This window comes from Peromyscus leucopus, chromosome 23 (assembly GCF_004664715.2).
Source record: "Peromyscus leucopus breed LL Stock chromosome 23, UCI_PerLeu_2.1, whole genome shotgun sequence".
In the NCBI taxonomy this organism is placed as follows: domain Eukaryota; kingdom Metazoa; phylum Chordata; class Mammalia; order Rodentia; family Cricetidae; genus Peromyscus; species Peromyscus leucopus.
The window spans coordinates 27,314,732-27,385,670 of record NC_051082.1 but is presented as its reverse complement, the minus strand read 5'-3'; the positions used below and the strand labels follow the sequence as shown (position 1 = coordinate 27,385,670).

The 70,939-nt window shown below is 48.5% G+C and overlaps 1 protein-coding gene across 1 annotated transcript; it reads left to right on the top strand.

The window, feature by feature from the left end:
* The first annotated feature begins 30,659 nt into the window (after positions 1-30,659).
* Ywhag (tyrosine 3-monooxygenase/tryptophan 5-monooxygenase activation protein gamma) lies at positions 30,660-54,764 on the top strand. The gene is made up of 2 exons (XM_028894395.2): positions 30,660-30,981; positions 51,500-54,764. Exons 1-2 carry the CDS (start codon positions 30,895-30,897, stop codon positions 52,154-52,156), a joined length of 744 nt encoding a protein of 247 aa, XP_028750228.1. The 5' UTR covers positions 30,660-30,894; the 3' UTR covers positions 52,157-54,764.
* The last annotated feature ends 16,175 nt before the right edge of the window (positions 54,765-70,939 follow it).

The following is a 70,939-nucleotide window of genomic DNA, read 5'->3' as shown; positions in this document are numbered from 1 at the left end:
AACTCACCTCTTAAGTACTGAGATGAAAAGTGTTTGTCACCATGCCTGGCTAATCCTGACATTTTCAAACCAAGTGTGATTTAGCACATTTCCTTCCTTCGTGTCTCTTCACCCCCCTGCTCCCCATCTCTTAGATCTGCCCAGTCTCTCTTCTTCCCATGTGTCAAGTCATGACACTTATTCTTAGCCCCTCTTGGCCTCCTTTTCTAGAGGGTTTTACCCACAGTTGCATCCTGGAGGAACAGTATGAGCTCTTAACCACTGATCTAAATGGTCTTTTGCTCATTAAAAGAAGAAGAAGAATTTGTTTCTGTGTGTATGGATGCTTTGCCTGCAGGTGTGTCTGTGCACCACCTGCATGCCTGGTGCCCGAGGATGGCAGAAAAGAGCATTAGGTCCCTTAAAGATTAATCGACAGTCATGAGCTTCCATGTGAGTGTTAATGCCTCAAAGTCTCAAACCTGGGTCCTCTGGAAGAGAACCAGTGCCTGTAGCTAGAGTTTTCCTGCCTTGCCCACAGTCAGGACAAATCTCTGTCACCCCCCAGTCCCACAGCCGCTCAGACCCAACCAAGTAAACACAGAGACTTATATTGCTTACAAACTGTATGACTATGGCAGGCTTCTTGCTAACTGTTCTTATATCTTAAATTAACCCATTTCTATAAATCTATATACCTTGCCATGTGGCTCATGGCTTACCGGCATCTTCACATGCTGCTTGTCATGGCGGTGGCTGGCACTGACTCCTTCCGCCTTCCTGTTCTTTCTTTTCTCCTCTCTGTTAGTCCTGCCTATACTTCCTGTCTAGCCACTGGCCAATCAGTGTTTTATTTATTGACCAATCAGAGCAATTTGACATACAGACCATCCCGGAGCAAGTGCCCTTAACTGATGCGACATCTCTCTGACACCCCTTTACCCACCTTGCTAAACAAAAGCTGGGTGTGGTAGCCCATGCCTTTAATCCTAGCATTTGGGAGGTGGAGGCAGAAGCAGGCAGGCCTCTGTGAGCTCAAGGCCAACGTGAACAGGTTGAGTTCAAGGATAGCCAAGGCTACACAGACAAACTCTTAAAAAAAAAAAAAAATGTTGTCCTCTGACTCCTACATGTGGAATGTGGTCCACATTTGTGTTTCTTCACACAAATAAATAATGCAAAAGCAAAAAACACAAAAACCTCCCCCTCCCCCTAATTGCAATTCTAAACCATCTAGAAAACTAAGTCCTTTGGGGTTTTCATTTGCTTGTTTTATTTTGGTGTAGGGGAAGGCACATAACACAGTAGAGAATTTGGAGGTCAGAGAACAACTTTTGGGAAGTCACCATTTGGGTTATGGTGATCTAACTTGGGTCATCCGGCATCATGACAGGTGTGTTTACCTGCTAAGCCAGCTCTCTGATCTATCATCTTATATTATTAGCATGTGTGATGTATGTGTCCCGTGTATTGTATATGTACTTGTGTGTGAGTAAACAGTGGTCACTGTTTGCCCAAGAGGATATTGGATCTCTGAGTTCGAGATCAGCCTGGTCTACAAAGTGAGTTCCAGGACTACACAGAGAAACCCTGTCTCGAAAAACAAATGATATTGAGTGTCGTGTTCTGTCACTCTCTGATTCCCTTAAAACAGGGACTCTCACTGAACCTAGAGCTAGGCTAAAGGTCCCCAAGCCTCAGAAGTCCTGTCTCTGCCCTCTCGTACTAGAGCTACAGCATTCTCGGTCACTCTGGTCTTATATGTGGGCACTGGAATCTGAACTCAGGTCCTCAGGTTTGCACGGCCATCTCCTCAACCTCATATTAGATTTTTAATTTATTTTGTGTGTTTCCATATATGGATTATTTTGCCCACATGTATGCCCTCTGCTTACCAAAGTCAGAAAGCACTGGATCCCCTGGTACTAGAGTTACGATGTGAACCACCCTGTGGGTGTGGGGAACTGAACCCAGGTACTATGCAAGAACAAGCGCTCTTAATGGCTGAGCCATCTCTCCAGTCCCTCTTACTTTAAAAATAAAATTATTACATGCATGTCTATAGTGCAAGTCACAGAAGTTCTCTCCTCCCGCCATGTGGGTCCCAGGGATTCTTATAGAAAGTGCCCTCACTGGCTGAGCCATCACACCAGCACTGGCCCCTATTCATCGCATATTCAAGTCATGATGTCCCTGTCTGTGTGAACCTGCAGCATGCTACCCTATCTATTTGTTGTTACACCTGCCAGGCAACCTGAGCTGGAGCCAAACACTGAGGATTAAGGGGTTAGCAAAAAAATGAGGCAGCTGGGGTTGTCTTCCTGTAAGGTCAAGCTCCAAATTTCCAGGGCTTCCCACTCACGGGCACTGCCCCGGGAAGTGTTGCTATCTACTGTGCAAACGGAGCAAACAAAAGCCCAATCAAGTTCCAGGGTTTTGCTGGGTCACCAAAAACCATCAGGGACCAGGTGTTGGGATTCCCACTCGAGCCCCATAAGCCTCGACGTCCTGGACACGTACAGGATGGGATCAGGATGGAATAGGACATGACGTGGCTGTGCCCTTCCGTCCGACTCAAGCCGCGCCTTCCTGCTGAGTCACCGATGGTAGGCGCTCAAGAAAGGGCCCGCCCTGGGTGGGACCCGAAGCCACGCCTCTACCTCCTTGGAGGGTCCTGATTGGGTGATCCGGGAACCGGTTCAGCCAGTCACAGCGAACTGCAGCCCGCTGGGGGGAGGGGAGGCGGGGCGATGGGACCGCCCTCTTTGGACCCTCCCATCCCTCGGGAAGAGAGTTCTAGGTCTGGTCTGATAATGGGCTCTGGTTCTAGGTGCGGAACATACATACTAGCGAAGGAAGGTCAAGTGTTCCCAAGAGACGAGCTGATGCGACATTTCAGTAAGTTGGTGCTTATCACCAACAACCTCTGGGACACACGGCAGCTTTTCTTTTCTTTTTCTTTCTTTTCTTTTTTTTTTTTTTGTTAATTTATGTTTTATGCTGGGCGGTGGTGGCACATGCCTTTAATCTCAGTATTCAGAAGATAGAAGCAGACGGATCGCTGTCTACAAGGCTAGTTCCAGGACAGCTAAGACTGTTACACAGAGAAATCCTGTCTAGAAAAAAAAAATATTTTAGTCAAGATCTCATGTAGCCCAGGCTAGCTTCCAACTTGCTACATAGCCAAAGATGACCTTGAATTTCTGTTCCTTCTCTGCCCACCTGCCCAGTGCAGGGATTACTGATGTGCACCACCGCTACCCCGCTGGTTTATGCAGTGCCGAGGAACCCTGAGGAACCCAGAACTTCACGTCAGCTAGGCCAGCACTCTCGGGACTGAGCTTATCTTAGCTCTTCTAGCGTTGTTTTCACGGGAGGGCATTTTCCTTTATCTTTTGTGTTTGTTAAGACTGGGTTAAAAAAAAAAAAAAAAAAAAAGACTGGGTTTCTATGTATTGTTGCCCTGGCTATCCTGGACTCACCTCTGCCTTCCAAGTGCTGGGATTAAAGGCATGTGCCACCGCGCCCAGCTGTCTGGAGGACATTTAATCCACAAAGGACTGTTAAAATTGTAAAGAGGGTTCACAATAAAACCAGAGTTGGCACAGGGTGTTGTGGCATATGTATGTAATTCCAAGCCCTTGGGAGGCTGAGGCAGTCAGGGCTAGATTTTGAGGCTAGCCTGCACCACACCACAGGACTTTTTAAAAAACAATGAAAATAAATAAGTGAATAAATAAATAAAACCAAGATTAAGGAGGCTAGGGGTGTAGCTCAGTTGGTAGAGTGCCTGCCAAACAGTCAGGAAGCCCTGGATTCAGTCCTCAGCTCCCCATAAAAGTCAGCTTGGGCCTGGAGAAATGGTTCAGCAGGTAAAGGCACTGGGTGCCAAGTTGTGATGACCTCAATTCAACTAACCAGGCTCACATGATTAAAAAAGAAGACTAATTCCCAGACGTTGTCCTCTGACTTCCATACACACTCTTGCACATACATATGAGAGCCAAAGTTACATTAACTACTATGCCTTAGAGATCCATGAAACAAAAATGCCTCTGATCTGTAAGCACCTTGCCAAAGGACAGATAGTTCCTGAAATGCTGGAGGCTATTGTTTATGGGAGGTAACAAGCCATGTGTTTTCACTCATTTTAATAAGTTTGACCTGCTGGGTGGTGGTGGCCCACGCCTTCAATCCCAGCACTCGGGAGGCAGAGGATCTCTGTGAGTTTGAGGCCAGCCTGGGCTACCAAGTGAGTTCCAGGAAAGGCGCAAAGCTACACAGAGAAACCCTGCCTCGAAAGGCTAATAATAATAATAATAATAATAAAAGAAGAAGAAGAAGAAGAATAATAAGAAGAAGTTTGACCCATCTGGATGCTTGATCATGCGTGGGTGGGAGATTTACAGGCAGGAAATACGTCAGGAAGTATGCTTGCCCCTGATTGGACCTGATAGGAAATACTTAGGCTACTGCAAACGGGGACTCTGGACCATCTTCTGGAACCCAGAGATGGACCTGGCCAGAGTCCATTCACCTGGTCAGTATTTAATTAAAGCTTGCTTCAAATTTGGTTTTCAACTGTAGTAGTGGTCTTATTCTTGACCGTGGGATTAATATACACACACTAAATAAAATGTAATAAAAATCTAAAGAACAAAAACAGCACCACAACAAGAAGAAAATAGATTTTAAAAAAGAAAAAGAAAACCTCAGTGTAGTGGCTGTCACGTGCTGAAATCCCAGAACTCTGGAGATGGAGACAGGAGGGCCAGGATTTCAAGATGGGATCACCCTCAACTATATAGTCAGTTCAAGGCTAGCCTGGGCTACATTAAATACTACCTCAAAAACAAGCAAAAGGATTGGAAATGTTACCCACCTCTGGCCAACATGAGCAATAAACTGAGGGGTTTGGTTTGGTTTTGAGACAAGACAGACAATGTAGCCTATGCTGACCTGAAATTTGCCATGTACCAAAAATGAATGTGAACTCCTTCCTGACCTCCCTTCCCCTCCCAGGTGTTACAGCCCTGCGTGACCATACTTGACTTTGATGTCTCTGAGACAGGGTCTACACTGCGGTCCAGGCTGACCTAGAACTCGAGCAGTTTTCCTGCCTCGGCCTCTAGATGGCTGGTCTTACAGGTGTGAGCTATCACATGTGGGTTATATACGTTTAGTTTAAATCCGGGACAGAAGGCTGAGGTACCTACTTAACATATCAAAGTGAACCTGGCCGCCAAGCTCTCCCAGCATCCCTCAGTCCCTACCTGTCACAGGGTATGGCTGGCATACCCTGCCCTCTACCCTGAACTCTCTGCTGCCCTTCTCCCTAAGGCTCTTCCTATATAATCCAGACATTTGGGTTACCTGCCCTTTTGTACCTTTGACGACCGCACCTGGTCATTGTCGACATTGTCGTAGTTTCTCCCCCAACCCCCCCCCCACCCCCACCCCACGGCCCAGCTCAATCTGATCATGTCCACTCTGGACTCTGCCGGATATCCCTGCCTCTCTGACGAGGCTCTCCCACATATTTACAATAAACTTTCTCCTCCACCAGACCTAGGAGCAGTCCTGTCCTGTCCTTTTGTCATTCCGGTTAGACTGAGGGTGTTAACCCAGCCTGGTACACCCCAGCAAATTAGATGTGTAGCGTCACCCCAATGGAGCCTGTGCTGTCTTAAGATTGGCGCTGCCGGCTCAGCGGAAGTCTGTAATAACTCAACCTTGGCAGATGGAGAAAGCAATGCTCAGAGCAAGGCCTGCCCTGCCCAAGGTCACCCACCTGAGCTACAGGCCAACTGGGACCTCCGAGTTTGCGATGTCCTTGGCTTCTATTGCCACCCACCCCGCCTGGCTGCCCCTGGGTGGGAGGCTTCCGGCCTAGAGAGCCCCTCCATCACTTGTCAGCTGAGAAGCCGCAGACAAAGTGGCACCTGCTCTCTGCCACCCTAGTTAATCTCCTGTCTCAAGATTTCTCTGTGCCCAGCTTAGCCGCACTTTCCAGGTGATATCTTGTTCGACCCACCTGGTCACCTTGAAAAGTGAAAGTTGCCGGGCGGTGGAGGCGCATGCCTTTAATCCCAGCACTCGGGAGGCAGAGCCAGGCAGATCTGTGAGTTCAAGGTCAGCCCGATCTACAGAATGAGTTCCAGGACAGGCACCAAAACCTACATGAAGAAACTCTGTCTTGAAAAACCAAAAAGAAAAAGAAAAAAAAAAAAAAAAGAAGAAGAAGAAGAAGAAAAGTGAAAGTTGTCTCTACTTAATAAGTAAGGAAATCGAGCATCAAAGATACAGCTTTGGACCACTGATGAAGCTTGGCGGGTAAACGTGATTGCTGCAAAAGCCTGGCAACTGGATTTCAATTCCCAGAACTACAGAAAAGTAGAAGAGGACCAACTTCCTAGTTATCCTCTATCTCATGCACACACCTGCACTCTCACCACGCACCCACGTAACCCCCTCATTCATGCATGCGTGCACACTCCCACAAGCATGTACAATAAAATAAAACAGGAAATACTAGATCTGGGCATGGTGGCGCACACCTTTAATCCCAGCACTTTGGAGGCAGAAGTAGAGGCAGGTGGATCACTAGGAATTCCAAGCCAGGGCTACATGGTGAGAACCTATTTGGGAAAACAAACTACAAAAACCTGGCCTGGGTTGTAACTCAGTTGGGAGAGTGCTTACCTAGCATGCATGAAGCACTAAGTTTGATCCCCAGCACTGAATAAACTGGGTGTGGTGGCAGACACCTGTAATCAGAGCACTTATAGGTAGAATCAGGAGGATTTTCCTACAGGGCAAGTTCAAGGCCAACCTGAGCTACATGAGACTCTGCCTCAAACAAACTAATAATAAAAATAGTGTTGAGCGGGGTGGGCTGGGGGGGATGAGTGGGAGGGGGGAGAACAAGGGAATCCATGGCTGATATGTAAAATTAAATTAAATTATAAAATAAAATTTTAAAAAAATCAAGAGGAAAAAAAATAATGTTGAAGCCATGTACTTGAATAGATGAAAGATGGGTTCTCTTGTGTGATTTTTTTTTTTTTTTGAGATAGGATTTCTCTGTGTAGCTTTAGATCCTATCCCAGAACTCACTCTGAGACCAGGCTGGCCTCAAACTCACAGAGATCCACCTGTCCCTGCCTCCTCTGCTTCCCTAGTGCTGAGATTAGAGCCACCACCCCAGGGTTTGTTGTATGATATTTTGATTGTGTTCTGACAAATAAAGCTTGCTAGGAGTCAGAGGGCAGAGCTAGCCACTAGCTGACCAAAATTAACCATAGAAGTTTGGAGGATTGTAGACAGAGAGGAGACAGGAAATAGTAAGGCAGGGCAGAGAGAGAATCTTGGCCCTTGTGGATAGAGGAAGGGAAGTGATAGGAAGCAACTGGTAGCTGCTCCTGGTTCTCTGATCTTTCAGGTTCTTACACCAATATTTGACTCCCAATTTTTTATTGATAAAGATTAATTATATTAATGCTTCATCTGGCGCCCAACGTGGGGCTTGTGGCGATGACTGTTGAGAGGCTGCAACAGGAAAATCCCAGACTCACTCAAAGGGCTTGGGGAAGAAAAGGAAAAGCCAGCTGGCAGAGAGATGACCCCAGTGGGTGCAACTCTGGCAGGTGCTGGTGGCTGGAAAGCCACGGGCAAGTGGCTATTTCATGACTTCATCCAAATATCCGTGGCTTTGTCCAAAATTTGGATGCCAGAAAGCTGGACAAATGATACAGCTACCTGTAGGGGTGGCTGTCTGTGCTTCGCCCCTGAAGCACCACCCCTAGTAGGCAGCAGGTAACTGCGAAGTACCTGCCCCCATCTGGTGCATGGCCAAGACAGGTGCCCCTTAAGACCTGAGATGCATACATGCTCGCTCTCTTGGCTACTTCATGATCCTGGATGCTGGTCTGCAGACCAAGTCAGAGTTCTCCAGAGAACTGCATTGGACTGCACCTTACCTCTCTTGGGTCCCGTAACAGACCCCTCTGCTTGCTGTAAGTCTACCCAAAATAAACCTCTTTTGACTATCAGATAAACTACGTGGAATTGCCTCATTAATTTCCACTATAGCTAGCTCTCCCAGGACTTGACAATTATCCCATTTTTTTTCAGGGTCCTCTAAAGATGCCATTGCCCCGAGACAACAGGAAGTAATTTAAGAACACAATGCTAACACATTCCCAAGAGATGGCTAGGTGGTTTTTGTTGTTCCATGGGTTATGGATATTTGTCATCATTTAGGGGGGTTGGTTACAAGTTGTTATTGGTAATGGTCAGGAAAAAAGCTGAACAAAGGAGATTAGATTCAGGGATCTTGTTCTGAAAAGAAAAGGGGGGGCTATAGAAATGATAGGATAAAAAGGTAGATTATTGAATCTACTTTATTTTTTTTTTCCTTTGAGACAGGGTTTCTCTGTGTAGTTTTGGTGCCTTGTCCTGGATCTCACTCTGTAGACCAGGCTGGCCTTGAACTCACAGAGATCTGCCTGGCTCTGCCTCCTGAGTACTGGGATTAAAGACATACACCACCACCACACCGACTTCTTTTTGTTTGTTTGTTTGTTTTCCGAGACAGGGTTTCTCTGTGTAGCTTTGTGCTTTTCTGGAATCTTGGTAGCCCAGGCTGGCCTCGAACTCACAGAGATCCGCCTGGCTCTGCCTCCCGAGTGCTGGGATTAAAGGCGTGCGCCACCACCGCCCGGCCACGGCTTTTTTTTTTTTTTTTTTTTTTTTTAATGACAATAGACATGTCTGCTCCTGGCAGCACCAATCTACTTCAGAGAAGATAATGGGCATCAAAGAAATTCTATATTGAGTTTACTTTCTTTATGGCAAAAGTTAGTCACTGGGCAAGAAAGTACCTTGACTGCTGACAGTATTCTGTCCAAATTGCACAAGCAGGACACAAAAGAAAGGACTTCAAAACTTTGCCAAGACAAGGCAGGACAGTCCTTCAAAAATCCTGCTCTGCAGAAAAGTCAGTCAGATATTCTAGGCCTGAAGGCTAAAGATGGATGTCCCCAACATTACAGAGGAACCTTAGGTGACTGTCCAGGCAGCCAGCTGTTTCTGTCATTTCTTAGTTTTGGAAGTTTGCTCTGCACTTCCTTTTTACTCAGATAATATATATCCTTCTCAGGTCTCTGATGGAGTTGAAGACTAGATAGTTATAGTTTTCCTTGTTACCAAATTCAGAAAAGAAACTCACAAAAGAGGTGTAAAGTGTACAAGGTTGAGAGACATAAAAAGATAGTTTTGGGCCGGACAGTGGTGGCACATGCCTTTAATCCCAGCACTCAGGAGGCAGAGGCAGGAGGATCTCTGTGAGTTGGGGATCAGCCTGGTCTACAAAGCAAGTTCCAGGGCAGGCTCCAAAGCTATACAGAGAAACCCTGTCTCAAAAAAAAAAAAGAAAAAAAGAAAAAAGAAAGAAAGAAAGTGAATTAGTTACAATACTTTGGACACACCAAGATTTGTCAAATGCAATTCACATATAGTTTTACTATGTTGGCTAAAACCTTCACTTTTTATTTAGACAAGGAGGGGGAAATGTGTGATATTTTGATTGTGTTCTGATAAAGCTTGCTTGGAGTCAGAGGGCAGAGCTAGCCACTAGCTGACCTAAATTAACCATAGAGGTTTGGAGGATTGAAGACAGAGAGGAGACAGGATGTAGTTAGGAGGGGCAGAGAGAGGATCTTGGCCCTTTTGGACTGAGGAACTGAAGAGGCAGGAGGCAACTGGCAACTGTTCTCTGTTCTCTGATCTTTCGGGTCTTTACACCAATATTTGACTCCCAATTTTTATTGGTAAATATTAATTAGATTAATGCTTCAGGGTTCCTCTGTGTCTGGAAGGAAGCTTTTTGTCACTATGACAAATATCTGAAGGAAAAAATGCATTATCATTTTCTATTATTATTGTGCCTATGTGTATATAATGTGTGTGTATGAATGCAGTCATGCCTGGGCCACCACACACAAGCCGGGGGTCAGAGGACAACGTGTGGGAGTCAGTTCTCTCCTTCTACCGTGTGAGTTTGGGCTCCAGCTGAGAATATTCAGGCTTGGCATCAGGCACCTTTACCCACTGAACTACCTTGCAAGTCCCAGTTGGTAGGAATTTTAGAAATTAAGCATCCATGGGAGCTGGATTCACAATCAAACTGTTTGGCTGGCTTCCCCCCTTAATTCTGTTCATAAAGCAGGGTCTCCTATGCAGTGCGAGCTGGCCACAGTTTTGTGAGCCTCTTGCGACCACCTCTTGAGGACTGTGTCTACAGGCACTTACCACTACGCCTGCCAAAATCGTAACTATCTTAGCTGAGCATAGTGGTTTGAGCCTTTGATCCTAGCACTTGGGAGGCTGAGACAGGAGGATCTCTATGAGTTCCAGGATAGCCAGAGACACAAAGTGAGATCCTGTCTTGAAATAAACCCCAAAACAAAACCAAAACACTTTGCACTCCTTGTCTTTCTTTTAGCTTTAAAAAAATAAGGTTTATGGGGGCTGGAGAGATGGCTCAGCAATTAAGAGCACTGGCTGCTCTTCTAGAGGACCCGGGTTCAATTTCCCAGCACCCACATGGCATCTTACAACTGTCCGTAACTCCAGCTCCAGTGTATCCAACACCCTCACACAGACAGACATGCAAGCAGAACACCAATGCACATAAAACACTTTTTTAAAATGTTTAATTTGATCTATGTGTGTTTGTGCCTGAGTGTATGTATGTGTACCATGTGTGTACAGGAGCCCTTGGAGGTCTGAAGATGTGGAGTTACAGATGTTTGTGAACTACCATGTGGGTGCTAGGAACCAAAACCAGGTCCTCTGCTCTCTAAGAGCAGTAATCAGTCTTAAAGACTGAGCCATTTCTCCAGACCAACCCCCCACTTTTTTTTTTTCTTTTAGAAGAGTCTCGTGTAGCCCAGATTGTCCTTGGACTTTCTATGTAGCTGAGGATGACCTTGAACTGCTACCCCTCCTGTTTCTACTCCCTAGTGTTTCGATTTCAGGCTCGTACCACCATGCCCTGCTCCAGGCTGGGCTTTTTTTTTTTTTTTTTTTTTTTTTTTGCAGATGATCTGAGAGAAGAGACAGTCCAATTGCCTAGTCTGGTGACTTCTGCCTTCTCAAAGCAGCCATCCATCTTGCCCTGATTGGGTCCAGCCCAGCAGCTTCCAGGATGGCCCTGGCATCTGACCAGCTTGCTCAGCACCTTCTCTCTCTCTCCCTGTCTCTGCCTCCATCAATCTGGCTTCCTGCTTGCTCTTCTGTTAGATCTCTCTCTCTCTCTCTCTCTCTCTCTCTCTCTCTCTCTCTCTCTCTCTCTCTCTCTCTCTCCCCACATCCTTTTCCCCCAACTCCTCTTCCTCCCCCTCCAGAGTCACGCATACCACAGGCTGTTTTCAAACCCATTATATGGCCAAGGTTGACCTTGAACTCTTGATCCTCCTGCCTCCACTTCCTCACTGTAGGAATTATAAGTATAGGACCCTAAGCCTAGGTCAAATAGCTGTTTCTTTATATCTGCTCAGGAAAAAGAAAATCACATAACTCCAGTCAAGATGCAATCTGATCAAGGCCTCTACTGTTTTTTTTTTTTTTTTTTTTTTCTCCTACACAGGGTTCCCCTGTGTAGCTCTGGCTGTTCTGAAACTTGCTCTGTAGACCAGGCTGGCCTCAAGCTCAGAGATCTGCCCACCTCTGCCTTCTAGTGCTGGGTTTAAAGGCATGAGCCGCCATCACCCGGCTCAAGCCCTCTTCTTCTTTACGATGAAGCCCCAAAGGCTTGTTGGACGTGTCCATCAGATACAAGTGGAAGGTGCCGCCCTGAGAACGTGGTTCCCAAACAGAATGGGTGCGTACTGGGGCTCCAGTGGAGCTAGATCTGAAGGAAAGATTGTGCAGGTCTCCAGGCCACCTCACCGCCCTGTGTCTTCTCCCACAGCGGGCAGAGAAAGCCCCTTCCTTGAGGTTCATCGGAGTTCAAGTCTCGCCACTCTTCCGTCCCTTTGCTGAGAACGTTTGATTGTGGATACCATCCCTCTGGGGCCCAAGGTGACTTGTTTCCTTCTGTGTTGGTTTTGCATTGTTGGCCATGGAACCTGGGCCTTGCTGGTGATAGGCTCTACCCCTGAGCCATGCTCCCAGCTCCTCCCCGGTGACTTCTAGGTAGCCACCTTACTGCTGGGCCCTCAGCTCCCCTCACTAAGAGATTCTAGGGAGGTGCTCTTGTTAGGATCCTGCCCTAAACTCCTGCACATGCGCGCAGCTTGGGGCTTGCATCTTAAGTCATCGGGGGCACTGGTGGCTACACAGACCCCTACCCTCGCTCTCTGCTCTTTCTCTCTCTGTTCCTGCTCTGCTCCTGCCATCTTTCCCTCCAGGCCTGGCTCTCCTCCCTCCTATCCTCCCCCTTCCTTCTAATAAAGCTCTCTGTAACTCTGGTAGCTGTGGCCATGGCCCATGACTTTTCTGCCAGTAACCAGCGCCGTTTATCATAACCATCGGCTCTACCACTGAGCCACACACTCCCAACGCCAATCCAGGTCAGCCCCTCTTTCCTGAGCCTTCTCTGGTTGTCTAGGGGCATCTCCTCTTATTCTGTCTTTGCTTTTCAGTGTCCCCAAGGCTTCCAGTCCCCTGATGACTCTTCCCTTCCCTGCCCAGAGACAAGGCCAGTATCTACCCCCACTCCATGCCTGTACACGGCTCCCCTCCCTCATCTCTTGGCCATCGACCCTGTCTACCCTGGGAGTCTGATTTTGACTTTCTCAGCTCCTAGTTGTGAAGGGGCCCCAAAATAGCTTGGCCACACAGCAGTCATGACAGGCTTAGGGGCCTACACACACAGCTTCTGTGGCAGGCAACCCCCAGATCCAGGAAAAGCTTAAGCTGATACCACCCAGGGATCTATGCAGGGGTGAGGAAGTACCTGACACCCCAAACATTCCAACCATTAGATAAGGTGGCCAGGTGTCCTTGAGTCTAGCACACACCTATTTATTGTTTTACAGATACCCCTAGACAATGGTCAGCCAATCAGGGTCCTGGACCCTGGAAATCCCCTCACCCCACCCTCTGCTATGATAAAAACTCTGCCCCACCTGAGCTCAGGGCTCTCTGCTCTCACAGCTGTGTCAGACAGACAGAGGGACCGAGCTCTGGAGTTTGAAATAAAGGCTCTTTGCTTTTACATGCGGGATTCGGTCTCCGTGGTGGTCTTTTGGGGGTCCCCGTGATCTGGGCGGGACACTATTCTACACTGTTTAAGGCTGTTAGAGAAAGCCTCAGGGTAGGACAGATGGCTGAGCCCTTAGTATGTGGCTTCCAGGCCCAGATGGCTTCAGAGTGGCCAGTCTTTCTGGGCGCCCTCACCCCACCCACCCACTTCAGGCGAGCGCGCTCCCGGAAACCAGCAGCCTGTTCTCTTAGCCTCCTCCCTCCTCCTGCCATGACTCAGCAAATGACTTCAGCTTCTACTTTCCAAAGAAGCAGGTTCCCAGGAACCTCCCTGCTGGCCACTCTGAAGTCCATCCCACTCACCTATCATCTCTCAGGATGTTCCTCTAGTGACATCTCTTCTCCTCAGCCACTTCAGATGACCCACCTGTCCCCTCCAATCACCCCAACCCTCCAGCCTGATTATCCTCAGGCTCCTATATTTATTTTTAAATCTCTGTTTGTTTGTTTGTTTGTTTGATTCTCTTTGTTTTGAGACAGGCTCTCACTGTACAGCTCTGGCTGTCCTGGAACTTACTCTGTAGACCAGGCTGGCCTTGAACTCAGATATCCACCTCCCTCTGACTACCAAGTGCTGGGATAAAGGCCTGTGACTTGAAAACTAGGCTGGCCTCAAACTCACAGAGATCCGCCTGCCTCTGCCTCCCAAGTGCTGGGATTAAAGGCGTGTGCCACCACCGCCTGGTCAATTCTTTATTATTATTTTATTTAGGAGAAGGTCTCACTACATAGCCCTGACTGGCCTCGAACTCTTGATCCTCTTGCCTCAGCATCTTGAGTGCTGGGATTACAAGCATAGTCCACACTAGGTTATCTCCAAATCTTTACCTTTGTTTTTTATTTATTGATTGGTTTTTGTTTTGTTTGCGTTTATTTCTTCATTGTGTCTCTATATCTGGCTGTGCTCCTGTTACAGAGCACATGCGGAAGTCAGAGGACATTTGCAGAAGTTGGTTCTTCCTACCACATGGGTCCCAAGGATCAGATTCAGATCATCGGGCCTTGTACCAGCACATTTACCAGCCGAGCACTGTGGAGGCAGAGGCAAGAGCATCACAGGATCAAAGCCAGCCTGAGTGATATGTCAAGTCCAAGATCAAACACAAACAAATAAATGTAAAAAGTGGCTGGTGGTATACACATGTAATCTCAAGACTTGGGAGACTGAGGCAGGAGGATCAGGAGTTCAAGGTTACCCCTGGCTGTAGAGTGAGTTCAAAGATAACCAGGGACACATGAAACCCAGTCTCAGAGAAAGTGCAGTGGGCAAAGCACTTACCATGCAGACCTGATGAGTTCTATTCCAGGAACCCATGGAAAGAGGATTGACTCCATAAACTTGTGCCCATTCCATGGACACACACTACTATAACACACACACACACACACACACACACACACACACACACACACACACAAATAAAGTTTTAGAGCCAGCAACATGGGTGAGTAGGTAAAAAGCTCCTGAACTGAACCCTGATGCTCTGAGTTTGGTTTCAGGGCTTTACATTGTGTAAGAAGAGAAATGACCCCCATAAATCAACCTCTGACTTTCACACATGTGCACACACACAAACCCAAAATAAGGTAAATAGTCTAAATTAAAAAGCAAAACAACAATGGTAATAAACAATAAAATGCAAACCTGACCCCACGTTACCCTTGCTCCAGTTTCTCCCTGAAAGGACCAGCCACTGGCCCGTTGCAGGCTCACATCTCAAAATAATAAAGTTTTAGGGCTGCTGACATGGTTCCGTCAGTCATGGCACCAACCTGCAGGCTGCAACCTTTAATATTCTTCTGGGACCTTTTTATTTAATCCTCTCTTCCTCCACCCCTGGACCCCAGGAAATCTCCCATGAGGCAGTTGAGAGTCAGAAAATCCCTAGGATATCGCTCTGTTCTTCTGATCTGGATGGGACAGCTGGAGTTCAAAGGATCTCAGAAGACGGCAAGAAAACATGGACATTTTTAGTATTACCCTGAATGGTTTGTTCTGAGCCCCTCCATCACTGGTCTGTCATTTTCAAAACGGAGGGGCAAAGATCAGAAACTCAAGCCCATTGGTTGAGGTTAATCAGGCTTTCTGGTTATAATCAATATAGAAACTTAGCCCTCTAATCCATATGTGGATAATGTTTGGTAGTGGGGCCTTTAAGGAGAGAGTTAGGAGTGGGTGATGTTATAATGCTGGTTTTAGTGGTATTAAAGGAGGAGAAGCCACATCTGGAATCCCAGTACTCTGGGGACAGTCAGGACCAGCCTGGGCTATGGAGCCAGACCGTCTCAAAACAGTGCACAATAATAAGGGGGATCAGGAGCCAGAGGAAGAAGAGGAGAAGGAGCCATTCAAGGTGGCATACTCATTTGTCTAAGACATTAAGACTGCATTAAAATGTAGGGGGAGGGCCCTTGACCAGATTCCAAGCCATGCTCCTAGGCTTCCCAGTCTGAATATCATAAGCCGAATAAACTTTGTTTTTTCAGTGCTGAGAACTGAACCCAATGCCTTGCGCATGCTTGGCAAGCACACTACCACTGGGCCACATCCCCAGCTCTTGCCTGTTTTGTTTCTGGTTTTTTGAGGTGGGGATTCTCTGTGTTACTCCAGCTGTTGCTCTGGCGGTCCTCGAACTCACAGAGATCTGCCTGCTTCTGCCTCCTGAGTGCTGGGATTAAAGGCGTGCGCCACCACTGCCCAGCACATCTCCAGCTCTTAGGAAATCTTTAAAAAAAAAAATTTTTAATGATTGATCTTTATTTTTTTATGTGCAGTGGTGTTTTGCTTGCATGTGTGTCTGTGTAAGGCATTGGATCCCCTGGAACCGGAGTTACAAACAGTTGTAAGCTGTCACATGGGAGCTGGGAATTGAACCTGGATTAAAGGAATGCACCACCATACCTGTTTTTTGTTTTTGTTTTGTTTTTCTAAGACAAGATGTTATTATGTATCTTGTAGTCAGAATAGTCTGTCTGCCAGCCAGCTCCCAAATAACCACAGAGACTTATGATTACTCTGCCCTTCTTCATTCCAGAGGGCTCTCTCCCTGTCCAAAAGTCCCGCCTAACCCCTTCCTGTCTAGCTATTGGCCATTTAGCTCTTTATTAAACCAATAAGAGCAACACATCTTCACAGTGTACAAAAAGATTGTTCCACAACAGTATCTCTGGCAGGTCTGGAACTCACAGAAATCTGCCTGCCTCTACTTCCCCAAATGTCGGGGTTAAAGGTTTGTGCAACCATACCTGGCTTTAAACTTTTTTGAAAAAAAATTTTTAATTTTATTATTTCTAATTATGTGTTGTGTGGGTATGTGCATGTGTGTAGGTACCCGTGAAGGCTGGAGGAGTTGGATCTTCTGGAGTTGGAGTTGCAGGTGGTTGTGAGCCACCTAGTGTGGGTGCTGGGAATCGAACTCTGGTCCTCTGGAAGAGCAGTGCATGCTCTTATCCACTGAGCCATTTCTCCAGCCCCAGGAAAATGGTTTTATTACATTTGAAATGTGTGTGTGGTGCGCATGTGCCGTGGGCAGGTGTGGCGGTCAGATGGCAGCCTGTGGAAGCTGGTTATCTGCTGCTGTCCTGTGAGTCCCAGAGAGGGAACTCAGGTCAGCAGGCAAGTGTCTTTGCCTGCTGCAGCTCGTCCTTTTCAACTTTTTTACATTTGTTTTTTGAGACAGCGTTCCCCTCTGTAGCCTAGGCTAGCAATCCTCTTACTTCAGCCTCTTCATTGCTAGAATTACACACACACACACACACACACACACACACACACACACACACACACACATACATGCACACACACACACATACACACACATACACTCACGTACATGCACACACACACATACACGCACACATACATGCACACACACACATACACACACACACACACACACACACACAGTTCTTTAGATAGAGGAGTGTGTGGGGGTCACCAGCTTTAGTTCCCAGGTGCCGGTCATCTTTCTCTGTAACCATCTTTCCCATTCTCATTATGCAGTAGGCGTTGTGGATAGAGAGTGGCACTTGGCCAGGCCAGGTGTGGTGTATACCCTTGGCTGAGGCAAGAGGATCAGGAATTCAAGATCAGCCTCAGCTACATTGTAGGTCTGAGGTTAGCCTGTGCCACATCAGACCTGTTTTAAGGTGAAGAGAGAATGGTTAAGACTTTATGCTTCCCTCTTGGGGATTGTCCAGTTGTCTAGTATGGAGACAAATAGACTTCATATAGGGCCAGGGGCCAGCTCATTAGTAGAGCACCTGCCTAGACTCCCTCAGTGAGGGGCTGGGGTGTGACTCAGTGGTAGAGCACCTGCCTGGAATCCCCAGTGAGGGGCTGGGGTGTGGCTCAGTGGTAGAGCCCCTGCCTAGAATTCCCCAGTGAGGGCCTGGGGTGTGGCTCAGTGGTAGAGCCCCTGCCTAGAATCCCCCAGTGAGGGGCTGGGGTGTGGCCCAGTGGTAGAGCACCTGCCTAGAATCCCCCAGTGAGGGGCTAGGGTATGACTCAGTGGCAGAGCCCCTGCCTAGAATCCCCCAGTGAGGGGCTGGGGTGTGGCTCAGTGGTAGAACCCCTGCCTAGAATCCCCCAGTGAGGGGCTGGGGTGTGACTCAGTGGTAGAGCCCCTGCCTAGAATTCCCCAGTGAGGGGCTGGGGTGTGACTCAGTGGTAGAGCCCCTGCCTAGAATCCCCCAGTGAGGGGCTGGGGTGTGACTCAGTGGTAGAGCACTTTCTTAGCATGATTGAGGCCATGGACTCTATTCACAAACTCCACACACATAAAAAAAAGGGTTTCATGTGGGTGGTAGTGGCACACACCTTTAATCCCAGCACTTGGGAGGTAGAGGCAGATGGATCTCCAAGTCTGAGAGTCAGGCAGGAGAAATCCTGTCTAAGAGAAAAGAGGAAGAAGAGATGGGAGAGGACCGGGTGAGAAGAAGGAAGCCAGGTGGTGGTGGTGATGGTGGAGGCAGCACACACCTTTAATCCCAGTATTCAGGAGGCAGAAGGAGGTGGATGTCTGTGAGTTTGAAGCCAGCCTGGTCCATAGAACTAATTCCAGGACAGCCAGTGCTACACACAGAAACCCTGTCTCCAAAAACAAAACAAAAACAAAAACAAAAACACACACAAAAAGAGAGAGAGAGAGAGAGAGAGAGAGAGAGAGAGAGAGAGAGAGAGAGGAAGAAGGAGGAGGAGGGTTTCACACATTCTGGCCTTGTTGGGAAGAAGGGCTATCCTTTCTCTTTTAACAATGAAGATCTCATTAGACACAAGGGTGTGGTCATTTGCAGGCTGTTTCCACCAAGCAAGAAAGACCCCAACATGGCAAATTGCCTGTGGCTGGAAGTCTGCCAGCAGGGGCAGACAATAAAAGAATGGGCTGCTATCCTGCTTAAGGGATTCTATTCTGGATGAACAAGTCCCTCTTGCTGTCCCATCCAGTCTGCCAACCCCCAGCAGGACAGAAGACACCTGCCTGGCTCAGAAACTTAGCTGCTGAGACAAGCGCCATGCCCCTGACTCATGTTGACTCACAGAAGGCTCAGGCTGGAATGGGTGCCTTTTGTCCTTGACGTCCCCATGTTCAGAGCAAGGAGTTGGTGCTGGGCATCCAGGCCTCCCTCCAGCCTGCGGCACAGCCCAGGCTCACATCTGCATGCTGTGTCAGCGCCAGGGTTCCTATTACATGACCAAGTGGGATTTGTACTCTCCAAGCATTAGCGCTGGGCTGACTCTGCAGAACCAGCCGGTGCCAGCTCTCTTACCCTTTCCAGGAGATTCTGTGACCACTTGGCTTCCTTCTCAGACCACTCAGCCTGGCCTCCTTTCAGGGACACCCACTGCTATGATTTGAATCAGAAACATCCTCCATGGGCTCATGTTTTGAACCCTTGCTTTCCCCTGGTGGCGTTGCTATTTTGTGGGGCTGTGGTACTTTTAGATGGGACCTAGCTGAGGAAGTCAGGTCTTTGTAAGTACAAAGACCTTTGAAAGTTATAGACTGTTCCCTCCCTCCCTCTCTTCCTGCTTCCATTCCTTTCTTTCTTCTTCATCTTTATTGATGTTAAAAAATTGTTTTGCTCATGTAGCCCAGGCTATCCTGTAGTTGTTAGTTTTTTTACCCTTTTGCTCTTTTGGGGGCCTGCCACCCAGCTCCCAAATAAATCACACACAGAGATTTATTCTTAATTATAAATGCCTGCCCTTAGCTTGGCTTGTTTCTAGCCAGCTTTCTTAACTTTAAATTATCCCTGTCTATCTTTTGCCTCTGGGCTTTTCCTGTTCTTTCACTTCTGTAAATCTTACTCTTACTCCATGGCTTGCTGTGTAGCTGGGTGGCTGGCCCCTGGAGTCCTCCTCCTTCTCTGGTTACTCCCTTTTTCCTCCCAGATTTCTCCTTCTATTAATTCTCTCTGCCTGCCAGCCCTGCCTATCCTTTCTCCTGCCTTGCTATTGGCCGTTCAGTTCTTTATTAGACCAGCAGGTGTTTTAGACAGGCACAGTAATACAGCTTCACAGAGTTAAACAAACGCAACATAAACAAAAGTAACACACCTTAAAGTAACATTCTACAACACTATCCTCCAGCTCATAGACCTCCCTCACCCCAGCAAGTAGTGGGATTACAAGTGGGTGTCACCACACCCAGCTCTCCATTGTACTATTTGTTATGTCTCCAGTAGCCCAGGCTGGCCTTGAACTATGCAGTGGAAGATGATGCTGAACTTCCTCTCATCCTTGTTTTTCCATCTCTGTAGTGCTGGGATTGGGGGTGTGCCTTTCCACATCCAGTTTATGTGAACGCTGGGGCTTTTTGCATGATAGGGAAACTCGACCCATGAGCTCTAGCCTGGATGCATGCCATATATACATATGAATGAAGATTGCTTGAATTGGACTGAAACTGGCCAGCCCTCCGCAGTCAGGAGTCCTCTAAACACAAGCACTGGCCTCTCTGCTTGTCATCAAGCTATGCCCTGTTCCCAACACTGCAACCCTCCCGTGAGTCTTTGGCACTCTACAGGAGTTCCAAGTAGGGAACCAAATACTTCAGACTCCAAGTTCCATCCTGCCATTCTAGGGACCGGACTGAGGAGAGGGCGCAGTGGGGAAAGTGTCTGCTGCTGCACAAGCGTGAGGACCTGACTTCAGATCCCCAGAGCCCACAGAACTGTAGCCCCAGCCCTTGGGAAGGTGGGAACAGGAGCACTGAAGTTTGATCGTCAGTCAGACTAGCCAATCAGTGAACTCCAGGTTAGTAAGAGACCCTGCCTCAAAAATACAATGGAGAGTGATAGAGGAAGATACTCAACTTCAAACTCTAGCTCACCTTGAGAGGTAGAGAAAGGGAGATGGGAAGGGGTTTAAGGCCATCCTAGGCTCCTAGGCTACACAGCAATACATTGTCTCAAAATCACAGAGAGAGAGAGAGAGAGAGAGAGAGAGAGAGAAGGAGGGGGAGAGAGGGAGAGGGAGAAGGAGGAGAGAGAGGGAGGAGAGAAACAAGGTTGGCCTCCATTTTATCCACAGTGTAATTCTGAGAGCTAGTTACAAATTTTGGCTTACATGTTGTCAGAAACCAAAGATCCACGTTGGTAAAGCCCTTGGCCCACACTCAAACAGTTCAGGTTGCTAAGAAGTTTCTAGCTCAGGCTACGTTGCTGCTCTGCCTCCTGCAAATAAGTAATTTGTCTCTTTATCTGAGGTAGTGGATCTTTTCCTCCATTTTTATTTTCTTTGTTTCCTACACAGAATCCGAATTTGTAGCCCTAGTTGGCCTGAAATTTGCCAGTTAGATTCTAGACTGGGGGGTGGGGGCTGTGAGATGGCTCAGCAGGTAAAAGAGCTTGCCACCAAGCCTGAGGACCCAAGTTCAATTCTCCAGACCTACTTGGCAGAAGGACAGAACCAGTTCCCACAGGTTCTCCTCTGATCCACACAGAGACACAGACAGACAGACAGACAGACAGACACCCCCCTACACACCACCCACTGTGGCCCATATGTGCTACCCCACCAAATATAATAAAAATAAATGTATGTAATAAAAAGAAATACATACCATACTGCCCTCAAACTAGTTTTCGTCTTGCCTTTTCCTGATTGTTGGGAATACAGGTAGGCTCTTCTATGCCGGTGTGTGTGTGTGTGTGTGTGTGTGTGTGTATGTGTGTGTGTGTGTTGCTATGTAGCCTAGGAATCTAGGGTGGCCTTAAACCCCTTTAAATTTCCCTGTCTCTACCTCTCAGGTGCAGGGACTACAGGCATGAGTCAACACACCTATTTTGTATTTAGTCATTTTTTAAAAAGATTTATGTATTTTATATCTATGAGTACTCTACTTGCATGTATGCCTGCAGGACAGAAGAGGACATCAGACAGATGAGGGCATCAGATCCATTATAGACGGTTGTGAGCCACCATGTGATTGCTGGGAACTGAACTCAGGACCTCTGGAAGAGCAGTCATCTCTCCAGCCCTCCCCCATTAAGGCAATGTCTCATGTAGCTAGGGTTGGTCTCAAGTTCACTGTGTAGCCAAGCATAACTTTGAACTCCCATCCTTCCGCCTCCACCTCCCCAGTGCTGAGATTACAGGTATGTGTCACCAAGACAGGCACCTAATTGTTCCCCTCGATGACAGAGTAGAGTGTTTGGCCCACACACAGTGGGTGTGGCATTCGTGATACAGCCAAAGCAACAGATGGAGAAGCTGTGACGTACGTTTTCAAAGACCTTTCAGATATTCTACTAAGGCAGATGGAAAGACACTGATACAGAGGCCTCAGCTGCAAGCCTTGTTGCTACAAATTGCAAAAACTCTTCTCCTCTCCCCTCCCTTTCCTTCTCCCCTCCCCTTCCTTCTCCCCTCCCCGCCTCTTCTCTTCCAGATGGGCCTTGCTATATCATCAGTTGGTCTGGACCTTGTGGGCTCCAGGGATCCTCCTGCTCAAGCCTCCTTAGCAGCTAAAACTACAGATGTGAACTATAGCTTAGATTGGAAGATTTTGTTATTATTGCTGCTTGAGACAGAGAATCACTCTGTAGCCCAACCTGGCTTTGAACTAACTATGTAGTTAGTTCATAGTCTTGAACTTGGAGCAGTCCACCTGCTTCAGTCTCTGAGTCTAGGGATTACTGTAGTGAGCCTAATACCTAATTTTAGATTGAAAAGATTTTTTTTTTTTTGAGACAGAGTCTCACTATATAGCCCTGACTGACCTAGAATCTGATATGTAGACCAGGCTGGCCTTGTATTTACAGAGATCTGCCTACCTCTGCCTCCTGAGTGCTGAGATTAAAGGTGTGTATACCATGTTCCACCCTCTTTTTAAATTTCAATTGTTTTTATAATTATTCTTGTGTTTGTGCTGTGTGTGTGTGTGTGTGTGTGTGTGTGCGCGCGCGTGCGCGCGCGTATGCATGAGTCACAATGTGTGATACCCACCATGGCTTCTGGGGACCATACTTTGACCCAAGAATTGAATACCTTTTAAATTTTTAGACGGAGTCTCACTATATAGCCTTGGCTAACCAAACCTCATAGGTCTGTCTGCCTCTGCCTTCTCAATGCTGGAATATTAAAGGTGTGCTCCATCACACCTGATTAGAAGGGACTGCCTTTTTATTTTATTTTACTCTTATGTGTATAGGTGTTTTATCTACGTGTGTGTCTGTGCACAAATGTGCACTGCCCTCAGAGGCCAGAAGAGGGCGTCCAGTCTTCTGGAACTGGAGTTACAAACCCTGAGCAGCCACTTGTGAGCTGCCAAGTGGGTGCTGAGAACCTAAGCCAAGCAATCTTAAAGAGCAGCTGGGGTTGGGGACTTAGCTCAGTGGTAGAGTGCTTGCCTAGCAAGCGCAAGGACCTGGGTTCAATCCTCAGCTTCAAAAAAAAAAAAAAGGAAAAAGAGCAGCCAACACTGAATTATCTCTCCAAACCCTAAAATGGATGTTTTTTTGTTTGTTTGTTTTTGTTTGTTTTTGGTTTTGGTTTTGGTTTTTCAAGACAGGGTTTCACTGTCTTGGTAGCCCAGGCTGGCCTCGAACTCACGGAGATCCGCCTGCCTCTGCCTCCCGAGTGCTGGGATTAAAGGCGTGCGCCACCACCGCCCGGCTTTGTTTTGTTTTTTAAGACAAGAGTCTCACTATGTCATCCTGGCTGGCTTGGAACTCACTATGTGAACCAGGCTGGCTTCCTGAGTGCTGGGGTTAAAGGCAAGCATCACCATGCCCCACTCTAATGTAGGGTCGTCAGAAGCACTCACCTGGCTTGGGTAGATGGCTCATTTGGTGAAGAGCTTTCCTCGCAGCATGAGGACGTAAGTTCAATCCCCAGCCCCCGTGTGAAAATGCTGGGTGGGGTGGTGTGTGCTTGCTCTCTCAGCACAGGGGAGGTGGAGATGGGGGTCCCTGGAGCCTGCTGTCCAGCCATCTTAGCCTTACCTGTGGGCTCTAGGCCAAGGCTGCTTTTTTTTTTTTAAAGATTTATTTATTTATTATGTATACAGAGGAGGGTGCCAGATCTCATTACAGATGGTTGTGAGCCACCCATGTGGGTGCTGGGAATTGAACTCAGGACCTCTGGAAGAGCAGTCGGTGCTCTTAACCTCTGAGCCATCTCTCCAGCCCCCAGGCTGCTTTAATGAAGGTGAATGGCATTCTTGAGGATGACACCCAAGGTTGTCCTCTGGCCTATACACACCAACCTGTACACACAAAAACACAGATACCCAGACATGTGCTGGAATAAGAAATAATTATATATCCAATTTCTTTCTTGTATAACTTCACGATCTGAGACCCAGAGAGAGAGAGGTCATCCAGCAAGTTCAATGACAAGTCAAGGTTTTAACATTTGAGTCCTGCCTCTCAGCACAGGCCTTTTCTGCTGGTCAAGGACCTACTGGAGAGGCTTGTAACAGGCTTTTTCTTTTGGGCTACCATCCAGCTCCTAAATCATGACACAGAAACATTATTAATTTTGAATGCTCAGCCTAGCTTAGCCGCAGTTTCTGACTAGCTCTTTTAACCTGTTTCTCTTTAACTATCTTTTGCCTCAGGACTTTTTTTTTTAACCTTTTCTTACTTTCTTGCTGTCTGGCTGGCTGGGACTGCCTGGGTTCTCTCCTCTCTTCTTCTCTTCACCCTTTCCCTGAAGCCTAGAGTTCTCCTATTTATTCTCTCTCCCTGCCAGCCCCACCTGTCCTTTTTCCTGCCTACCTATTGGCCGGTCAGCTCTTTATGAGACCAATCAGGTAGGTGCCTTAGGCAGGCAATGTGAAACAGATGTAACACATCTTTACATCATTAAGCACACATCCTTCCGCTGTTAAATACAGCATAAACAAATGTAACACACCTTTACAAAGTTAAGTAGTATGCCACAGCATAAACAAATGTAACACATTGTTGCCTAGTTAAAAGCAATATTCCACAATAGAGGCTGTCCACTGGGATTCTCCCATCATCCTTTGCATCTGAACCATGGTGTTTTCTGCCCTTACTGCAAACTGTCCATGCTGAGGAAGGGATGGTGAAAGCAGGTCCCAGAGCACAGGACGGACACATTGTTGGTAAGATGTGGCTGCCGCCCTAATGGGGGGAGGTCTCCAGCTTCACAAGGAAGCTAGCAGCCAGGCGACAGAGCCGTAAAGATTTATGACTGCATAGAAACTGAAGGGCACTGATTTCCATGGCAGGCCCACTTGTCTGCCAACTGAGCCGGAGAAGATGCAGTTTGAAGGTCATGTCCTCCAGTGCCGGAGAAGGATGGAGGATGCTCTTGCGTCAGATCGGTCTACACAGCCAAGGCCCCTCCCTCTTTTTCTGAGCCGATGCCAAGATAGATCAGGCCTCCCAGCTGGAGCAGGAGTAGGTGAGGAGCAGGCTGCGGGGAGCACAGAAGGCCTGCCTCGGCTTCCTTTTCTGCTCAGCTGGTCAATGCCTGTGTGAACTGCAGCTTGTCACCTAACTGCCTGAACTACAGGGATAGGGCTGGGGGCATAGCTCAGCGGGATGGAGCTCAGCCGTGGAGTGCTTGCCGAGCATGTATGAGGGAGGCCCTGGGTTTAAGCCCCAGCACTGCATAAACAGATGTGAAGGCTCACATCTGTAATCCTTGAACGTGGGATGTGGAGACAGGAGGAGGTTCTTCTCACCTACATTTTTTGGTTTTGGTTTTGGTTTTCTGGATTTTTTGTTGTTGTTGTTTATTTATTTATTTATTTATTTTTATGCAGGTTCTCATATTGAAGTCTTAGCTGGTCTGGAATTCACTGTGTAGACCAAGCTGGCCTTGAATTCACAGAGATCCACCTCCTGCCATTAAAAACATGTGCTACCACTCACAGCTGTACCTTTTTTGTTTGGTTTTCAAGATAGCGTTTCTCTGTGTAGCCTTGATTCTGCCCTGGAACTCGCTCTGTAGACCAGTTGGCCTCAAACGCAGAGATCCGCCTGCCTCTGCCTTCTGAGTAGGGATTAAAGGCGTGCGCCACCATCACCTGGCCATGTTCTTCTTCTTATTTATATATATATATATATATATATATATATATATTTTATTTTACAATACCATTCAGTTCTACATATCAGCCATGGGTTCCCCTATTCTCCCCCCTCCCACACCCTCTCCTTACCCCCAGCCTACCCCCCATTCCCACCTCCTCCAGGACAGGGCCCCAGCTGGATCAGGCCCTCTGAATAGGTGAGCAGTTGATTGGCTGATCAGTTTGGGAGGCAACTAGGCAGTGGGACCAAGTACTGTGCTCATTGCATGAGTTGGCTGTTTCAAACCTGGAGCTTATGCAGGGACACTTGGCTCAGTCTGGGAGGAAGGGACTGGACCTCCCTGGACTGAGTCTACCAGGTTGATCTTCTTTTTTTTAAAAACTTTTAACTTTTTATTTATTTGATTGTGTGTGTATGACTGTGAATTTTTGTGTTTGTGTGTGTGTGTGTGTGTGTGTGTGTGTGTGTGTGTGTGTGTGTGTGTGTCTGTGGGTCTGTGTGTGGCATGTGGAGATCAGAAGACACTTTCAGAAGACCCTTTTCTGGAGCTGGTTCTCTCCCCGTCTCTAAGTGAGTTCTGGGATGCGCTCACTTTGCCAGGCCTTCTCTGCAAGTGTCCTGACCCACGGGGCTGCCTCACCCACTCTCTACTCTCCCCTCCATCCTGCCCCCCATTTTTTTTCATTGTAGCCTATCTTGGTGGTAAAAGTCTATAACCCAGTGTTTGCGAGGTGGACTGATGAGGAGGATCAGTTCAAGGAGTTGAAGGCTAGCTGGGGGCAACAAAGAGGGTCGAAGGATAGACCATCTCAAAAAAAAATTTAAAAAAATTTTTTTTTACTTTGAGATAAGTTCCAAGTCAGTCTAGATGCCCTTAAACAAACAAACAAACAAACAAATTCTTTCTCGGTCTTTTCGGAGACAAGGTCTGATCGTGTAGCCCATGATAGCCTCAATCTCCGGATCTTCTGTGCTCCACTTGCCAGCCCCTGGATTTCCTTGTGTGCTCTGTAGGCCACACACTGTTTACTGGGGTGTTTAATGACTCTCAGGCAGCACTGGTGACGAACCAGTACAGACCGGATCAGGGTTTCCAGGGAGGAGGACTAACTCTGAGGAGGCTTCTGCTGAGCCAGAAGGAAGTGGGAAGGATTTTTTCTTTTACACTAGGGGTCTGAATATTGCCTGATGTTGTTGTAAAAGAAGAGGCAAGGCCAGATCCTGTGCAGGAGAAGGTGGGGAGCAGAACTAGAATTTCTCTCCACTCCATCCGCCTGGTACACACTTGCTGGAGCCGTCCCCCCAAACTGCATTCATTCACTTACTCATCCCACTCTTGATTGATTTATTTATTGGTGTTTTGCCTGCATGCCTGCCTGTCTGTATGAGGGAGTCAGATCCCTTGGAACTGGAGTTACAGACAGTTGTGTGTTGCCATGGGGGTGCTGGGAATTGAACCCAGGTCCTCTGCAGGAGCAGCCAGTGCTCTTAACTTCTGAACTATCTCTCCAGGCCCTTCCTTTATTGCTTGATGTTATATGTTCTGTATACTTGTTGTAGACCAGGTCCTGTGATGATTTCTGATCCTTCAATAGTGATGATGACAAAATACAGATCTGACCATTTTCTACCAATGTTAATATCTTGTGAAGGGCCCGGGGACTCACACCTGTCAACCCTGTCCTCTGAAGGCTGAGGCACACAGATGGCCAGCAGTTCAAGGCTAGCCTGAGTTACATAGTGAGTTTCAGGCTAGCCTGGCTACAGAGTAAGACTATTTCAAAAGAAAAAAAAAAAAACAAATAAAACCAAAACCAAACACCTTTGGTGCCTGTAATTCTCATACCTGGGAGGTGGAGGCAGGAGGGTTAGGTGGTCAAGGTTCTCCTTGGCCACCCAGGTAGAAGTCTGCCTGAACTATGTGAGGCCAGGTCTCAAAACAGAAAGCAATGGGCATTTTATAAAATAAAAGAGAAAGTTGGAAAGACAAACGAACCACCACCAACTAGACAAAACAAAATTGATCAATAAAATAACAGAGGCTTTGTTTATTTAACAAGGACTTAATTCCTGGGCAGGGGAGGAGCTAGGTGAAAAACTATTCCTAGGCTAGGGAATACAATTCAGATGCTGGAGCATTCATGTAAGTCCCTGGGTTGTAGTCTCAGTACCCTAAAACTAAAAAACAAAAGCAAAAGACCCCAACCCCATCTCCCAACTCTTGAACTAGCCTGTCATTCAGTGTCCCTTAGAAATGAATGACTCTATTAGAATTTCATGAAACACCAGACAGCCATACAGCCTATCAATAAATATGTCCCGTCTAGGAGTGACAGACAGCACACACCTTTGATCCCAGCACTCGGGAGGCAGAGGGAGGATGATCTGTGAGTTTGAGGCCAGCCTGGTCTACAGAGTGAGTTCCAGGACAGCCAGAGCTACACAGAGAAATCCTGTCTTAAAATAAAAGGAAAAAAAGAAGGAAGAGAAAGAAAGTAGAAAGAAAGGAAGGCAGGAAGAAAGAAAGAGAGAGAGAAAGAAAGAAAGGAAGGAAGAGACAGATGGACTAGAGATATAATCCAGGCACAGAGTGATAGTTAACATATTTCGGTCTTAGGTTCAATCCCCAGTCTACAAAACAAAACAAACAAACAAAAAAAACAAAACAAACAAACAAACAAACAACCCCAAAGAATAGCAGCAGCCCCCACATCCCACATGTTCTCAAAGGAACTCTACTTCTAAACCCTTCAATCCCATGTGGGGTGTGTGTGTGTGTGTTTGTGTGTGTGTGTGTGTGTGTGTGTGTGTGTCAGAGAGAGAGAAAGAGAGAGAGAGACTGTACATGTGTGCACACACACACTCACACAAGCCAGACCTCAGGTGTTCACAGGGTCTCTCACTTCGTCTGGAACTTGCTAAGGAAGTTAGTCTTGCTGGCCAGGAAGCCCCATGAGTCTTTTCTCTGCCTTCTCAGTGCTGGGATTACAAACCTGTGGCACCACGCCCAGCTTTTTTATTTTTTTGTAGGTGTTGGTGTTCAAGCTCCAGCCCTAGTGTCTGCAAGGCAAGCACTTTATATATTGTCTCCTCAGCTTCCTTCAGTCCTGGGGGGTTGGGGGAGCTCTGCTGGAAATGTTGCTGACCCCTTATAAAATCTTTTTGTTTTGTTTTTGCAACAGGGTTTCCCTGTGTAGCCCTGGCTATCCTGGAACTCGCCCTGTAGACCAGGCTGGACTCCAAATCAGAGATCCACTGGCCTCTGTCTCCTGAGTGCTGGGATTAAAGGCGGTGGTGGCATGCCTTTGGAACTCACAACAATCTGCCTCTGCCTCTCCAGATGCTGGGATTAAAAACGATTGTCTCCGGTCCTCTTTCTTTTTTCCCTTTTTTGAAACAGGGTTTCTCTGTGTAGCCCTGGCTGTCCTGGAACTCACTCTGTAGACCAGGCTGGTCTCGAACTCAGGTAGCTCTCCCTGCCCCTGCCTCCCCAGTGCTGGGATTAAAGGTGTGTACCACATAGCACACACGCCTGTCTTATTTTTTTGAGCAGAGTGTTTTGTCTGTTTTATTTATTGTTGTGTCCTGTGGTACATAATCACTGGAACACGGTAGGTGCTCAACATGTTGGATAGATGAAGCAAATAAAATATGTAGTCAACGCCAATGTGCTGGTACATGCCTATAATTCCAGGAAATAGTGTGGAGGAAGGAATTCAAGGCCAGCTTTAGTTATATAAGGAGTTCTAGGCCACCTTGAGAGCAATGGGACCCTGTATCAAACAAAATAACCCATAAAACCACAACGAAAATAAAATAGCAGTCAAAACCAAGCGGCGGCGGCGGCAGGCGGGGGGTGGGGTGGGGTGGGGTGAAAGGATGGGGGGTGGGGATGGAGGGGAGGAGAGAGTGAGCTCAGGCAGGTGTTGGTCCAGGGAATTGAATCTTCAGTACTCTTCCCTGGAGAGGAAGAAGGGAGTTCCCCAGGGTCAGCCTGCAGACAACTACATCACTTAGGGAAATTAACAAATGTACAGGGCGGATATGTGTCATCCCATGATTTCACCCAGTGAAGCCCCAAGTCAAAGTGCATCACTGAAAACTGCAACCTTGGCGTGTGTGTGTGTGTGTGTGTGTGTGTGTGAGAAAGAGAGAGAGAAGAGAAAAGAGAAGAGAGAAAAGAGAGAGAGAGAGAGAGAGACGGTCCTCTAAGGGTTGCATCATTTATGCAGCCATCTCTTCCTCGGGCAGGCTCACCCTTTCGATGGTGGTGGTTGGGCAGTTTGGATTTACGGTATCTGCACTTCGCTTGCCTGCTGTGTACCTGTGTTCCTCCCCGATCCTCCGACCATGATCGGAGGATCCTCCGTTTCACAGAGTCCAGAACTGAGGCCCTGGCCTTCTCTTCTCTTAACTGCCCAGAGGCCATGGGGCGGGGCCGTGAATCAGCACTCGTTTGGACTGGCGCAGGCTGCATCCCCGCCAGGGGTCCCCAGCGACTGCGGGCTTAGACCCTACCCCCACCCGGTCCGCCTCTGCCCGAGCTACGCCCGCTGGGAGATGTAGTCTCCACCGCCCCTTTGTCCTTGGTCTCCTCTGCCGGTCAGTTCGCAGTGGATCGAACTACTACTCCCAGGAGCCCGCGCGCCAGTGGCTCGGCAAAGGGTGGGGGCGCTCAGGGGGGCGGGGAGAGGGGGGATTTGAAGAAGCTGAGGCGAAGGATTTGGGGGGTGAGGAAAGGGGGTACATTAGAGAGCAGCGGAGAACTGGGGAGACGCTGAGAAAAAAATCGCGAGGCGCCACAAGGAGGGTTCCAACAGGGGAGAAGCCCAGTAAAGGAAGGCGGGGGGTGGCGCGCGCATGCGCGAGTGGGCGGAACTTTGACGTCACGCGTGTGGGCGGGACCGCAGGGGGTTGTCCGCCCGCGGCACGCAGTGGAGCCGCAGCCTCCTTGCGCCGGGTCCCGCGGTCGCAGCTCGTGCCGCCTTCTGCTCGTCCTCGCCCGAGCAGCCTGCTTCGTGGGTCGGCCCTCCGACACGCGAGCTCCAAGCCACCCCTCTCTCTCCCTAACGCCCTTCAAGGCGCCTTCGGTCTCCTTCTCTCCAGCCGACCCGCTCCAGCCTTGCGAAGATGGTGGACCGCGAGCAACTGGTGCAGAAAGCCCGGCTGGCCGAGCAGGCGGAGCGCTACGACGATATGGCCGCGGCCATGAAGAACGTGAGTGTCTCCTCCCCTCCCCCCTGCCTCGCCCCAGCCGCTCCCGGCACCGCGAGCCTAGGCGTGGAAGGCATGCCCAGGGGCATGTCGCCTTAGCGGGACGGTAGGGTCACCTCTCCATCTCCCTCCTCGGGAGGGATTAGGGACGGGTCCGAACGAGTGTCTCAGGCCCCCGAGTGGTGACGCGGCCTCTCTCCCAGCCTCTCCCAGCTCGAGGCTGGGGCGGGGTCTTGCGTGGCTGGTCTCTGCTGTGGGTGGGTGGGTGGGTGGGGGTCTCTCTGTGACCCTGAATGTCCAGGGATCTGAGTTGGGGGCCGTGCGCATCCTTTGTGCCCCACTTCCCCTCCTCCCAGCTTAGGCGTGGGGGCGGGGGGACCGCATGGATGCGGTTCCTCTTTCTCTCCCTGGTGTCTGGGCGGCGCCTTTCCCATTCACTCAGCAGGTCTCCCAGTTTTCCGCCTCCCCACTCCAATACCCCCCCATCATCTTCTCCACTGATACATCCTTTAAAGAATATTTCGGGAAGAAAAAAAAAATGTAGATCTCCTCCCTTTAAAAAAAAAAAAAAACCGGGCTTAATGGTGTAAAATCGAAACCACCTTGCTCACGTTTTTCTTAACAAAAGGCTTCCCTTTACCCGTTCCCCAAAGCAAGTCCTCTGGCTTTTACGGAGGGAGGGCTAAGTGTGTCGCTGGCATTTCCGTTCATGGCTCTCAATATGCCATCCTCACATTTCATTTTTTTTTTTTCATTGAAAAGGGTTAAATATAATGCCTTTGGATGTTAACTGATTGGTTTAATTTGTGACATAGGCAGCTTCTCTTTTGAATGAAGGCACGAGTCTTCCGAAATTCCTATAAGTGTAAAAAAAAATTCTGTCTGATCTGATATTGCGAACAAAGCGATGGTGGGAGGCAGTATCCAGTCATTCCAGAAGATTCTGCATTTGTCATATTGCAGAGAGCCTAGACTGGGTGGAGGCTGGGAGGAGTTATTTTAAAGGGGAAAAAAATCTTATAATTTTGTTTTTGTTGTTGTTGTTGTTAAATGTATCTGAAGCTTTTTTCCTCTGACCTAATGCATCCTCATACCGACGAGAAGAGAATACTGATCTCAGGTTGTCGCATTTTTTGTCTGAGATGCAAAAAATCCTACCTTTTTGCACCATTTTTTCAGTAACACTCATTTATTAATGAGCTGGGGACCAGTTTGCCAGCAGAGGAGGGGGCAGTACTGAATATTGCAATATTAGGTAGAAAAAAATTAATAATTGGGTTTCCCACTCCCTTAATATTTAACTTCCTACCTTATGTAACAAAGGTTGTTAAATGCATCTCTGGTGTGAAGTGGATGCTGGGGTGTGCCTTGCATGTTAAACCTTTCAAGTAAAAGAACAGAGAGATAACATTAATTTTTAGTTAAATTTTTCCAGGTTTTTCCAAAGGCCGGGTGCTTATCCTTTCCTAATTAAATGAGCTATGCTTTTTTTTTTTTTTCATTTTATGAAAAATAATTGGTTTTAAAATCAGAAATACTGTTGCATTAGTGAGTTGTTCCAGTTGTCTCTTTTATAACAGTTTAACGATTAAAGGATACAAATTGGACTTCAGTAGTCACTCATGTTGGAAATGTCTTCAGTTCGTGATATTTAGACTCTAATTCTCCCCTGTTTCTAGTTCCACAGGAGAGCGAGTGACCTCGCACCTATATCCATAGCAACCCAGTGATGTCACACACAATGACACAGAGGCTGCAATGCACCTGAGGGCTGGTAGGGAGTTTTCAGATGGCATTTGTCCAAGGTAATGCAGAAATGAGCCGATAAGCCAGGTGGCATGGAACACTTCATCTTCTACCGTCGAGGCCTTGCTCCCCAAAATAAAATATTTATTTCCCTTTAGACACACAAGGGCAGTGGCTTCCAGACAAGCCCATTCACCTTAAACGTCCCTCAACGAGACTATAGGATACTTTTCATATTTTTAAGCATCCATCTCACTTACTTTAAAGACCCAGCAATGAGGAAGTGAAAGGATTTCTAAATAAGAATATCTCTGTGGTCATAGTGAATAGGAGGGGTGTGCGTTTAGTGTTAATAAGACAGGTTTTCATAAGAGGTTTTAAAAAGGATGGCTGGCTATCTGCAGGAGCTGTTGGAGCTGAGAACCCAGCACAGTTTCCATCTAAAGGTGGGCAGGTTGTGTCCCACCCCATTTGGCTGTTTCAGCTTCCTGACAAGACTATGGAAGGAAGAACAGTTTGTAAAATAAAAGTTTTTTTTCCAAACCTATTATCAGCCCAGCTCTCACCCTCCGTTTCCCCACACTGCTTATTTGAAACAATGAGGAACATAGTTGGTTCCCTGGTGTGGTAACTCATCCAACTGTGTCTCAGTGTGTGAGTCTCTTAGTTCAGTCTTACCACTCCAGTGGATCTCTCCTGTAAGCTTTAACTTTTGATGATGAAGGACATTAAGGTTTAGTTGCATGTAGGGAAATTATTCTGTATGTAGGTGACTAGGTTAGAAATAGTTATGGAGCAGTATTCTGAATTGGGAGAAGAGAGGTCATTTAAGATAAATGTGTAATCTTGCACTTGAGCAGAATGCCTAGATGGTTCTGACTTGTGAGGTAATATCACAGCTCCCCCTTACCCACATTTTCAGTTCTGACATTTCACTTGCCTGTGGCTAATCACAGTCCAAAATTATTAAAATGTAATAAAGTCTCAATCATTGTTACAGTCTATTGTTATAATTGTTGTTTTATTATCAGTTCTTACTCTCCCACTGTGCCTGATTAAATTTATCACAGGTATGTATGAGAGTTACAGTGTTTGGGATTAGCTGCAATTTCAGGTATCTGCTAGGGATCTTGGAACATCCCTTTGAACGAAGGGGACACCACTGGGCTACCCTGCCTTTGGCTTTCAGTAGTCTCTTGAGAAGTTAATATAAGTAGGCCGCTGGTACATGCCTCCTGGGGGAGAGGAAGTTCTGGACTACTCACTTCCTGGCTGAAGGCTGCCATAGTTACATAAACATCTTCCTGGTGGGATCAATGGGTTTTAAAATCCTTACTCTGCTAGTTCTTCCAGGAGTCAGATCAATAGCTATTATCCCTAATGGAGTAATGACGCCTTTGCAGATTTCTCTGAGGTGGAGCTCTGCCAGCTCTTCTCAGTCACGTGGTTTAGGCTGCTTGCTGTCTTTGGAGTGGAAAGAGCAAATAACTTTGTTTCTCATGTTATCCTTCACAATGCCGAAGTAAAGATTAAATTCTTTTTTCCTTTCTCCAAAAATTAGCCAGAGAGAAAGCTTAGAGGAACCAGTCCTCTTTCTACCATACAGGTCTGGGGGGTTGAACTCAGGTCTTGAGGCTTGGCAGCCAGCGTCCTTACCTGCTGAGCAGTCTGAGCAGCCCCTAAGGACCTTTTTTCTCCCAAATAATTGAAGGAAAAAACAAACAAACAAAACCTTCACGTGCTTCGAGAATTCTCTAAGAGATGTGTTTGAATATCTGTTGTCATTATATTCTTTTCAAAGGTGTACCCCAGCAGCTGGATCCCAAGTCTTAATACTTGAGCTGTCATTTATGAAGACTAATTCTATATTATTGAAGAGAAGGGCTGGGCAGTGGTGGTGCACACCATTAACCCCAGCACTCTGGAGGCAGAGCAGGTGGGTCTCTGAGCTCAAGGCCAGCCTGGTCTGCAGAGCTAGTTCCAGGACAGCCAGGGCTACACAGGAAAAAGGAAGAAAGTGTTGGTTTTTGTGTTTGTTTTTTTTTTGAGTCAGATTCTCACTATGTAAACCAGGCTGACCTTGAACTCAGAGATCTGCTGTTTCAGTCCCTTTGTCTCCCAAGTGCTGGAATTGCTCGCCTGAGACACCACACCTGACTGACATGTATGTGGTTTTGAGGGAGTTTTTTGTTATTTTGTAAAAGTCACACAGCATACTAATCTCAGTCCAATAACAAAATTTAACAGTACAATTTAGTGATATTTAATATCCCCTACATAGTTTAGCAACATATCGCCTTTATTTAGTTGAAAAAATGGAAGCTGGGTATGGCTTGGAAAGTGGAGGCAGGAGAATATAGACCACAGGAAAACCTGCCAAAGAGGAGAAAGCTGAGGCCATCTGTTTAAAAAGAGATACTGGCCTGGACTCCAGCTTGCTGGATTTAAATGATTGCCCACTCTGGAATGTGCACCCGCCACCCCACCATTGGTAATTAATTGGTTGTCCCTTGGTCTTTATTTTCGAATGTCTGACTCTGATAAAGCAGAGGAAGGGACCTAGCTTTTAGCTAGGTTTGTATTTCCATTTAAAGAGTCACAGGACTTAAAAGACCTATGACATTCACCTAAATAAACAAAAGTAATTCATCTGAAATCGGAGCCAACTGTTAAGCCTTGGGAGGTTGTGGAAACATGGCTGGTGTTCTCACAAGCCCAAGGCTGACTGTGTGAATGACTTCCCTGCGGTGTGGTAGTAGAGCCCACACATCACTCCCCAGGCAGTGCCTGAGCCTGGTGAGCTGTTGAAGCCTGCAGGCTACCTTGGGGGATGTTGAATGTTACTAACTGTTCTGTGGCTTGTCAGGCTCAGGGGAGCGCCCTGCCTTCTCACACAGCTACAGTTCCACTGACCATAGCCCTTTATCTGGATGGGCATCCAATTATGCTGTATTTCTGCCAGATTCATGAGAAACATGGAAGAAAAGAAAGCAAAGGATTTATGGCTCTGAGTGCTTTGTCTCCGTGTGAATGCACCAGGTGCGTGCAGTGCCTTCAAAGGTCAGAAGAGGGCGTCAGATCCCCTGGACCTGGAGTTGTATATGGCTGTGAGCTGCCATGTAGGTGCTGAGAACCGACCCAGGTCTTGTTCAAGAGCAGCAATTGCTCTTATCCACCAAGCATCTTTCTGGCCCCTTTAGTTTTTAATTAGTTTGGAGGTAGGGTCTCATGTAGCTTCAAACTCGGCTACAGAGCTCAGGATGAACTTGCATTCCTGATCCCTCTGCCTCCACCTTTCAAGGGCATTGTGCATGCTAGGCAAGCACTCAGCTACATCTCCAACCCTCTGGTTAATAGTCAATGTTGTTAGTTTGAGACAAGGTCTCCCTGTGTAGCCAAGGCTACCCTCAAACTGATGCCTACCTTGTTTATAAACGACTGCTTTAGGTGTTCCTGCTTTATTGAATACTCCATCTCTAAATGGAGGTGGCACCTTTCCCACCATTTTAGGCTATAAAGCTATATACAGCTACCTTATGGCCTCCCCTTTAGGAGTCATTTTTTTGTTCTCAAATTCCATTTTAGGTATCAGTTATCATTTTGATTATGAAACTGTATCATCTGGTTGACTTTTAAAAAGACTTATTTTTATTTTAGTTATTTATATGTATGTGGGTATGTGCATGTAGGTGCCCACAGAGGGCAGAACCATTGTATCCTTCAGAATCTGGAGTTGTAAGCCCAAATATTCTTAACCACTGGGCCATCTCTCCAGCCGTGTGTGTGTGTGTGTGTGTGTGTGTGTGTGTGTGTGTGTGTGTGTGTGTGTGTGTTTGGGAGGTGTTTGTTTTTGAGACAGATCTCCTAATCAGGCAGCTTATACTGATTTAAAACTCATTGTAGTAGAGACTGGCCTTGAATTCAAGATCCTCAGACATCTGGAGTGCTGCCCTGGCTGGCCTGTCTCCTTGCACTCAGTAGGTCCTGTAATTTTCCAAAAGCAACACAGATATGGTCTTTAAACATCATTTGTATGTAGACTAGAGCCATCTTTTTCTTCTTGGGCTGGAGATTGAAGCCAGGTCCTCTGCATGCCAAGCATGTGGTCAATCCTCTTGCTTTTTTTGGTGGTTCTCACTAGGTTGCCAGGCTTGCCCTGAACTCTGTATTATCAGTGGGCCTTGAAATTGTGATTTAACTGGGATTATGACCTGTGCCACCAGCAAACCCCCCCCCCCCATTTTTGAAGCAGCGTCTCTAGTCTTGCCTATCTTGGAGCTCACTTTGTAGACCAGGGTGGCCTTGAACTCCCAGAGATCTTCCTGCCTCTGCCTCCAGAGTGGTGTGCCACTGGTGTGTGTTGCCATGCCTTTTTTTTTTCTTTTCTAATTAGTTTGCAAGGGAGCAATAGACTAGGCAGTAGCTGCTTGACTTGATCAATCAATCAATCGATGATGGATTGAGGCAGGTACTTGCTGAGTAGCACTCGCTGGCCTGATAATCTGTAGCCCAAGCTGGCTGGATGGTGGGATTACAGACAGAAGCCAGCATGTCCAGCTCCCCTTTGTTAAGGGACTGGTGGAGGGTAAGCAAATTGCCACCAGCATTTCACCTGATCCTAATGCCTCTGATGTGCCACGTAGCATTAGCTTTGCGAAATGGCAAAGAGGAAAAAGTGTCATGTCCTTTTTTTCCATTTGTAAACATGGTCTCGAACATGGAAAAAAGCCCAGGCTGGTTTGTACTCATCCTGTAACCTGATATTGAACATCTGATCCTCCTGCTTCCACCTGCCTACTACTGGGTTTACAGGTACCACCAAGACAGGCACAGGATGATTTCAGATAGAGATTTTGGTTGGCTTTTTTTTTTTTTTAGATTTACGTATGTATGTGTGTGCGAGAGCTGGAATGTATGTGAAACACATGCTTGTATGTGCCTTCAGGGACCAGAAGAGGGCGTTAGATACCCTAGAACTGGAGTTCTAAGTGGTTGTGAGCCATCTGACATGAATGCTAGGAACTCAGGCAAGAGCAGCCAGTGCTCTTAAATTGCTGAGCCATCTTTCCAGCTCTGACTGGCATTTTTTGAGATGGTCTCATGAAACATAGGCTGACCTCATACTTGCTGTGTAGCCGAGGGTAATCCTGAATTTAGGATTTCTTCTGCCTCTGCCTCCCAAATTCTGGGATTATGGGAATGTATAACCATGCCTGGTTTTATGCAGTGGTGGGAATGGAGTCAGGACTCCTGCATGCTCAGGGGCCCTTTATGAACTCAGCCACATCCTCGGCCCAGGCTACAGAACATTTCTTTGGAAGGCATTTTGGTATCCTCAGCTTTCTGAAATCTGATGTGATGTGGTACTTGGGCTGCCATATTTATCTAGATGTGCCTGTGGGACTTGTACCTTGAGGGTGTGAAAGCCCAAGCCGAGGTGGTTTTGTTTTGTTTTTTTAGCAGTTGAACTCAGGCGTTTACCTGCTACTCACCTACTCTGCTAATGAGCCCCCCCACCCCCAGACTAGATCCAGTGTTGCTGAGGCTGGCCCCAGCCTTGGAGCATCCTCCCTCCTCCAGAGTACAGAGGCACTCTGATGAACAGAATTTTCTTTTGAATTACATGGACACATGTGTGTCTGTGGACTTGTTCTTGTGAGTGTAGCACCTGCAGAATCGGGAAGAAGATGCCGGGTCCCCTGGAACTAGAGTTACAGGCTGTTGTGAAGCATGTGACATGAACCAAGCTCGGGACCCCCAGAACAGCAGAAGCTGCTCTAATACTGAGCCACCTCTCCACCCCCTAAACCTTTTTTTTTTTTTAAGTTTTGCATTTATTGGGGCAGGAGAGATGGCTCAGCAGTTAAGAGCACTTGTCGATCTTACAGAGGACCTGGGTTTGATTCTCAGCACCCACATGGCTCTCAACCTGTAACTCCAGTTCCTGGAGGTCTGACTGCTGGCATCTGGGTGCGCGCGCGCACGCACGCACACACACACACACACACAGAGTACACAGACATACATGCAGACAATACACACGTACACATAAAGCAAAGGAGGAATTAGTAAGGATGTTACAGAACACTTTGGCTTTTCCCTCTTGTACTAGGGTTTGAGTGTAGGCCGTGCACACGCCGGGCAGGAGCTCTATCCCGACTGCTCCTTCAGTCTTTGCCCCGTTTTCATTTAGACTCTAGGGTACTGCTTTAATTTTTAATTTTATGTATAAAATTACTATGATGACATTTTTAAAAAATAATTTGTGTCACATTGTGACTTAGATTGAGTGAGTGTATGTTTAGGTCTCGGACTGACATGTGGGAGTTGACTGTCTCCTTACATCACAGAGATCTCAGAGGTCAAACTCGGGTTGCCAGACTGGGTGACAGGCACCTCTACCTGATAAACCATCTCCCTGGCCCGGGATACCTTTTTCCCTTACAGACAGGATACTAGTATGCAGCCTCCGATGTCCCCGAACTTGATCTTTCTGCCTCGGCCTTCTGAGCTCGAGGTAATACACTAAGACTGCAAACCTGATCAGTGCTTAGAGTAATGTGTGGATGGAGCGCTTGCCCTCCATCCCACAGCTCATAGTTGGTTGCTTTCTTGGGCTTGGAACAATTACTTTGTTTTCTTTAATGGACACTTTCAAACCAAGTCAGATCTGGTGGTATTATAAACTGAAACTTACACACACAAACACACACACACACACACACACACACACTAGTGCTCCTGGTATAATAAACTGAAACCACTATGTGCTTGCTCGCTCTCTCTCACTCTCTCACTCACTCACTCACATGGTGTTCCACTTTGCAACATATTGGCAATCTGTGTCTAAATACTTTGCTGCTCTCCTGGCCCCTTTGGGATTATTTACCATTTCAGAAGATGGCTTTTTGACTACTTAAAATTACCCCTTATTTGCCACAGATGCTCAAATTACCAGCAGTATCTTTACATTCAAATTTAGCAACCTCAGAGTGTAGTGTTTTTTTCTTAAGGCATTAAATCCAGATGGTAGGCAATTTCCTTTCCCCCTTGGTGTTAAAGAGATGCTTACCCTCAACTCCTGCTCCCATGAGGGATTTGAAATCCTGGGTGGGTTGGGAGTGGGTGGATAGCGTGATTGATATTGAGTGCTGAGCCCGGGAAGGTAAGCTCTCTGCTCTGAATGGGGTGGGCTCCTCTGTTCCCCTGTTCTTGTCTCTTTTTTCTTTTCTGTCTTTTTGAGACAGGGTCTACTATGTAGCTTTGGCTGTCCTGAAACTTACTATGTAGACCAGGCCAGCCTTGAACTCAGAGATCTGCCTGCCTCAGACTCCTGAGAAGTGGGATTAAAAGCATGCACTACCATGCTGTCTTGCTGCTTTTTCTTAAGGGGCGATTCTTTTAACTCCGCTAGAATAGATACCCCTGGCTGATTGCTTGGCAGCTGCGTGTTTGAAGTCCATTTTGCTTTTCTGGGGCACTGCTGCCTGCCTAGCTCGTGTGTGCCCACACCGGTGCCTGTTCGCTTTCCTTTTCCTATGTAGCTTTGGGTGGAACTCCCTAGATAGACCAGGTTGACCTTGAACTTGTATCTGGTCTGCCTCTGCCTCTTGGTGCTGGGATTTCAGGCTTTCAGCACCACACAGGCTTCTTATGTTTTTTTTCCAACAGGGTCTCACTAGGTAGGTAGCCTAGGCTGGCCCTAAGTGTTGGCATTATAGACATCCTCCTCACTTGGCTTAGTTGATGGATGTGTTAGTATGCGTTCCATTGTAGACTCGTGGATTGACTTAGCCCCCTTGAGCTTGTGAGTGCTGTCCAGTTTAGGACTGTTCTGTCGGGGACTTCCAGAATTCTTTTATTAACTGTCATTGACCCAGGACTCAGTGTGCTTTCGTGTCATTTAACCAAGGGGAGCTTGCACTTTTTAGCATGAAGAGGAAAGTGCTGTAGCTTGGCGGTCAGTCCTGGAGGTATTGCCAAGAGGGAAGGGATAGAAGCCTGAATGGAGGTGCCTCACAGGAAAGAAGTGGGTCTGGGAGGAAGGTGGAACCTTTTTGACACCTGAAATGTCTTGATGTTAGCCAGCTGCAGTGGCCCCCACAGTCCAGCTCTTGGGGAGGCCAGTGTAAAAGGATAGTGAGCTCTGGTTAAGGCCAGCCTGGGTAACCTAGTGAGTGAGGCCTGGTCTTTAACAAAACCACAGATAGGCTGGGAAGATGGTCCAGTGCAGAGAGGCTTGAGTTCAGAATTTCTGGACCACCCAAGGCCTGAAGTGGTAGTGCTCATAAATCAAGGTGGATCCCCCAAAATTCGCTGCCTGGTAGATGCTGTGGAGAAAAATGGAAGGACTCCATTTCAAAGTAGGAGAGGAGACCAAAGCCCATTTGGGGAGCTGAGCAGTGGTGGTGCACACCTTTAATCCCAGGGAATTAAAATGGAAGATGAAGGAGACGTCTCTCCCCGCAAACCGCCAGTAGGTATGAACCAAGCAGTTCAGTGACAGTCGAGGGCCGGCAGTGCTGGTAGACAGACGCAGACCCAGGAGGGCAGGGCAGTGGTGGTTCTGTGGACTGGCTTCCAGCGGCTTCCTTTTCTTTAGTCTCAGTTACTTATTATTGGAAATAGGGCGGTACTATGTATCCCTGGCCAGCCGGGAGCTCAGAACCAGTACTGGGTGTGTGCCACTGTACCCAGCTAGGGTTTTTTTGTTTGTTTTGAGATGGTCTTACAGTGTAGCTCTGGCTGGCCCTGCCTCTACCCTGCTCCCTAGTGTTGGGGTTAGAGCATGATAGTACATCAGGGTGCCCGGCCTCCAGCTAAGTATTTAACAATGTAACAACAATTTGGCAACAGTCCTCTAATTGAGAGGCGTGTGGGACTTGGATGCATGCATGTGTGAGCCGTGGAGCTTGCGGAGGTCAGGATAACTTGCAAGAGTAGGCTTTCCCTTTCCACCACCTGAGTCCTGGCTTCGGTCATCAGGTTACCCACCCAGCCATCTCTCTGGCCCCATTTATTTACTTGAAACCTGAATTTGGACTGTTTTAATGGGGGGGGAGGGCAAGAGGGAGGATGTGTGTGGAGGTCAGAGGTCAGTGTTGGGTGTCTTAGTCCTCTGGAGGCTTTGTGTGTGCATGTACTGTGGAGGCCAGAAAGGATCTCTTAGAGGAGGAGAATCTTCCTGGCACAGCGTGTGTGGGGTGCTGACAGGGTGCACTGTCCTAACTGGGGGTCCCATTCCTCAGGAAAGGCAGTGAGGAAGGCCCTCCAGGTAGTCTGCAGTAACCCCAAACCCTAGCTCCATCGATAAAGATGGACTGACGCTGGCTTTGGTGATACCTGCCTGTAACTTCAGCACCGGGGAGCTGGAGGCCGGGTCAGGAGTTCACTGTCGTCCTGGACTATACATGGGAGGGACCCTGTTTTCAACATAGCAACTTCTGAAGAGATGTCTCTGCAGTTAAGAGCATTTCCTGTCTTGTAGAGGACCCAGGTTCAGTTCCCCGCACCCATGTCATCCGGCAGGACGCCCACAACTGCCTGTGACCCCAGCTCCTGGGATAACTACATCTGGCCTCATGCATATCACATACACAGACACATATACAAACACGCACAAATCTTTGTGTGTATATGGGAGATGGTTTCACTATGTAAGAGCCTTGGCCGGCCTGGAACTCACCCCATAACACATAATCCTTTACAAAATTTTTGTTACATTTTTTATTTTACTTTTGTTTGAGGGTGACAAGACAAACTCCCCCAAAGCAAAGTACAAAAGGGCCAGAGAGGGACTGGTAAGACAGCTCAGCATTTAAGAGCGTTGGCTCTTCTTCCAGAGGACCTGGGTTCAATTCCCAGCACCCACATGGCAGCTCACAACTGCCTGTAACTCTACTTCCGGGGGATCCGACACCAACTCACATAAAATAAAAATAAAATCATGAAGAGGGGCGCAAAGATTTAAGGAAAGAGGCTGTTGTCTTTAGGAGACTGAAGGAGCAGAACCAAGGCTGGGAGGGGAGAGGGAGCCTTATTATAATCAGTGCAGCTGTGGTTAAGACATTTTAACCAACTTAGGTTTACCTAGTTTTTGGAAGATTGTTATCTGGACAACCAAGCCAACAGGATTCCTGGACATGCATATCTGGATCTTTCTTTCTCACTGTGAGTGCTCAAGTAGCTGGTTGGGCTGCCGCCGCTGAGGCTGCGGTCTCTTCCTCTCCAGGTTAGCGCAAGCTTCTCCCTGTGGCAGCAGGTAGCTACTTCCTTAGCGGCCTTTTTATTTAAAAAAAGAAAAATGGTTACTTTATCTATGTGGGTGTTTTGCCTTCTTGTATTTGTGGCCCACGTGTGTTGAGTGCCCGTGGAGGCCAGAAGGGGGCGTCAGACGCACCGATGGTTGTCACTGCTGTGTGGGTGCTGGAAATAGGACCTGGGTCCTATGGAAGAGCAGCCTGGTGCTCCTGAGCACTGAGCCTTCTCGAGTCCATGTCTTTAGGGGAAGTACTGCACAGTTCCAAGAAAGGGGGTGAGTTCAGGGCCGTCTCTGGGTTGGTCCTGTGTAGATATCTGTCACTCCACAAACATTGAGAACTGCCTGTTAGGGTATCATCTGTGGTGACTCATGGTGAGTCCCAGGAGCAGGCTCGAGGCGCTAATCTGAAAAATGGGGTCATTCGGAGCCTTCAACTGCAGAGCAGTTGGGGACTGGGATGCTGTGTCTTAGGTGTGGGTGGCCTCACGGAAGCTTTCCTCCTCTACAGCACAGTCGTGTTTGTCCTGTGCTGAGCCCTCTGGAGCCCCTGTGGATGTGCAGTGGCCCTGTGGCCCCCCAGGAGAAGCTGGGGTGGGGCTGGGGAGAGTGTGCCCCAACGTGAGAACCCGAGTTCACAATTCCTAGTGACAGGTGACTCTCTGGAACTTCCTTGCCAGCTAGTTTTGCCCACTCTGTGAGTGAGAGATAATGTCTCAGAAAAAGAAAGGGGATCGTGAAAGACATCCAGAGTTGGTCCCTGGCCTCCATTACACACATGAACCCAAAATGCAGGTGCTTTGGAGGTTTGTTTTTTATTTAATTTTTTGAATTTAAGGTTTATTGTCACTATTTTAAATTATGTTGTCTACATGTAGATACACGCCCTTGGAGGCTGGAGGCATTGAGTCCCCTGCAGCTGGAGTTGGCAGACTGAGCCACCTGACCTGGGTGCGGGAACCCGACGGCCTCTGGGAGAGCAGAAGTGCCTTTCGCCACTGAGCCTTCTCTCCAGTGCTGGGCCCCCGGCCGCTTTTTTTGAGACAGGATTTTTATGTACCCTAGACTGCCCTGAAACTCACTGTGTAGACCAGGCTGGCCTTGAACTCACAGAGATCTGCCTGCCTCTCCCTCCAGAGAGCTGGGACTAAAGGCGTGCGCCACCACACCCAGGTTTAGTTTGTAAAGACAAGTTCTCATATTCCAGGCTGCCCTAGAATTTGTGGCAATCCTCCTGCCTCAGTCTTCCTAGGGCCGAGCTTCCTGACTTGGATCACCACCTGCTTATGAATGGCAGTTCTTTTTTTTTTTCTCTTTTTTTCCTTTGCATTTGGGTTTCTCTGTGTAGCCATGGCTGTCCTGGAACTCTGTGACCCAGGCTGGCCTCCAACTCGGACGTCCTCCTGCCTCAGCTTCCTGAGTTCTGGATTAAAGGCGTGTGTCACCACTGCCTGTTGGAAAGAGCTAGTTGTGTAGTGGAGACCATGGAGGGTTTGGAGCCAATGGATCTGAGGTTTGCGTTTTGGCTCTAAGTCAGACTCTTTCTCTTAATGGAGGCTTTACTTACAGATACATTTTTATGAGACTGGGTTTCACGTAGCCCAGGCTGTCTTCAGATTGACTATGTGGTTCAGGATGACCTTGGATTTCTCATCTGCTTGTCTCTACCAGCATCAGTGCTACCACAGTTTTATTGGGGTTGGGGGAAAACACACAAGGCTTCATACAAGCCAGGGAGGGCAGCCCTCTATCTCTACCAGCTGAACTCTACACCACAGACTTTTTTAAAAAAATTGTGGGTTTTTTTTTTGTTTTTTTGTTTTTTTTTTTAAATGTTATTATTATTATTTGAGACAGGATCTCACTATGTAGCCCTGGCTGCCTACAACTTCTGCACACTGGGCTAGCTTCATACATGAAGGTCTGCCTGCTTTTGCCTCCCGTGTGCTGGGATTAAAGATGTGTGCTAGCTACCATGCCTGGCCCTATTGCTTTGAGACAGGGTCTCATGTAGCCCAGGCTAACCTTGAGTGCCCGCACCTCCTGCTTTCATACTCCTGAATGCTGAGGTCACAAGCCAAGCCTGTGTCAACACATCTTGCTTTGTCTTTGCTCATCTTGAGGAGTATCAACACTTAGCCATCAACAGTTATCTTCGGGTCAGAAGGATTACAGTTGAGTGAGGAACCCATTTCTGATTATAAAGTTGTTATTATATGAGATTATATAAGAATGTTATAATGTGGAACCCAGGCACATGGCCATGATATCTGACAATCTCTGCAAGACCCACAAATGTGGAGAAACTGCAAATTCTTTTGAAAGAGAGTGAGTGTGTGTGTATGTGCACACGCATGTGCACCGTGTATATTCAGGAGCCCTTGGAGGCCAGAAGGGAGTTAGATCCTCTATAGCTGGATTATATAGATGGGTCGGAGCCTTCTGATGTCAGCTGGGAACCAAATTCAGGTCCTCTGCAATAGTGACCTATTTATTTATTTATTTAAAGATTTATTTATCACATATACAGTGTATACATCAAATCTCGTTACAGATGGTTGTGAGCCACCATATGGTTGCTGGGAATTAAATTCAGGACCTCTGGAAGAGCAGGCAGCATTCTTAAACCCTGAGCCATCTCTCCAGCCCCTAGTGACTACTTTAAACTACCAACTCTGGTTAGAAAAAAACCCTTGAGGCAGGGACTTTTTTTTATGTAATCCTGCGATGGTTTGGAACTTGTGATCCCCCTGCCTCAGGCTCCCGAATACTGGGATTACAGTAGTATTCCACCTGCTACTGGTTGATCTTTAGAATTCTTTTTTTTTCTTTCTTTCTTTTTGTGGGGGAGGGGTGGGTTTCAAGACAGGGTTTCTCTGTGTAGCCCTGACTGTCCTGGAACTCACTCTGGAGACCAGGCTGGCTTTGAACTCACAGGGATCCACCTGCCTCTGTCTCCCGAATGCTGGGGTTGAAGGCACGTGCCACCACCGGCCCAGTGATCTTAGGAATTCTTAGTCTTTAAGTATTTGGTAGTGAAATTGCCCTTTTCTCTGATGTGTGACTAGACCTCTGTGCACACTAAAGCCAGGAGGGTGGCATTAATCCTCTGAGTGCTGTTGAGTGGGGAAGACATTGTCTCACTTAGTCACACCTGTCAAGTGAGTTTACTGCCCACTTTGCAAGGTGATTGTAAAAAAGGAACTATGGAATTGGTGGCTGTTAAAGTCCTAGGTTTTAGCGAAGTTTTATTTCCTCTGAGACCTTGATCTTGGGACTGAATATGCCCTGGACGTCTCATGACTCTTGTAGGATTTTTTTTCTGGCATGGTTCCCTTTTGTCCTATCTTACCTACTGGAATAGCTGTTAGCAAAACCGCCAGCTCTCCAGGCAGTCTTCTTACCTTAAGGATACGCGCTTTGAGGATATGCGGTTTTTTTTGCCTAGTGGCCCACACTAACTAGCACTCTGGAGGGGGAGGTTGGAGGATCAAGATCAGCCTCTCACTTTTATAGTGAATTAGGGGGCAGCCTGGGCTACGTGAGATCCTGCCTCATACAACAACGAAAAGGACCAAAGCCCCCACACACCTGAAGAGACTGCGTGTCCTCAGCCCACAGCGTGGTGTGGCTCACTCCGGCTCCACGAGGCTCGGTGTGGTGCCCCCTTAAGCGTGTCCTCCCTTGTTATACTGCTTGAGACAGGGTCTCACTGTATAGCCCCTGGTCTTCCTCCCTCGGGCTGCAGAGCGCTAGCTCATCAGATCTTAAAAGGTGTGCTGCCTCAAGATTTCTAGGATAAGGTTATGTTGGGGGTCCCCATGGTTACCCATGGATTCATTGATTTATCAAGGCCAGTCTGCTCGTGGCTAAGATCCATTGCGGTAAAAGTTGGCCAGCCGAGTCCCCAGAGGAAAGGCCAGGCACAGGCTTCCAGGGACGTCACATGGGGTGCGGTTCAGCTGGACAGGTGGTGGATGACCAGTGCCCACCGGGAAGTCCTGAAGACCTAGTGTCCTAGGTGTTTTGGGGACCTGTTCCAGCACCCAAGACTCAAGATTTGGGCCTAAACCATATAGTTTGTGCGGACAGCTTAGAGACCTTGAACCCTTCTTAGAGTGCTCAGATGCCAGCCAAGGATCAATCAGCCTTACTAACAGGCCTTTCTAAAGATGGCGGTGGCAAGGCTGCTGTGTTAACCCTTTCTGTACAGATGCCATTCAGGTTTAAGGTTCTTTAGTTATACGAGGTATAACATTTCTCAAGTTTTTGTTTATTATGTAGTAAGTATGGGTCTTCTGTAGGGTGCACACATAATCCTAACTAAGCAGAACTGTGTCTGGTTGATTTTTCGGTGGTTTATTCTGTTGCCCAAGCAGAGTGCACATCTGTGACACCCATAGGTGTCTGTCCGTGTGTGTGCCTTGTACTTGACCGTCTTGTTTCTTTAGATCATGTCCCCACGTGTCCCTTACCTCAACACAAGCAAAGCCTCTCTTCCTGCCAGCGCCCTCACCAGAGTGATTTTTGCTGTGGTTCATGAACCTCCATTGTTAGGTCGTCAGTGTTGGGGGCCTGCATCTTGTCATGTAGCCCAGGCTAGCTTTGGACACACTACTTGCCTCCTGGGGGCAAGGACTGCGGTGTGTGCCACCGCTCTGCCGCGGTCCTATCTTTACTGTGCGGCCCTGCAGGTTGCCTGAGGGCTCACTTGGTGTTGTGTAGAAGTTTACAGAAGTGTCCATGTTTACCTTGACAGTACCCACTTACTTTGTGACTTTCACCCGAGAGTGCAGGACGGAAATACTTTTCCCCTCCACACCGCCTTTCGAGAGACAGTCTTACATATCCAGCTATCCCAGCTAAGGACTTTTGATCCCTTGCCTCCACCCCACCAGAGATCACATCACAGGTGTGTTCGTGGTATTATGGGATTCAAACCTCAGGCTTACTGGGTGGCACTGGGTGGCCTGGTACTGTGTAGCCAGGCTGTCCTTAGGCAGTGCTCTTCCCTCAGCCTCCTGAATGTGGAGATTCCAGGCATGTGCTATCATGTCTTATAGGAAAACATTTTAAATAAATTGCCAAATTATCTTTGATATCTTTGCATGTGGGAACTCAGTTCAGAGTCCTTGCTGCAGGGTCTAGGCAGAAGACACTGATTTTATTTATATATATATATATATATATTATAATTATATATATGTAAATTCAATATAAATATATTTATATTGAACCAGGTGCGCTGGTGTACTCTTGTAAGCCCTGCTAACCAAGAAGCTGAGACAGGAGTTCTAGGCCTGCCTGGACAGCATATTGAAAACTTATCAGGGGTGTTCATCAAGGTCTTTTTCAAAACCACATGGAAGCAACTTTTTTGGGGTTTGGGGGGAGAGGGATATGTGTGTCTCACTAGACAGAGTAGGCTAGCCTCAGATTATCAGAGATCCTCCTGCCTCTGCTTCTGGATGCTGGGATTAAAGACGTGTGCCATTATGGCTGGCCTTATCCTTAGCTGGCTCAGGATTGGACCTCAGTGTTGACATTCCAGGTGTGTTGGGAATGATCCAGTCTTCCAGGAGCTTCCCAAAGGTCAAAGTCCTCCAGGAGCTTCCCAAGGGTCTCCACAGTTGCTGATCTCACTAAAGATTTCTCTCTGTTCTAAGAACTCGAGGGGAGAGCAGTTGACATTGCTAATACCTGACTCCTTCCGAGCCGCTGCCATGGGCGGGGGGCTCCTTTTGACATAGGTGAGAATTACAGATTCCCAGCCCTTCTTACTCATCATTTTCTGTTTCTGCCATCTTTCAGTCACTAACAGAAACTTGAACTTGAGTTAGGAGTTCAGGAAGCCCCTCTCTCCACACACACACACACACACACACACACACACACACACACACACACACACACACGGCTGCAGGTGAAGCCCAGCATCTTCCCCCTGCTCCAGGTCCACCATCTTCGTTGTTTTTCCGCAGAACACACAGCTCTGTAGCTCAGCAGGCCCTGGCCTTGCCGCCCTCTGTCCTTTGCTGCCCTAGTGGCCCAGGTGGCAGACCTGCCCCCCTGGCTCCTCCTTTGCCTTTAGCAGGCTTCTTAGAGCCTAAGGTTTCCCTCTAACTTAGTTTCTCTGGCAGAGATCATGGAGACTCTTCCAGATGTGGCCAAGTTACTCTAGCTAAAGGTTGCTGGTGGCCTTGCACAATCTCCATGTTGCGGTGGACGGCAAGGAGACCAGCTCTGTCTCTGGAATCGTCCACTGCTGCTTCTGGGCTCTGCAGCCAGAGTCCAGCCAGCGGTGTAGTGCGTGATGAGGTCACCGGAGCTTTAAATAGCTCCAGGCTCTTGAAATAAGGACAGCATGATTTAGGGCAAAGGCCAGAACTGGATCTCCATGGCTCCTCTGGCGTCGCAGACACCGATTGGGTTGCAGTAGGGCTTCAGTTTCTGCAAGACCTGAGAACAGGCCAGGGGCTGGTGGCCTGAGAGCCTCCGGGGCCCACGTCCCAGTCTGTCTGAGGAGTCTTTGCAGGAGGCTGGTGGGGTTCATGGAAGGAATATAAAGGGCTAAGAAGTGTCACCCCAAAGAGACACTCCATCCAGGAAGACCGCAGAGGTGGCTGTTGATGAGAAGGGCAGGTGTCTCTGTGGGTCGCTGGTGAAGAGTTGGAGGCCTCTCAGAGGCCTCATCCCACACCGTCTGAGCTGTGGCTGCCGTGGCTGCGCTGAGCACTGTGTAGTGGCTCAAGCCTTTAGTTCCAGCATGCTGGACCCAGAGAGTGGGCGAGCTGCAGACCAGCTAGGGTTCTGTGCAGTCTCTCCGGAGCCCTGGCTGGCCTGGATCTCACTCTGTAGACCAGGGTGCTCCCTAACCTCCCAAGACCTCCGCCTGCCTCTGCTTCCGGAGTGCTGGGGTTAAAGGTGTGCGCCACCACGGCCTGGCCAAGGGCCATATTGTAGTGAGACCTTGTCTCAAAAAAAAAAAAAAGGGTCTCAAACACCTGAGGATAGCCCATGACCATGTAGAAATATGCTTTCTGCGAATAATAGTCAGTTGGGATATAACTCAGTGGATAGAGGGCTGGCCTAGCATGCCAGAGGCCCTGGTTCGCTCCCCAACAGCTTCTAAAATGTAATGGTGAGGTCACACAGATAAAGCAGTCAAAATGTGCGTGTGTGTGTATGGCGCCCTGGGTTCCAGTCCCAAGTGGCTGCCTCTCTTGTCCCTTCTTTTTTTCCCAGTGCTGCAAGTTGAAGCTAGAACATGAGGCTAGCACTCTGCTTAGCTGCAGCTTCAGGCCTGAGGTGTAGTGTAAGCCATTGAACATTTCCTTGGTCTGCTAAAATGTCACAGTGGGCAGAATCTTAAGTTGCTAGTTCTCTTTTCTTTTTTGTTTTTTGCTTTCTTGTTTTTTTTAAAGCTTACAATGTAGACTGGTCTAGAACTCAAAGATTTTATGTGTATGAATGTTTAGCTTACATGTATCTGCACATGTGTGCCTAGTCTGTGCAGAGGCCAGAAGAGGGCATCGGATCCCCTGGACTTAGAGTTACAGAAATGGCTGTGAGCCGCCATGATGGGGGTGCTAGGAGTTGAACCCCAGGTCCTCTGGAAGAGCAACAAACAAGTGTTCTTAAGCCATCTCTCCAGCTTTTTTTTTTTTTTTTTTTTTTTTTTTTTTAATTCTTTTTGGTTATTTTGAGTCAGGGTTTCTCTGTGTAGTTTTGGTGCCTGTCCTGGATCTTGCTCTGTAGACCAGGCTGGCCTCAAACTCACAGATCCTCCTGCCTCTGCCTCCCGAGTGCTGAGATTAAAGGCGTGCGCCACCACCGCCCAGCTATTCCATTTATTTTTATGTGTGTCCAAGGGAAGGCATTTGTATGGCATGTGAAGGTCATAGGTCAACTCCGGAGAATTGGTTCTCACCACTGTGGATCCCAGGGTCTGACCAGGTTCTGAGGCTTGACGGGGCACCTTCCCCTCTGACTGTCTTGCCTGACCCGATCACCCAGCACTGACTTCCTTCCTGTGATGGGTCGTTTGTTTGCTGTTGGCCTAGGAGTCGGCAAAAATGTCCTTTCTTCTCAAACGTCAACTTGAGGGTGACTCATTCTTTCCCAGAGGGACTAGGACTCAAATAAGGGAACAGGACAGGGTGAGGAAACGTGCTCCCTCGCTGGGAACTGCTGAGTACGTACACAGCCATCTCAGGCTAACATTGCAGTGTGGCCGTGTTACATGCGCACTCTTGACATTCACACTTGGGGCATTTGACTGTGTAAGACCTGGACTGACAGGCACTCCCCTGTTGCAGACACTGGTGCTTACTGCCATGGACTCCATCCATCCTTCTCCCTTTACGTCACTTCCCCTTTTGCCCAGGCAGAGCAGAGTCTGTCTTTCTGCCGACGAGGTCCCTGGATGGCTGGAGGACCTGCAATGTGTAGATGTGAGGATGTGCTTCACCCATTAACATGTGTGTCCTAACGATGCCTGGATCCTTCTTCCCCCAGGTGACAGAGCTGAACGAACCGCTGTCCAATGAGGAACGGAACCTCCTGTCTGTGGCCTACAAGAACGTGGTCGGGGCTCGCCGCTCCTCCTGGAGGGTCATCAGCAGCATCGAGCAGAAGACCTCTGCGGACGGCAACGAGAAGAAGATAGAGATGGTCCGAGCTTACCGGGAGAAGATCGAGAAGGAGCTGGAGGCCGTGTGCCAGGACGTGCTGAGCCTGCTGGACAACTACCTGATCAAGAATTGCAGTGAGACCCAGTACGAGAGCAAGGTGTTCTACCTGAAGATGAAAGGGGACTATTACCGCTACCTGGCCGAGGTGGCCACCGGGGAGAAGAGGGCCACCGTGGTGGAGTCGTCCGAGAAGGCCTACAGCGAAGCCCACGAGATCAGCAAGGAGCACATGCAGCCCACCCACCCCATCCGGCTGGGCCTGGCGCTTAACTACTCCGTTTTCTACTATGAGATCCAGAACGCCCCGGAGCAAGCCTGCCACCTGGCCAAGACCGCCTTCGACGACGCCATCGCCGAGCTCGACACTCTGAACGAGGACTCCTACAAGGACTCCACGCTGATCATGCAGCTGCTCCGAGACAACCTAACGCTCTGGACGAGCGACCAGCAGGACGACGAGGGCGGCGAAGGCAACAACTAGGGCCCCGGGGGACCGGCCGCGCACGCCGACGCTACTGCTGCAGTCTTTATTTTTTCCCATGAGTTGGGGGTCGGGTGGGGGAGGGGAGAGGGAGGGCTGACCTTCCCAGGGAGAAACCCACGACTGTCCTGTCTTTGATCGCCTCTTTGACATTTTTGCCAAAACACCATAGTGGAAGTCAGGCTTGCTGTGCTGGTGTCGGAGCGGCAGCCTCGCAGGCACCGGGACTGATGTGCAGGCTCGTGCGGGTGCAGCTGTCTGCCTTTAGTTAACTTATTGCTAGACGGTAGGGTTTAAAGAGGAGAAGAAAACCCGGAGGTGGGTGGCCCTCGTTCAGTGTGTTCTGTGGTTCCAGTAAGGACTCTCCTGTCCGTACGCTCTCGTCCTCAGTTCTGTGGCCGGTTTCTCCCTGTTGTGGCTGTGCTGGGGTTTTTGTGTTTTCTTTTCTTTTCCTTCTCCTTCCCCCAGGGCGATCTCTGCCAGAGAAGGCCTAGTGTCAGTTACCCAGGTGGACAGGCTTAGTGTGGAAGACACACCCTTGGTCGCTGGCTCAGGCCTGGCCCTGTGTTCGGAATCTCGGACGGGTTGACAGTATTAACACTAAATTCTAGTTTACAGTCTCTCCATGACAGCCATACGCGACATCAAGCCATTGGTCCTGAGTTTTCCCTTATCAGCTCAGCTTTGCATCCGTATCCCGCTGTATCCAGGTTGGTCTGGCTGTTCTTCAGCCCTCCTGGTTGAAATCAGAACTTTCTTTAGGTTTTGGTTAATGGGTGCTTGACAGGTGGCTGGCCGTGGGATACTTTTTTTTTTTTTTTTAAGTTCTTCTTTACTCTTTAAGCCCATCACAAAAATAGAAACTGTTAAGCACCACACACACAGAAAACGGAGAAAATTCAGGTCTGTATGTCGTTTCTCATGTTGGTATTTTCAGAGCCTCTGCTCCCCAGCAGCCGGGGCTCCCTCCTCTGTCACTGCCGGTGGAAGATTTCTCAGCCGAGCCTCCCCGGCACCTCGTGCTGGCAGCATGCGGGGGTCTGGAGGCCATTGGTGGATTGTAGAGGTGGGTGGTCGTCGAGAAAGTGGAGCATCGGGTGTGAGCAGCTGAGCCAACAGCAACCCACTGGGAGGAGGCAGCTCCCCTCAAGCCTGTCCAGTGTGGGAGCCTGGTCCCCAGTCAGCTGTCCCCGTCACCCGCCCACCCCCGGCACCTCTCCCAAGTGCTTCGAGAGGGTAACTGAAGTTTAGCAGGAGGCAGTGCCCACTGCCTGTTTGGCCTAAGCGGGTCCTGTTCTTTGCTTCTGAAAGAAAGCCTAGATGCCGGAGGTGGGCTTCTGTGAGGTCACTACACGTGACGCCGAAGGAAGCTGTGCTGCTGTGGCCTACATGGTCCGTCTCACTTAGCCCTAGGTCCCTAAGCATGCCTTGTTGCATGCAGAGCGTACAGTTTCTTCTAGAGGATCCAGGGTCGGGTGGATTCCCAAGATGGGTCACACTCCAAACTTGCTTTCCCCGTGTTCAGAGACCTGGCCAGCCACCTTCTCACACCAAAACCAAGCTCCCACTTAAGTGAGTCCTCCTGACAGGATGCTGGTAGTGTGGCTGTAGAATGACTGCCCTCTGCACAGTCCCAGCATGCCTTTCCTCAGTGGCCCCTCTTGCTAGTGTGTAAGGACCCACTAACCGAGGCCCACGGGAGAACCGTTCTTGCGAGCGGAGGAAGCTTGGCCGCCAGAGCCATGGCCAGAGGGGTCAGTGGGGCTTCGCTTAGCTTGTCTCTGTGTCCGCAGTGAGCATGTCCTTGTCCCGCTTGTACTGTTCGGAAATGACCTACTGGAATTGCAAAACCTAGTTTCTCTTTAAATTTCAGCCTTGACCCTGGCTGTGTTCTAGAAAATCATGTGAGGGGGAGAACTGAAGAGGGAGAGCGATGTGTGAGCTTGGATGGTTTCTTCTCCTTTCCTTTCCTGTTGAGAAGCGCACCTGCCTAGGACGCTGCCTCCAGTACCACGGTTGCTCCTCCATCCTATTGATACAGTATTGTGCATGCTGGTGTTGTATTTCTATACGGTAGCTTGACATTTATTAACTTATACTGTAGGTGTTATGTATCCCTATGACAAAAAAAAAAAACTTCAAAATTTTTTAAACTTTTTTTTTTTAATTTAATTTTTTTTCCTTTCAGGGGTAAAGTTTGCTTTACCAAATAGTGATTGTAACAAATTGATCTGTTTTGGATGTTGCTATAGTGACATGCAGTTCTATATTTTGTTTTTCAGGGGGGAGGGGACAAAAGAGACACCAGTGTTAGCTTACTCTTAATGTCTGGTGTTTGTCACGGTGAAACTAATAACTATTACAGTGTAGGAGAACGCCGCGGACGTTCTCTGAATGCGCCTCTGTGCTTCCTCGTCATGTTATGCAGTGAGCTATTTTTAAGGTCTAATCAAGTGATTTTTTTCCCCCCAACTCCGTGTTTCGCTAAGGAATTATTTCGCACACGGACCATTGTTAGCAGTTTTCCTCAGTGATGGAATATTCATGAATGTGAGTCATTATGTAGCCGTCGTACATTGAGCAAAATAAACGTACAGATCTGATGTCAGCACTACCTAGCTTCATTTAATAGGGTTTAACTGCTTTGTTTTTAAAGGTTTGATTGGAAGTGGGCGTCCTCCACCCCCACTCAGGAATGAGGCTGGGTGGTGCTGTGGGTTCCGACGGTACACAGAAATCAAGGGCGGGGTGTCGCTGGCGGTAGAGCGCTTGTCTCAGCACCCCCACCCCACACACAAATGACAAAGCAAGTTGAGTGTGGTAGGTGACACTTGTGATCCCAGTACTTGGGAGTCTGAGGCAGGAGGATCATAAATTCAGGGTCAGCCTGTATTTCAGAGTGAGACCCTTGTCTCAAGAACCCAAGAAATGAACCAAGTGTAGTGGCGCACGCCTTTAGTCCCAGCACCTGGGACGGAGAGGCTGCGGGAGAGCTCTGTGAGGTTGAGGCTAGCCCAGTCTACATAGCAAGTTCCCAGACTTCTGGGGGGAAACAAAAGCAGACATAAGTGGGGATGCATGTAGTTTAGTGGATAGAGCATTGGCCTAGCATGCTCAAGGCCAGGTTCAGAAAAACAGAAGCGGTCTTCCAGTCACCTCGGGGGTCCCGTACGTAGCAGCTGGGTCCTTGGGACTTGGGTGCACATCTCCCTTTTGATGGTTCTGTTGACATTTCCATATCACAGTGTTCAAGAGGATGGATGGGCCTGAGTTGGCTCAGTGGCATATGCTAGGTCCCGAGGGTGGGGCTCTGGGTTTTATTTTTTGAGATGGAGTCTAGTCTCTGTCACTCAGGCTGTTTAAGATGACCGTCCTGCTTCGGCAACCACCTGAGCTGGGAATACAGGCCGGCACCTCTGCTTCTAGCTTTTTTAGAATAGAATGACCAAGAGGCGCATAGCATCCTGGATGCTGATGTAGGGTTCAAAGCCAGGCTGGGCGACCAACACAGGGAGAGCCTGTCTCAAAACACAGACATAGCAATGAAGAAAAAGATGGTGGGCAGGAATGGGGGGTGGCACTAAAGGAGTGACCTGCCCATGTGCCTGGGACCCCTCCCCAGCCAAGAAGAGCTCCATCCAAGGACGTGGGAGGTGGGATCATGGTGGGGACCTCTCTGTCCGGCAGATAATGTCGCTGTGTGAGGTTCTGTTTTCCTCACTCTATTTATGCACGATTACCGCATGTGTTGGCCTTGGCTCTGGTCAGCTGAGTCTGCCTGTTGACTCAGGGTGATCTGAGTGGCTAAGAATGACAGCCCGGGCCTCAGAGCAGGCGAGGGGATATGGCCTCTGAAAACTAACCGGCTAACTCCGGTCTCTATTTCTGGGAGTTGAAATTCAGTAACCAGCCGACTAATCAGACCCCTGAGGTGGGACAGGCAGCTTGCCTAGGGTGCCTGCCGCTTGCTGCTGTTCCAGTTCTGCTCTGGAAGCCTACAGTTAAATCTGAAGGACCACAAGTTTGGCCTTGTCATAAACTGTGGCTATCTGTGGGCCGGGCAGGGCGGAGCTGGCTCACATCAACCAGCGAGACAGGGCCTCCCCAGGGAAAAGCCAGCTAGGGCTGGAGCAGAGGTTCCCGACCCCCCTAACACCGTGACCCTTTAATGCAGTTCCTCATGTGGTGGTGACCCCCACCCTAACATTATTGTCATCGCTACTTCATAACTAATTTTGCTACTGTTATGAATTGTAATATCTGATACTCAGGATATCAGATATTACAACCAGAAAAGGGGTTTCTATCCACAGGTTGAGAACCGCTAGGCTAGAGAGACCCTGACTCAGAAACAAACAAAAACCCCCAAAACGGCTGGAGTGGCGGCCCAGAGGCACCACAGGCAGATTTAATCTCAGCCAGAAGCAGGCAGGTTTCTGAGTTGAAGGCCAGCCTGGGCTACATGGTAAGATCCAGTTTCAAAAAACCAAATTGATCTCCATCCCTATCTCCTCCCCTCCCGCCACAAAATCAAACTGATTTGTATGTGAGATAGAGATGGGGTCCAACGTAGCCCAGGTTGGCCCCAAAGTCCTAATTGTGCCTCCACCTCCCGCATTCTAAGGTGACAGGTTGGTCACGACACCCCGCCCGCCCAATGGCTGAAGAGTTTGCCTTGCCCCTCCAGCCTTTGCTCAGTCTTAGGCAGCGGTGCCCATTACCTATGTTGTTCAAGGTCTAACCTGCAGCTCTGGATATTGCCAGCACCCAGAAAAGGCACCAGGTTTCTGACCCCTGGCCTGGTGAGGTAGGTCTTCCGGTCTGAAGTTGTCCTACCCCAAAGACCAGGTCAGGAAACTGTGGCAATCCATATTTACAAGGGACCTCTGAACAGGAAAGCATGTCAGAGAGACCTTCATTCTGACTCTGACCACCATAGAGCTACATCGGTTCTTTTCCACTGTGATGATGGACATGACTGGGTTGGCTTTTTTTTTTTTTAATGATTTATTTATTTTTCTGTGCATTGGTGTTTTGCCTGCATGTATGTCTGTGTCAGGGTGCCAGGTCCCCTGGAACTGGAGTCACAGACAGTTGTGAGTCACCATGTGGGTGCTGGGAATTGAACCCAGGACCTCTGGAAGAACAGCCAGTGCTCTTAACCACTGAGCCATCTCTCCAGTCCACCTTTATTCCCCAGCCATGTATAGCCAGATTTTTGGGAGGGGATTTTATGGTTGTCACAGGTTTTTAGGTTTGGGTTGTTTTTGTGGTTCTGACGATGGAACCCAATGTTTCAGACACTCTTTATGAATGGCTCCGAGGTTAAGAGCACTGGCTGCTCTTTCAGAGGTCCTGAGTTCAATTCCCAGCATCCCCATGGTGGCTCACCACTATGTATAAAGAGATCTGACTCCCTCTTCTGGCCTGCAGCATACATGCAGGCAGAATGCTGTATACATAATAAGTCTTTAAAAAGTCACTACCATTGAGCTTCACACCCAGACTCTGGCCAGTCACTAGGGAATGCTACACAAGTGCTCTATGGCCGAGTAACCCCTTGCTGGGGATCACCCACCAAGCTCTGCCCTACCTCTGGTTGTTAGTTCTTCAGGTGGGAGAACTGTTTGGATCCCATGTGGTTAATCAGCACAATAGTGCTTTCCAAAGGTGCTTTTTCCATGTTTGGTTAGAATTTTGCCAACTGAGTGGTAGTGCATACCTTTAATCCAGCACTCGGGGGCAGAGGCAGGTGGATCTCTAGAGTTCGAGGCCAGCCTGGGCTACAGAGCAGGTCAGCCAGGGCTACACAGAAACCCTGTCTCAAATGAAGAAGGGGGTTTGCCTGCGGTTGAAGACTGCCTGCCTCGTCCTACAGCACTGACTGCTGAGAACTCAGCCTCCCTCCTCAGTGCTGAGTTCTCAGTCTGGGGGGAGTAAGGGAGGGGGGCCGGAAGAGTGAAAAATCCTAACCTGGCCCCAAATCAGGAAATTAGAGTCGAGACCGATTTAACAGCTAACAGCTGGGTAATCCCATATGAAGGATCCGGCTGGTTCTGACTGACTGTAAGCATTTTAGGTCAGTCCTTGAATGTGAATCATCCTAAGTGTCCAAATTCCTACCATGCCATATCCTTCTGCTGGGGTAGAAGCTAGAGGAGCCGTAAAAGACAGGGTCTCTCACTGTGTAGGCCATGCTGGCCTGGAAACTCACAATACCATCACACACATACACACATATGCACACACAATCTGCCTCCCAAGTGCTGGGATTAAAAGCATGAGGCCTACGGCCTGGAGAGATGGCTCAGTGGTTAAGAGCACTGACTGCTCTTCCAGAGCTCCTGGGTTCAGATCCAGCAACCATATGGTGGCTCACAACCATCTGTAATGAGATCTGGTGCCCTCTTCTGGCCTGTAGACATACATGCAGATAGAATACTATACATAATAAATATATCTTTTTAAAAAAATCTACAAGCATGAGCCAAAGACCTCTAACCTAGAGGTCATGGACAAAAGGAAGCTCGGTGAGTATAAAATAACAATATGGGATGTACCTCAATTGGTAGAGGGTTTATCTAACATGCACGGAGCCCTGCATTCCATCCTCAGGATGGCATGAACCAGGTGTGGCGGGGCACACCTGAAATCCCAGAACTCGGGTCGGAGGTCTGAGGATCAGTTCAAGGTTGAGGGTGAAGCACTCAAGAGTGCTCCACGTGCATTCACCAGGACCCAGCACCCACTTGGCAAAGCAGGTGACCTGTGCTCCTCCTCCACAGGACCATCAACTGGTGCTTGCTGCCTTCCAGCCTAGCTGAGCAAATTCAAAGACCTTGCCTCCGGAATAGGTGGAAAGTGATAGAGGAGACCCCAAAGCCCTCCTCTGGCTTCTGCACATGCCTGTGTACACGCACCCACACAAAATCTTTTTTTAAAACTGCAAGGTTATATTGAAGACTAGCCTGGATTACATGAAGCCAGTCTTGGGAATAAAATTAAAAGATGGGGTACAAGAAGTAACAACACTTGGGGGTATCGACAGGAGGATCTGGAGTTCAAGGTCAGCTTCTGTAAATTTGAGATTAGTCTGGGCTGCATGGGACCTGGTATCAAAAAAACAAAAAAAAAAAGCAAACTCTGCCAGCTCCTGGGAGTACAGTCATTCATCTGTAATCTCCGAAGGAAGGGGTAGGAGGAAGTGCTGTGAGTTCGAAGCCAGGTCACCCAGGGCTATACAATTAGAACCAATCTCTCTGTCTCTGACACATGCGCGGGCGCGCCAAGGAAGCAACAGTGTTAACTGGCCTGACCCTGAACTATTACCTTGTTACAAAACGGAATGAGGCTGAATGCAAGGCCTGGAGTTAGGGGGTGCTGGGATTCCGGAGTCTTCCGGCCCAAGTCTGGGATCTGTTCCCCATAACCCTCGGGGACTCCAGCACCGTCGTCCTCTGTCTCCTCCTGGCGCACACTGCGGGTCCCGCAGCTGTCCCTGTTAAGTGCGGGAATCTGCTTCAGGGAGCCTCCCGCTTACGCCCAGACCCAGATGGCAGTAGCGACCTCCAGCCCACCCAATCTGAGATCTCCATCTCTGGGTGTCTGAGTACCCCCTCTCCCCCGCAGACACCTGGACTTCAGACGAAGAATTGTGCTGCCCGGCATCGCAGAGTGACCACTCCCCCGCCTCTGGCCATTTCGGGATGTCCAGGTACCCGGATGTGAGCTAGGCAGGGCCGAGGCTCAGCCCCGCCCCACCCCTCCAGGAGATCTACTTCCATCCTGCGCGAGGCTAGAGCCAATCACGAGCCAGCATTTTGCCTCCGTGCCAATGGCTGGCCTGTTGCTGGGACTCGCATCCCTGCTTTGGAAACTGCCTGCTGAGCGGGCCGAAGCGCTAATGCGGAGCTTATCCAGGCTTTCGGGTCCTCTTTTCTCCTCTGTCTCCGCCTTTGCAGTCTTTACCGAATAATCTGCTCTGGGCATTTTTTTTTTTTTTTTTTTTTTTTTTTTTTTTTTTTTTTTTTTTTTTTAGGACGAAAGAACCTCCACGGGGTTTGTCCCTGGAAAGACGTGATCTTGGAGGGTGGGGCATCAGGCTCAGGTGGTCCTTGCCATCAGGGTTGCCATAGGAACCTCTCTCTGGCCTCTAAAAGCTTGCCGCTGTCCCTCATCTCCAGGTTACCTTCCGTAAACCACCCCAAGACGCCTACATTGTATCTGCCACAAAGGGGGAGCCAGGGCTCAGAATCTTTGCTCAAAGGTGGGTGGCGAATCTGTCCACTTTCATCCCCTCCCACGCTGGCCCTTTGGCAGTGCACTAAGGTGGCCGTGGGCCGCACAGCTGAAGTCCTGAGGACCGGAGTCCTTTCTCGCTTCAGTATTCAAGGCTCCCAGTTCTACCTGGCCAGCACTGGCAGCTTTAAATGAATGGCGGCCAGTGAGGAATCAGCTTGCAATGAGGTCAGAAGAAGAAAGGATGAAGGCCCCTTCCTTGTCGTTTCCTAACAGAATTAGGGAGATGAGTCTAGGCGGTGGTGGCGCACGCCTTTTATCCCAGAACTCAGAAAGCAGAGGCAGGCAGATCTCAGTGAGTTCGAGGCCAGCCTGGTCTACATAGCAAATTCCAGAACAACCAGAGCTGCATACTGAAACCCTGTCTCAAAAAAAAAAAAGAAAGAAGAGAGAGAGAGAGAGAGAGAGAGAGAGAGAGAGAGAGAGAGAGAGAGAGAGAGAGAAGGAAAGAAAGAAAGAAAGAAAGAAAGAAAGAAAGAAAGAAAGAAAGAAAGAAAGGAAAGAAAATAGACGTGCGTTTGCCAATGAGTAGACGATCAGGTGTTTAAATGATTTGTTTACACTTACTCTTTGGCTGTGTACATTCGCATGTGTGTGTAGGCATGTGCATGCCAAGATGCACCTGTTGTCAGAGGACAACTTTCAGAAGTTCTCTCCTTCAGCCACGAGAGTCTTAGATATCAAACTCAGGCCTCTCCTCAGACTCGGCAGCAGGCTCCCTTACTCACTAAACCACCTCAGAGACTCAAAGATCAGTTTGATCCTATCACTCAGCCATGCCCCATTCTCTGTTAGGGAAGAAAGATCAGAGTTTGAAGTCACATCTCACTGTGTCCTAAGTATGCAGGACAAAACCTTTAGCCTATCTACATCATAAAAATGGCCAGGCAGTGGTGGCACACGCCTTTAATCCCAGCGTTTGGGAGACAGAGGTGGGCAGATCTCTGAGTTTGAGGCCTGCCTGGTCTACATAGCTAATTCCCGGACAGCCAGGGCTACACAGAGAAACCTTGTCTCAAAAAAAAAAAAAAAACAAAAAACAAAAAACTGTCTAGCAAATTGTGCCTCATGGCTCAGGTTTATAATCCCAGCTCCAGGGGTATGGTTGATATATGAGGGTGCTGAGACAGGAAGATGGCAAATTGAAGTCCAGCCTGGGCAACTTAGTAAGATCCTCTCTCAAAATAAAAATGGGTAGAGAAAATGGAGGATTAGATTAGCTCAGTGGTAGGTGGTAGGTAGACCTCTTGCCTAGAGTCCCCCAGTGAGGGACTAGGGTGTGGCTCAGTGGTAGAGCCCCTGCCTAGAATCCCCCAGTGAGGGGCTGGGGTGTGGCTCAGTGGTAGAGCCCCTGCCTAGAATCCCCCAGTGAGGGGCTGGGGTGTGGCTCAGTGGTAGAGCCCTGCCTAGAATCCCCCAGTGAGGGGCTGGGGTGTGGCTCAGTGTAGAGCCCCTGCCTAGAATCCCCAGTGAGGGGCTGGGGTGTGGCTCAGCTGTAGAGCCCCTGCCTAGAATCCCCCAGTGAGGGGCTGGGGTGTGGCTCAGTGGTAGAGCCCCTGCCTAGAATCCCCAGTGAGGGGCTGGGGTGTGGCTCAGTGGTAGAGCACCTGCCTAGAATCCTCCAGTGAGGGGCTGGGGTGTGGCTCAGTGGTAGAGCCCTGCTAGAATCCCCAGTGAGGGGCTGGGGTGTGGCTCAGTGTAGAGCCCCTGCCTAGAATCCCCCAGTGAGGGGCTGGGGTGTGGCTCAGCGGTAGAGCTCCTGCCTAGAATCCCCCAATGTGGTTTAGTGGTAGAGTGCTTACCTAGCAGAAGTGAAGTTCTAGGTTCCAGTCCCAGTGCCACAGAACCAAGCAAATGCCTGCAGCTCACTGGCTTCCTGCTGTTGGTCCAGGACACACAAAAATGAATCACAAAAATGATAAAAGAAGCTGAGTGTGGTAGCACATGATCATATACACTTTTTTCCTTTTTTTTTGGTTATTTATTTATTTATTCATTTGGTTTTTTGGTTTTTTTTGTTTTGTGTGTGTGTGTGTTTGATACAGGGTTTCTCTGTGTATCCCTGGCTATCCTAGAACTCACTCTGTAGACCAGGCTGGCCTCGAACTCAGAGATCCTCTTGCCTCTGCCTCCTGAGTGCTGGGATTAAAGACTAAAGGCATACACTACCACTGCCCCACAGATCATATACACTTCCAATTCCGGCATTTGGGAGGCTGTGGCAGGAGGATCAGGAGTTCAAGTCCAGCCTGAGACAGAAACAGGTATCTCAGTTGGTAGAGTGCTTGCCTGGCATTCCCAAAGCTTTTGGTTCTGCCACCCCCACACAAGTCTCCTGGGAAACATGCCTGTGACAGTGGAGGCAGGAGGATTAGGAATGCAGAATCATTCTAGGTTACACACCAAGTTCAAGCTTGGGCTGCACGAGACCCTGTGTTTGGCTTTTTGTTTTGTTTTTCCAAGACAGGGTTTCTCTGTGTAGCCCTGGCTGTCCTGGAACTCGCTCTATAGACTGGGGCTGGCCTCGAACTCGGAGACTTGCCTGCCCCTGCCTACAGGTGTGTACCACCACCACCAGCTGAGTCTCTGGGTTTTTTTGGGGGGGCAGAGGGGGCAGCTAAAGCTGGATGTGGTAGCACACACCTTTAATCCCAGTATCTGGGAGACAGAAGCAGGTGATTTCTGAGTTCAAGGCCAGCCTGGTCTATATAGTGAGATCCAGGACTACTAAGACTACATAGAGAGACTCTGTCTCAAAAAAACAACAACCAAAGATGGGGAGGCAGGGGGATACTGGATGGCTCAGTAGTTAAAAGCTTGTATTGCTCCAGTAAAATTCAGTTTCCAGCACCCACCCCTGGTGGCTCAAAACTGCTCATAACTCCAGCTCCAGGGGATCCAGTGCCCTCTTCTGGCCTCTGCAGGTGCCTGCATTCATATACACATAGCTACACATAGATATTATTAAAAAAATTTTTTTAGAGGTGGATATCAGTGGTGGCACATGTCTTTAATCCCAGCACTCAGGAGGCAGAGGCGGGTGGATTACTGAGTTTGAGGCCAGCCTGGTCTAATAGTGAGTTCTAGGACAGCCATGGCTACACAGAGAAACCTTGTCTTGAAAAAAACAAAAAGCAAAAGCAAAAACAAACCAACAAAGCACTAGGGCCAGGGAGTTGGCCCAGCGTTGAGAATGTGTGCTACTGTTGCAGAAGTCCTGAGCTCAGCCCCAGCTTCATGTTGGATGACTCACAATCCTCTGTAACTCCAGCTCTAGGGAGTGCGAGTCTCTGGTTCTTCGGGGCCCTGCACTCACTTGCACGTACCCATACCCATACCCACATAATTAAAAATTAGTAAATGACCCTCAGGAGGCAGAGGCAGGTGATCTGTGAGTTCGAGGCCAGGCTGGTCTACAGAGTGAGTTCCAGGACAGCCAGGGCTACACAGAGAAACTTTGTCTTGGAAAAAAAAAATAAAAGAATAATTAGAAATAAAATTTTAAAACAGGGTGGGTGGTGGTGGCACACACCTTTAATCCCAGCACTCAGGAGACAGAGGCAGGTGGATCTTTGTGAGTTCGAGGCCAGCCTGGGCTACAAAGCTAGTTCCGAGACAGCCAGGGCTACACAGAGAAACCCTGTCTCAAAAAAAAAAAAAATTTTTTTTTTAAACATACACCCAAAGCGACCGGGATTCAGAGATCTGAGTCCAGGCAGTTTGTGCCCACAAGTACATGAATGGTCCTTTGCTGCCTCTTAGTGGCCTAGGGTTGCTGATGAATGAGTGACAGCTGGTAGGTGCCTGCTCTGAACAGCATTAGACACAGTAATCAACAATCCCTGTCCCGAAGGGGCACCGGAGATGGCCAAACGCCTAGAATCCAGATGTGGCTGCTAGACCTGCAGTAACAGAATGGGCTGGCAGCCCAGAGGCTTGAGCACAGCCAGTCTCTCAGCAGGGACATTTTCAAGACCAGACAGGGTTTCTCTGTGTAGCCCTGGCTGTCTTGGAACTGTAGACCAGCCTGGCCTCGAACTCACAGAGATCTGCCTGCCAGAAACTCCTTTTCAATCTCTCTCTTTTCTCTCTCTCCCTCCCCCTCCTCTCTCCCCTCCTCTTATCCTCCCGTGGGGGTGCACGCCTGTATGGAGGCCACAGAACAGTGTCAGTGTCCAGAAATGGCACTGTCTGCTTCCCTCGTTGGTCTAGAACTTAGTGACTAAGCTGGGCTGACTGCCAGCGAACTTCTGGAATCTGCAATTTCTGCCTCACTGGTATAGGGTTACAAGCATGCTCCACCTTGCCCAGAATTTTCCCACGGGTAAAATCCTCTAGAATGGATTGAACTCAGGTCCCTGTGCTTGCTACGACACATCCACTTTACCAACTAGGCTATCTTCCCAGACCCTCAGACTGGGCCTTTTGTCCCCATTTCCTCTCTAGTCTGGTAGACCTTAGAAGCTGAGCAGAGATTCTCCTGGATACTGTAGAGTGTCTGGGAGAGCATCTGGGGACTTCCGGTGCCAGGGCTAGGGATATGAGCCTCGTTCAGGGCAGTCTCCAAGCCTGGTGAAGGCAGACTTCTTCTCTGGATACGACTTGCTCAGCCCTGGGACATTCAGCCTCCCTTCTGAGGATCAGGGACTTTTCCTCCAGAACTCACTTCCTCCTCCCCTGAGGCCCCGGCCCTAGGGCTTCAGGACTCTCCCCTGAGAGATCAATCTATGTGGATCTGTCTGGTCCAAAAGAAACCAGGGGTGTATTGCTCTTCCATTAACACATGCCCACAGTGCCTATCAGCACAACAAGGTCCATGTTAGCCTACAGACTCCCCCAGTCCTTACAAGACCTTGTTATATTCCGCAAAGCACCCCACCCCAGCTCACAGGCTCCTAACTCCCATTCTCTTATAACCATGAAGATCCGCCCCCCACTCGATTCCCTCTGCTTTCCTGAGAAACAGCCTTGACAGTGTGGAAAAAACTTTCCCCTTTTCACCCACAGAGTGGCTATCTTGGTTTCTTTTTGTTATTGTTTTTCCAGACTGGGTTTCTCTGGGTAGCCTCGGCTGTCCTGGACCCCGATCTGTAGACCAGCCTGGCCTCAAACTCACAGAGATTCTCCTGCCTCTGCCTGCTGAATGCTGGGATTAAAGAGGTACACCACCACTGGCCTGCTTATCTTGGTTTCTTGGCTTGTGCCCCTTGAATTCAGATACTAGCAGGGTTCAAGGCCCAAGGCTGGGATGCTAATTGGGTGGTTGGTCCTGGTAGGTGGCACACACCTGTAATCCCTTGGTAGGCAGAAACAGGGCCTAGCACGCACAAAGCCCTGGCTCCCATCATCAGCACTGGATAAATCAGGGACGATGACAGGAACTTTTAATTCCTGCGCTCAGCAGGTGGAAGCGGGAGGATCAAAAATTCAGGGTCATACTCCTGGCTATATAGCAAATTGGAGGGCAGCCTGGGCTACAGAAATCCTATCTGTTTGCCCGTCTGTCTGTCTGTGCATCCATCTGCCTATCTGTTTGCCCGTCTGTCTGTCCATGCGTCCATCTGCCCATCCATCCATTCATCCATCTATAAATGAATATGTTAAGTCTGTTAGTTTTTAAAGTTCAATAAATAAACAAGCAAACAACAGCAGCAAAAAATCGGGAGCTTGATGTCACGAGCTGGGACAGTGTAGGACAGAGTTAAGTAGGCGGGTGGACATCAGAGAGGGACAGTGAGATGATCCAGAGTTCAGAGGAGGTCCAGGCTGCACAGAGAGCTGCAGTGAGCCAAAGAGAAGCCAGAGAAGGGCCGAACTTAGAGGGGAGGTCTGTGTAGACTCCAACCGGCTTCATTTCTGCCTTTGCAAGGGCCTGACAACCCTGACAGAGGTCAGAAAACTGAACTCAGGGTAGGCCTGAACTCTGGGGCATGTCTCCTCCAGCAAGGTCCTCGCTCCTGAAAAGTTGTCAAAATAGCGCCACCTGCTGAGCACCAAGGGTTTAAACACATTTGCCTACCTACCTTTCCCATTCAAACCGTGGCCAGGATGGGTACAGAATGGCTTGGGGAAAAGGTAAATAAATAAAAAGGAAAAGAGGTCAGGCATGGTGGCGCACGCCTTTAATTCCAGCATTTGGGAGGCAGAAGCAGACAGATCTCTGTGAGTCTGAGGCCAGGCTGGTCTACAGAGTGAGTTCTAGGACAGGCAAGGCTACATGAGAAACCTTGTTTCAAAAAACCACAAAAAAGTGTGTGGGGGGTGGGGTGGGGGAGGAACATGACTGGTCTCGGGTTCCAGCACCAAGTGAAAAAAAGAAATAAAAATGGAGGACATGACAGCTGCCAGGTGTGGAGGAGAAGGTTTATTATAGATGTGAGGGAGGGCACGGCCAGAGGCAGGGACGTCTGCGAGAGTCCAGAGTGGACATGACCCTATGTGAGGAGAGGGGGAGGGGCAGGGAGAGACTGGAACAGGTGCAGCAGCCAGGAGGCCCAGAGGAGAGCGGAGGAAAAGGGTGAGATAGACAGAATGGTTGGATTATATCGGGGAGGGCAGCCCAGCCCCCGGGCTGGAGGAGTTTAGGGTAGGGGGTGGGCTATGCCAGTCAGGAGGGCCCTGTAGCAGGTAGGGACTGAGGGATGCAGGGAGAACCTGGAGGCCAGGTTCACTCTGATATGTCAAGTACACATCTCAGCCATTTGTCCCAGGTTTGAAACCTAACAGGAGGTACCTTTCGTCTGTTTTGAAATGGGGTCCCACGCAGCCCAAACTGGATTCAAACCCTGTGTGTAGCCAAAGGACAGCCTTGGACTTCTTCCTGCCCCCACCTCGTGAGTGCTAGGATGACTCAGTCCATGCACCGCCAGGGATCACCATCTGGGCCTGGATTCCAGGACTTCACGCATGCTAGACAAGCACTCTACCAGTTATCTTATCCCCAGCCTCCCATAATGCCTGTCTTCAATGGTTTCCTTCAGCTGCTCCAGTAGGAGCATGGATTTGGACAACAGGTGGGTGCTGGGCCCAGAGGAGACACTGGCTTGGAGGGCAGAAGTTACCACTAGGAGAGGCATAGAAAAGTACAGGACCTGCCAGGCAGTGGTGGCGCACACCTTTAATTCCAGCACTCAGGAGGCAGAGGCAGGTGGAACTCCGTGAGTTCAAGAACAGCCAGATTTACAAAGTAAGTTCCAGGACAGTCAGGGGCTATACAGAGAAACCCTGTCTCAAAAAACAAAACAAACAAAACAAAAGAAAAAAAAAAAAGGAAAAGAAAAGTGTACCACGGATCAGCCTGAGACTGAGGATGACTTGGGTGCCCCATGGATCCCTGGGAGACCCAGAGCCAGTGACATTTGAGCAACAGCCGCAGGAACATGAAACCACAAGGAAGCGAGGCCTGCCACCCTTCCCCAGGGACCAGAGGATACTGAATTAGTTACTTTTGTGTCATTGTCAAAAACACTTGAAAATATAACTTAAGGAAGAAAGGGTGACGTTAACTCACGATTTCTGGACCTTGTGGCCTACCATAGCCTTCCCAGCATGCTTGTGGGTGTGTGTGGTAGCTGCTGTTCGCCTGTTGCCAGACCAAGCAGAAGAGAGAGTGTGGACGGAGTTAAGAATGGGCTACAGGCCGGGCGGTGGTGGCGCACGCCTTTAATCCCAGCACTCGGGAGGCAGAGGCAGGCAGATCTCTGTGAGTTCGAGGCCAGCCTGGGCTACCAAGTGAGTTCCAGGAAAAGCGCAAAGCTACACAGAGAAACCCAGTCTCGAAAAACCAAAAAAAAAAAAAAAAAAAAAAAAAAAGAATGGGCTACAACATTCAAAGGCCCACCAGCTAGGCCCTACTTCCTAAAGGCCCCACCACTGCTGTGGATATCTGTTTGCTGTGAATGTGTTGCTATGATTGATTGATAAGTAAAACGCTGATTGGCCAGTAGCCAGGCAGGAAGTATAGGATAGGCGGGATAAGGAGAGAGGAGAATTCTGGGAAGTGAAAGGCTGAGTCAGGAGACGCTGCCAGCTGCCACCATGAGAAACAACATGTAAAGATACCGGTAAGCCACAAGCCACGTGGCAAGGTATAGAGTAATAGACATGGGTTAGTTTAAGGTATAAGAGCTAGATAACAAGAAGCCTGAGCCATTAGGCCAAACAGTTTAAATAATATAAGCGTCTGTGTGTTTATTTGGGTCTGAGTGGCTGTGGGCCGGGTGGGACTGGAGATAACTCTAGCTACACACGACCTTCAAAACAGTGTCAAGGGCTGGAGAGATGGCTCAGCGGTTAAGAGTATTGACTGCTCTTCCAAAGGTCATGAGTTCAATTCCCAGCAACCATATGGTGGCTCACAACCATCTGTAATGAGATCTGGTGCCCTCTTCTGGCCTGCAGGCATACATGCAGGCAGAATACTGTATACATAATAAATAAATAAATCTTAAAAACAAAGCAGAAAAAGACAAAAAAAAAAAAAAAAAAAAAAAAAACCAAAAAACAGTGTCACAAGCTTGTGATCCCAGCATTCAAGAGGTAGAGACAGGAATACTGGGAATCGTAATTCATCCTCCTCAGCACAGTCAGTTCAAAGCCAGCATGGGCTACATGAGAACTAGTTTTAAAAAACAAAGGAACAGGGGCTGGAGAGATGGCTCAGAGGTTAAGAGCACTGGCTGTTCTTCCAGGGGTCCTGAGTTCAATTCCCAGCAACCATGTGGTAGCTCACAACCATCTGTAATAGGATCTGATGCCCTCTTCTGGTGTAAATGAAAATAAAGCATTCATATATATAAAATAAAAAAATTTAAAGCAAATCAAGAAAACAAGGGATACAGGCTGGGGTGGGCAGAAAGATGGCACTTCTGGGTGCTTTCTGCTGACCCCAAGGACCTGAGTTTGGATGCCTGGGATCCCCATGATGGAAGGAGAGAAGCAACCCCTGTAAGTTGTCTTCTGACCTAAATATGAGTGTTGTAATATGCCTGTGTGTAGGCATATGCCTACACACACACAGAGAAAGACACAGACACACACACACACACACACACACTCACTCACAACAATTATAAGTCTAACAGGCTACCTACTGGGTTGAGGAGGCAAATATATGTAATAATTTCAAATAACAGGTCAGTTAAGATGCTGCATGCAGTCAGGCAGTGGTGGTGCACGCCTTTAATCCCAGCACTCGGGAGGCAGAGGCAGGTGGATCTCTGTGAATTCGAGGCCAGCCTGGTCTACAAAGTGAGTTCCAGGAAAGGCGCAAAGCTACAGAGAAACCCTGTCTCGAAAAACAAAAAAACAAAACAAACAAACAAACAAAACAAAACAAAAAAAGATACTGCATGCATTTAATTTAACCCTAGCACTTGGGAGGCAGAGGTAAGAGGATGTCTGTGAGTTCAAGGTCAGCCTGAACTATACAGAAAGACCCTATCTCAAAAAGACAGAAAACCTACCAACCAATAACAATAACAACAATACCAAAATAAGGCCATATGGGCCTGTGTGCCAAAGGTGATAAAGAAGGAGTTGGCTTTGGGGTCACGGAGACTTAAGATGGCAGCCACCACAGGCTCAGGAGTAGAGGTCCCTGGAATTTGAAAGCTGGGAGCATTGGAAGGAACTCCTGCTCAGTTCCCTGGGTCTAGAGAATGACAAGGCTTGACACAGACAAGATGGACGGGATCATAATTGGGGTCCTAGAACAATGTAGGGAAACACAGTATACCACCTCCAAATAGAATGTGGTCCTAGGGTGTGTGCGGACACCTCGTGAGAGATGGTGGAACCTGGAAAGAGTCGGGGCCCAAGATCCTGAGGCGGAGGAGCTCGGGGTGCCTGCAGAGAATTTTCAAGTTGGTGCTGATGGATTTGTCGGCGACAGTGACCAGAAGGTTAGCAGAAGTGAGGAGTAAGTGCCTATAAGGTTTCTGATCCTGCCTGGGCTGGGAACAGCACCAGCACCCAGCCCCTCAGAACCTAGATGATGAGGCGGGCCTGTGGAGGGAGCTGGCTTGCCTCAGAGACCTTGGCTTTTTCCCCTCAACCTGGTCAGCTTGCCTGTTGGAATATGGGAATCCCTTCAGAATGTAGCTGATCTCAGGGTGTCGCCAAGCAGGATTCTTTTGCTTTTTAGAGAGACTGAACTGTCCCTTCGGCCACCCCTAGGACCCTATACCTTCATATAGCTGATGGGACTGTGTGGTGCTAAGCGAGGCCTCCAGAGGCCACAGAGATCCAGCTGACCTCCAGGTCCAGGCAAAAATACACCAGATCGTTGTTCCTCTGGCATAACATCCTATTTACACAGCTTCTATTCTGCTTGCTGTTTTAGCTTCTTTGCCTGATTTCTCTATATTTTAGTCTGTTGTCCCCTCTAGGTTCTATCTTAATTCCTTATCTAGTTTTCTGTCATTCTAGGTTCTCAGTTCATCTAGTTCCCTATTCAGCTCCTCTCCCGTCTCCGTCTCTCTCATC

Coding starts and splice junctions, on each gene's coding strand:
- Ywhag (XM_028894395.2), top strand. CDS start 30,895: ATGGTGGACCGCGAGCAACTGGTGCAGAAAGCCCGGCTGGCCGAGCAG. Junction 30,982..51,499: donor TGGCCGCGGCCATGAAGAAC/GTGAGTGTCTCC, acceptor TTCTTCCCCCAG/GTGACAGAGCTGAACGAACC.